We start from the raw sequence: 72089 nt of genomic DNA on the forward strand, positions 1-72089 counted from the left end.
CTGAAGCAAGTCAAAGAAAAATTGGCAAAGGTTGAACAGAGTTATGATAAATCCAAGACGAATGTGGCAAAGAAAACAAGGGAGATCAAAACATTGGAGAACAAGGTGAGAGCATTAGAAAAGGACCTCTCTCTACATAAACCTCTAGCAAAAATTAGGGGAATTTTGTGGGCCAACATCACTCGATCCCTTAGTGATGTGTGGAGGTCTTTCCAAACCATTGATGAGTAGATTGACTTGATAAGAGTGGCCCAAGTGGAGATTCAAGAAACAAGAGCCTTATTGGGATAGATGCCTAAGCAAGCTAACAGGCTATTACATTTTTTGAACACCAAGACCAGTGAAGAACTAGAAGCACTGGAAATTAGAGACAGAATAGGCACCATTCTAGACATCAAGAGAGTTCTAACCATGAGAACTCTAATGCAAAATTTGGACAGAAGATGCCAGGACATGCAAGTAGAGATTGATTCTTTCAGAGAAAAGTTTATAGTCCTACATCAAAAAGGTTTTCCAAGTCCTTTGGGAAATAATGATCGTCTGATGAAACACAAAGACTATGTATATAAATTGAATACATATGTTGTCAATCAAGTTAATACATCATCAAGTACTTTAGGAGAAAAAGCTCTTCCATCTGGCTAGTCCCTCTATGACAGCCTGGAAAATTTATTCTACATAAAACACGAGGTGAAGCATCTGTTCACCATCCCACCTAATTTCTTCAGGTACACAGAGACTGACAAAACTCTGAGGAAGCTGCAGAGACATAAATTACCAGGACCAAAGTGGTGGCAAAGCATGTTAGAAATCCTATAAACTTATCTTTGGTCAATTGAAAATTTCGGACCATCCACTATAATGCAGAAAACAGGAATGAATCACACTCATGCGGGTCAAAGCGCATCACATCAGGGTCAAAGAAAGTTCGGCCAAGGCAGAGTAACCAGTACAGAGTATCAGCGGAAAACAGCTGGGAGCCGACTCGCAGCACCTACCTCTAGTACTTCTTATAAAGATAGAATAGCCAGCACAACATCAAATTTATTTCATCAATTTATTGTTCCCCTGTTTTCGAGACTGTCTGTCTCTATCTTTGTAAAACGCATTATTGATCCCCAGATATTATGTAATATATTTTGATGTTTTTGTATAAATTCCCCCCAAAAGAAGTATTTGGGATTGGTTTATTGGGAAGCATTCTCAAAATTTGCTGTAATTATGAAGTTTTTGGAATAAAAGGCTATTGGAACCATTTTTGTCTGGCTTACTGAATGCGGAATTGCTGATAAGGACCATGCTACAGAATTCTTAAATCATCTTATGGATCAATAAGTCCCTTCTAACTTGTGTTTTACAGTTTCTATGTTTTATCATCTATGTTTCATGATCTGAATAATAGAGAGAAAGAATAACTCAGAATTTGCTTGATTGCACTCTGTGTTTAGCCTTTATTATTATCAATGTTTTCTTCAGAATTAGAAGAAACATTGAATTCTTAATTGCTCCTGTTTCCCCTGATTCTTTCATCTTGAATATTTGCTAAGGAATTCTTAACTGTTCCTTAACAGTACTCAACCATTTTCCCTCTGCCAACATGATGAAGGATTCTTAATTTCCCTTCACCTATTGGCCCCATTCCATCTGATTTCAGCCTACAAATTGTTCCATGTTTGAGTACCTTGCTCTGTGACAGCTTCTCTGTTCAGAAACCTAATCCATGAAGCTACCCTCCTTTGACTTCATCATGCCCAATGGACTGAAACTCTTTAGTTTTACCTCACTGTTCTATTGAATCTCCATTCCTCCAACCAAACTCTAAACAAAACCCTTGCACTTCATAACTAGCCTAATATACCTCAAACAAAGCTAAATCATAAAGAGAGAGCTCTCTCTAGATGCAGATTGGCTAGAATATGTATCTAAAATATTGGTCTGTGGTTACCTCGGTCGTATTCCCTTTCTTACAACTTTAGGGAACAACCTGAGTGATAACACATCCTTTCCGTCTGAGTTGTATGAGTGGATCGCGAGGTTAGCCGACAGCCAGGGAAGGTGTAGGCTCGTCCAACTGATAATGTGGACTCCGGAATTAGTGCGTAGACTAGAAGCATCAGAAGATAAGATCGTGCAAGCTGTGGACCATTGGCTCAACCGGATAATAGGGGGATTTATCACTAAGTTTGCGGTAGACACGATCGTGAGCTACAGCGAGGTAGAGTGACGCTTTCTCAAGGGACCGCGAGGTAAGTATATTAAATCTTTGAATACCTAAATTAAGATGTTATTGTGTGAAAAAATGGTCATGCGAATACATTAATGTTTGGGACTACGTGGAGTGGAAAGATCTAAAAAAGTAGCGAAGAATTAGAAAACAGTCCCTTAATTTCACCCTCGCGAGAGAGCTAGGAAGAGTTCGCTAAGGTCTCTCTGAGAAGCGCGCTCAGTTTGATAAGACAGCGCATTCTGTAGTTACCACCCCCACCCACACCGCCACCTACTTCACCCCCCTCACCTCCATCTCCACCCATGCCACCTCCACAGCTCAGTATGGCGAGCGCGATCAAACTGCTAGTATTTAGAGGAGTAGGGAATGAAGATCCGAACCAATTCTGGTTCGTGGTAAGAGCAGTATGGAAAGCACAAGGTGTCACAGATGACAATATTAAGAAGGCTACATTGGTGAGTGCGCTGCAAGATCGCGCTTTGACATGGTATATCAAGCACTCTAACGAACACCCAAACGCAGGGATAATAGAGATCCAGAATGCTCTGAATAGGGAATTTAGTAGGCCAAAGTTAGAAACACAACCAATAATCGGGTTTAAATAAATCGCGATGCTCCCGGGCGAGACTCCCTAAGATCTAGATCAACGGCTAAAAAGTACGATTTGTGAAGCCAATATGACATTGACAGATGGATAGCATTGCACATGGTTTGTAGTATCTCTGACACCGCACTTGAGGACGACGCTGTCACAGTAGAAACTTTCTACCCAAGCCGAAGTGTTGGAAATGGCGATGAGATTACATGAGACCCCGATACAAGACCCTGGGTTGGGAGTTCAACAAATCCATGCACAACTACAGAATCTGTGTTTGGAAATGCGTAGTTTGAAGTAGGATAGGGCATCATGGCCAGAGGCATGCGAGGAAGTATGGTGCATAAAATTCAAAGGCCAGGACCATGACAAGGATCATTGTCCAGTGTTCGCAAACTACTTGACAGGAGGAGGGCCAATGCCGTTGAAACCGGAGGCACAGGCAGGACCGAGTGCGACACCCGCTTTATGGTGCACGATCTGTCCAAGAGGAGGGAAACACACGATGGATAATTTTCATTTGTTGCAGAAGTATACCCAAGCGCCCCAGCAATTGTTTTGTAATTTCTGCAGGTCGGTAGGCCACGATGAGTGTACTTGTCGTAGTTACGAGCTAATGATGGATCGGACCCCTGCCTATAGGATGCAGACCGAAACACGAACCCTCGACCTAGATGCGGAGATGGCGCACACTGGATTTCAGGGGAAAGGTCGAGGACGAGGTGGAATGGGACCAGGAAGGGGTTGCGAACAATTAATTTTTTACAATTGCGTAGGACCGGGGCACTATGCCTGCGATTGTACCAACCCGACGAGGATATCCTGTATGTATTGTGCTCAGTTTGATCATGAAACAATAAATTGTCCTACATTGATCATGAGGATGCGCGAAAAAGGGGTAATCCAGCCTCCTCCGACTCAAAATATACAAATGATGAGGTCTGAGCCATGCAAAGAGGACCCGAATGTAAACATGATGCTCAGAAGTGATACGGCCATGGGAGAGGATACGGGAAGCAGCTAGAGGAAAGTATGTGGTTTCACAAGGCTCCTGCAAAGGAACCCGAGTTTGACTTAGAACGCGCAAAGGAGGCATTCATGGAAGCTAAGAAGAGCTTCACGGAGGCCTCCACTTCTGGTAGTAAGGATCAACCAGAGCCAGGAATGGATCCTTCAACGCTCACTACCTTTATGGAGACGTGCTTGAAACTGTTGCGCGACAACAAGGTAGTTAAAGGACTACAGGAACTGATCACTAGGTGCGCGGGGTCAGGAGAACTGCGTGTAGTTCGGAAATTGGGGAAGCATGCATTGCGCACTGAGGTTGACTGCACAGATTGGTGAGTATGAAGTGGATCATGTAATCCTAGATCTGGGTTCAGATGCAAATGTATTACCGAAGCAAACATGGGAACGCATGGGCAGGCCCACGTTACAATGGTCCCCTATTCAATTATGAATGGTGAACCAATAGAAGTTTTTGCCCATGGGGAGGTTGCAAGGGGTAACAGTTGATATAGAAGGCATGAGCGCACAGGTGGATTTTGAAGTAATAGAGATTTTCGAAGACAACAATCCCTATCCCGCATTGTTAGGAATAGATTGGGCCATCGATATGAATGGAGTCATCAACCTGAAGAAGCGCAAAATGATCTTCGAGAAAAAGTCACTACACATAGTAGTCCCACTGGACCCAGCCGAAGGAGCGCTCTATATTGAACCAGTGCGCGACGATGATATCAATGATGATCTTGATTGTATTTACAAGATAACTGTGCGAGACCGGGATTGGGTGAATCCGACTGCAGATCAGAGGATCTCATCAGAGCGCGAAAGCTCCTGCACTTCGGATTTAGACGAAGAAGTAAAGCGATGGCAGAATCAGTTGCATGAAGTGAGGACATTGAATTGTAACATGATGGTTAGATCACTGCGTTGCGTAAGAATAGAGCCAAGAGAGCTGCCGACATATGATGGATTGATAGCGGTGGATGAATTCCTGAGCAAATTTGAAAGCATAGAACCAGAACAACAACGATTTGATGCGTTGAAGTGGGCACTGCGCGCAACACCCACACAATGGTTAAGTACACATCAAGGAAATTTTGAGGACTGGCATGGATGTAGAAGGATGATGCGCCTACGTTTTGGAAGCCCCCAGCTTTGAATAAGAATCATCCACCAAGGACGGAGAAACTTGCGTGCCCACCTATCTCGATGGGTACAGACATGTGTTGTGAAACAAGCACACCCCAAACTTAGGATTGAAAATCGGAATAGGACACAACAGCAGGAAAGGCAATGCGCACCACAAACGTTCCACGTGGAAGCATTCAATAAGGTATGCGGAGTCCTGAACAGAGTTCACCAGGTGAGACGAACTGATTGGGACCTGCGTGTGCCAACGGTTCGATGGGCCTATAGGGCCATGTGTAGAAACCTGAGTGCAGAGATGATTCTGAAGCTAAGGAGCAGAGCCGAGACCATAATTTTGGAGGAAAGGAATCCTCACACAATATCTCCCACAGTTGGGATAGTATGCAAGGACCAGGACGAAGGAATCATGTAGCTATGCAAGGGCGAACATATGCGGGTTCAGGAAACCATTCGCCGAGGGAACCTTAAGCTTCACGAACTCGAAGAAGATCGGGTATGACTGAGGAAGAAAAGCATGTTAATGGACGCAGAGATCAAAAAATTGGAAAACGAAATCGCGCAAGCATGTCTCGACAACAAACTAAGAATGACAAGACAAGATACGGACAACCATACTACTGCACTAGAAGATTTTCACCGAGAATTTGGGACTCTGCTATAATGGCTGCTATCGCACCTTACCAAACAAAGAAACCAAGGGAGTGCACCGTATAAGGAAGAACGCGCGATGCTGACTGTCGCGAGGGTAATTAAGGAGTGCCCACAGACTAGGCTGGAAGGATAATTGAAGTCTCGCACAGGTGGTGCAACCACCTGACTAGCCATAGGGAGCATAGTCTCAACACTCCAAGCAGTTGAAAGAGAGCGGGGACTCTAAAAGAGTCTGTGAGGGAGCTACACGATAAGGAGGTTGTGCGTAGGATCGACATGTCACAAGGTTCGCGCCCACGCATAGGGGGCTGCGCTGCTGCGCGGATAGGCTGGCAAGTGACCGTTGGCGTCACTGTTCATGACATGATGTCCAATTTAAGACAAAAAGGAGTGGGCAGCATGCAATTAAGACACGAAGTCAGAACTAGATTTGGGACGATCTACCGCCAAGAATGCATTAATGAATCAGAAATGGGGGGAATGGTCAAATTCAAAATCCAAAGACATTATAAAACTATTAAGGCTGGCCACGAGACAACACTTGTTTGTTTGAGATTTGAGTTGTTACAAAGGGCATAGAGTGTTGAGCGCCAAGCGGTGTTTGAGCCTCCAAAGTCGCGAACAACTACAGACAGCTCGAACAAGATGAAAACTACCAGGAGAGGGTTAGGATTTGCAGAGAGTACCACCAGGGAAGCCACGTAGAGCCCTACGGTGCAGGTGGGGGATGCATCGGAAATTCTGAAATCACCCTAGACGTCGAGGCCCAAGACGGATACACAGGCAGTGGGACTAGTCCGCATGTCCCCACGAAATCCGCGGTTTGGTAAACTTTCTATGGAAGACAAGGGCAAGACTATTAACCTTGAGACAGATGATGAGGAGGAGGACCTCCAGGCTTTCGTAGAGGAGATAGAGGTGGATGAAGAAATGGAAGAAGACATCCAACTAGTGCGCGTTGCAGAAAAACTGCCCGAGTATGTCCCTCCATGGAAAGGGAAAGCAAAAGTACCCAAGGATTTGGTTGTCGATAAGAGCGCACTCCTGACCCCACTCCTCTTAGATGGAATTATGTTTGAAGGCTCGGTACTGGGCTGTGTGCCCACGATGAAATTTGAAGATTGGGACCTCGCGGATGGCAAAATGTTCCCACATTTACAAACTGAAAACCTCATGAAACAAAGCAAGGAGGGGTCCGTTACAACGCTAGAACCGCAGAAATGGCTACGCAGTGTGGAGAAGGCCGAGCTACTCCACCTACTATGGATTCCACATTTTCACCGTGCAACGATTACGATCTTTGCCATCAAGCAGCTGCTTTGCCTAGTACACAATGGGTGCCTGTGGCTGGTGGAGCCCATTCCCATCATGGCAGAGCTTATTCACAGGATTTCTCGGCTTCCCTATGAGGGAAGGGACCCCGTGGAAATAGCTGGCAAAAGCGGAGATTTGGCGCTTGCAGAGGCCATGAAGAAGAAATACAAGTTGAAAAAGAAGCAGAGAGGCTACGTAATTAGTAGAATTCAAGACAAAAGGGTACACGTAGCCACCCAGTTGCTGGCCGAGAAGGTGATGAGAAAATACCGTGGCAAAGAGGTACCAGCGACGGTTGTCGCACTGGACGAACAATGCGCAGAGGGGGTCCAATTCAATTGGGCCTAATTCCTATGTGAAGAATTTCTAACCAACTGCAAGGAAGTTCAGGAGTAGGGCAAGACCTTCCAATATGCGTGGTTGCTCTTGTCTATCTTATTGGTGACCGGGGAACTGCCTGAGGACATTCAGTTCCCTCCTCTTGAACAAGACCTGCCAAAGGCCACAAAATCTACGTCGCTCTGGGCTATGAAGGATGCCACGAGGATCTGCGAGACTAAGATCTTCTGGGTGCTCATGGAGGTAAGTGTCCAGATGTGGATCAACAAAAGGCCGCGCCTATCCCCCACAGTGTACACCAGTCTGCAAAGCTTTGCAATTTCAAGGCAGATATGCACAATGTTTATATTAAGGCACGTAGGGATCCGGCACAAAACTGAACCAAACTTCCTTTCATCGCAATTGATGATGCCATTTTGACCGTGCTCGACTCATGGCCTCTCAAGTGGCGCGCCCCAGATTTGGCGGCGTGCGATAAGATAGCAGTACAAAAACAGAAGGATGCCACCAAGCTGCTGGCTCAACAGAACCAGCAGTAAGATAGCAGTACAAAAACATAAGGATGCCACCAAGCTGCTGGGTCGAACAAGATGACAACTACCAAGAGAGGGGTAGGATTTGTAGAGAGTACCACCAGGGAAGCCACGCAGAGCCCTACGGTGCAGGTGGGGGATGCATCGGAAATTCCGAAATCACCCTAGATGCCGAGGCCCAAGACGGATACACAGGCAGTGGGACCAGTCTACATGTCCCCACGAAATCCGCGGTTTGGTAAACTTTCTATGGAAGACAAGGGCAAGGCTATTAACCTTGAGACAGATGATGAGGAGGAGGACCTCTAGGCTTTCGTAGAGGAGATAGAGGCGGATGAAGAAATGGAAGAAGACATCCAGCTGGTGCGCACTGTAGAAAAAATGCGCGAGTATGTCCCTCCGCGGAAAGGGAAAGCAAAAGTACCCAAGGATTTGGATGTCGATAAGAGCGCACTCCAGACCCCACTCCTCTCGGATGGAATTATGTTTGAAGGCTCGGTCCTGGGCTGTGTGCCCACGATGAAATTTGAATATTGGGACCTCGCGGATGGCAAAAAGTTCCCACATTTTCAGACTGAAAACCTCATGAAACAAAGCAAGGAGGGGTCCGTTACGACGCTGGAACCGCAGAAATGGCTACGCAGTGTGGAGAAGGCCGAGCTACTCCACCTACTATGGATTCCACATTTTCACCGTGCAACAATTACGATCTTTGCCATCAAGCAGCTGCTTTTCCTAGTACACAATGGGTACCTGTGGCTGGAGGAGTCCATTCCCATCATGGCAGAGCTTATTCACAGGATTTCTCGGCTTCCCTATGAGGGAAGGGACCCCATGGAAATAGCTGGCAAAAGCGGAGATTTGGCGCTCGCAGAGGCCATGAAGAAGAAATACAAGTTGGAAAAGAAGTAGAGAGGCTACGTAATTAGTAGCATTCAAGACAAAGGGGTACACGTAGCCACCCAGTTGCTGGCCGAGAAGGTGATGAGAAAATGCGGCGGCAAAGGGGTACCAGCGACGATCGTCGCGCTGGCCAAACAATGCGCTGAGGGGGTCCAATTCAATTGGGCCTAATTCCTATGTGAAGAATTTCTAACCAACTGCAAGGAAGTTCAGGAGTAGGGCAAGACCTTGCAATATGCATGGTTGCTCTTGTCTATCTTATTGGTGACCGGGGAACTGCCTGAGGACATTCAGTTCCCTCCTCTTGAACAAGACCTGCCAGAGGCGGAAAAATATGCGTCGCTCTGGGCTACGAAGGATGCCACGAGGATCTGCGAGACTAAGATCTTCTGGGTGCTCATGGAGGTAAGCGTCCAGATGTGGATCAACAAAAGGCCGCGCCTATCCCCCACAGTGTACACCAATCTGCAGAGCTTTGCAGACTTCAAGGCAGATATGCACAATGTGTATATTAAGGCACATAAGGATCCGGCACAGAACTGGACCAAACTTCCTTTCATCGTGATTGATGATGCCATTTTCACCGTGCTCGACTCATGGCCTCTCGAGTGGCGCGCCCCAGATTTGGCGGCGTGCGATAAGATAGCAGTACAAAAACAGAAGGATGCCACCAAGCTGCTGGCTCAACAGAAGCGCAACGAGCAGTTGACCGCAGAGGTAAGGGATTTTCGCAAGGCAGCAAAGGCCACCACAGAGCAGACCAAGACCACCGAAAAAGCAACAAAAACACAGGCAACAGGGACCACCAAAACGCGGGAAGAAGGAGTTCCAGACTTGACCACGAGACAGGGAAAATAGGACACAGCAGAAGGTGCGGACCCAAGCACGACATCTACACAATTAAAACAATCGCACGGTACAGAACGGGCAGGCCCACGGAAGAAGACGAAGGCTTCCAAACTGGATAGTCAACCTATTACACTAACAGAAGGAGACCTCTATGACATTGGCGACACAGTTCGTGAGGTCACCATGGAAGCACTCCAGGAAGCGATGACGAAGCAGTAAAATGTGTTGGGGGCCCTCAGGGCCCAACTGCAAGAAGTTCAGGTGTGGCCCCCATAGGAGGGAACGGTAGTCACCTACGGTGCCGCAGGTACATCGGCAATAGAGCAGTTGTTGCAGGCCAAAATGGCTAACACCATCGTGCTGCCGGAAGGAGCACTAATAGCAGAAATCACGGAGGATAGAGCCGCAGTGGGCTGGATCAAGGGACTTTTCCTAAACTTGGCTGCCCTCCTGCGGGATACATTATACCAACTATAGGACGGAGCAACAGCAGAACTCCGTGCTAGGGAAGGCCACGCAGTACAAATGCTCAGTGAACAGAGAATCAACATCAAGTAGCTTAGTCTACAACACGATGAAGTGCTGGCGCAGAATCAACAACTGGAGAAAATGGTAGAGGAAGCATGTCGCTACATTCCAGAGCTAGAAATCGCAACAGATCTACCAGTAGGAGTGCGAATTCACAAATTGGCCAGTGGATTCCGCGAGGAAAAGGAGGAAGCAACGAGGATACAGTTGGACCTCAACCTTCAGATTGCCGAACTACGATTAAAGGCATAGTCATCCACGCCCCCAGAAGTTAGGGAACAACATGCTGGCGCTATCCAAAAAGGGCTGGAGGAAACAGGACAAGCAGTGCAAAACTGTAGTACTATGTTGGAAGAATCCTTCACAGTCCTCATTTCCTTACAGGAGGACCCCACCATATAGCACCTAGAAACAGAGGCGCGAGAGCTTCAAGTGTAGTATGACAGTGTGCGTGGAACGGCGCAGATAGTTGTCCTGACCCAACGGCTGGCAAAGCTACAACAAGCGAAGGCATTGAAGGAACAGGTGGATGTCGTGCGACAGAAAGAGGCAGTACTTAATGCATGCATCCAACCTTAGATTGATGAGGCCTTCCTCATCACTGCCAATATCAAAGGAAGGCTCGCATAGATGAAGGTGATGCATGCCATAAGACAGGGATTTGCCCCTGACAGTGAGCATTCAGCCAAAAGAGTCAAGAAGATCCAGCAGACGACAAAAGAATGCGCTGCGAACCTTCGCAGCACAGGCACAATTGGAGGGGCTCCATGCCAAGATCGCCACACCAGCAGAGTGACTCGAGACGAGTCACAATGATTTTGTTGGGGGCCTGTTGGGCATGGGATCCCCCGCAGCATGTTTTGGGGCTCAAAGCCCAAGTTTTGGTCAATAAGATTATAAGACTCTGCGAATTGTGGGCGCGGAGCGCGAGGTCTAGGGTGAGTCATAGTGTTGTCCGCCCTAAAATATTGTAATTTAATGTAAAGTTGTGTCAAACTACCCATGATCCGCGGACCATGGGATTGTATAAATAAAGCGAGGCTCTAAGTGTAAAGGTAGAAAAAAGAAAGAACAGATAGAATAGCGAAGGCTTGGTTCTAGGTTAGAGTTGAATCTGAAGTGTATGAGGTCATAGTAGTAGTTAGAGGCTCTGTAGCTGAGTGCGCAAAGGCCTAGAAGAGTCTGCAGCTGAGCGCATGAACCCCTACAGCTGAGTGCGCAGGGCGGAGTCGGGTCTTTACTTGGGATTAAAAGTTAATAAAGAGAAGTTTACTCTGTGCATCTGTTCTTGAATCTGTATTTTGATGTTATGCATTACTTGTACTCTATTTATTTACTGCGCGCAATTGATAAATACTTTTATGAATACTCATATATGAAAATAATCTAAGTAATTAGCTAATAGAGCCTAACAAAGGAAGACTTGGGTAAATAACACAGGTCGCGTTGCGGCTAGAGCTACGCGAAGACAATATTGCAGGGCACGGGGTGCCCGCTTGTGCGCGTAGCGCAGTAAGTGCGAAGGTTGGACCGGTGGCCAATCACCTCAGATCAGACATCCCCAGGGTGCGGAAACATGGTTCTAGCACCCTCCCATAATACTTCAGGTGAGACCTCAGTCCACGCTCCGCAGACTGTTGCCGAAAGGGCCAGTAGTACCAGGATTTTCTTAGCTAAATCACTTTTGAACCTGGGTCAGGCCCCACTAAGCCAACACCATTGGAATTCCACAAGGCTTTTGGAATTTTCCCAATGAATTTTTGTCCATATGTGACTCTTGTACTTTACATTTACATTATTTTCCAAAATTACATAATCATTTTCCACATCATTATGTGACAACTACAAGACAAGTCATTAACATTGATGACTTGGAACCCAGTGACTTATAACATGAAGATATTTGAGAAGTGATGACATTGCCACTATGTCTTCAATACTTGTAATAAATCTTGCATTGTAGTTGCCTTCTACCGTCCAAATTCTAGAGATATTATGGAGTCTTCATGGGCCACTTTGATCATCACATTCCATCATTCATTTAATTCTTCCAATATGGTGCCTTTGTGCCTTTTTCTTCAAAAATGGCTCCTTGGACAAATTCTCTTGACAAATCTCCTCCAACATCTTTTTCCATGCTTACTAAGAACACCTTCAGGTATGGATCACTCATGGCAAGCAAACATTAGCCCAAAAATATCTTACTCTATTATGATTCATGCAATGTACCAACTGTGGATCAACAATGTGCAAGGGAGAGAAAGAGAGGTCTTTTGGGTCTAGAGAACACTTGTAGGAGACAAAGAGGTAGGGACTTCTCACTGAGACTTAACCACGTGCAACTTTGGAAGAGGAGGAAGCAAGGTGAGGATATGGCATAGTTCCAAGCGGCAAAGCTACAGGGATTGTTCACTAGGACTGCACCATGCTGTAGGGAGGGAGGTTAGGGCCATAAGGAGGGTGAAGGGCATATTTCCAAGGCATAAGGAGGGGGCATCACTTCCCACTAAAAGTGCACAGTGCACTACACTAGGAGGCAAAGGCAGGACTGGCTCAGGGAGGAAGAGCAAGTAGCAAGGAAAGGGGTATTGTTGACTAGAACTACGCAATGCACAAGAGAGAGAGAGGAGGCACAAAATGTTGCAGAGCGCATTCCTAGATGACAAGGGGGGTCACTACTAAGTTCTATAAGTGTGCAATGCACTCTTCCTAGCCCAGAGGAGGAGTTGCAAGGTCAGAATAATGACTAAGTATGGAAGGGTAAAACATGGAAAAACACAATGAGTTAGGAGCAAAATCAAACGTTATACATCTCAACTCATCAACACAACTCAAACATGACCCAAAACTAAGAAACATACATCAAAATGCTAGTTCAAAAAAAATCTCCAAGTGCAACAAACAAATCATGTGTCATTACGACACATAAGTGTCGTTTCGTGACTAGAAAGTATGTTATGACTCAAAAGTGTGTTATAGTCACTCTTAGCGATATGACGACACTTAGGAAGGGATGTGAACACTTGGAACATGTGTGAAAACATAAAACGACACTTGACAACCAAAAGAAATACTTCACATGATTGAAAGTAGGCTCCAAAATTCAAGCGTAGCCAAAATTTTGGAGGGTGTTGTAGCAGTGGCAACATGATGATGGCCTCAATGTATAATAGATCCAGCTGCAAATATAATATATATATATATATATATATATATATATATATATATATATATATATATATATATTTTGAATGCTAACTTTGTAGAATCTAAGAAATTAGATATACAATGGATTTAAATATGAAATAAGGAATAATGGACATAATTGCAAAGATTTTGTAAAAAATATAAACATTGCGAGATGTAAATCTAAACAAAGAAAACAATAACTCTTGCCCTTACCATAATTTGGATAAAATTCTAGTTTTAAGTCAAGCTTCAAGGCCCATACATGTAATTAAATGTTAATAATGGAACCATAAACATTATTAATGTCATAAAATTCTAGACTCCATGTTTAAGAGTGCTGAGAAAAGGTGTGCAGAGAAATTTTGTCCCTTACTCCACACGCATTCCCCACACACACTTTATCTAATATAATTCTTCATTCAAATTTTTTATATTATGTTGAAACCAAACATTTGAAATGAATGCTTATCCCCCTCTCTATATTTTTTATTACCACTTCTGGTTTGATTTGAACCCCTAAACCAATTCAACCAATTAGGAACAAAATTGGAGAGATAGGCTTATAGATATAGTGACTGACTCACATTTTTTTTCAAAGAATTACTAACGCTACTCTCAACGTGTGATGTGAGTACTCAATGCTTGGCATTTGACTTTTGTTTCTGTGCGGCTCGATTTATGATTAGAATGATAATTAGAGGGTGGACTTCTTCTTATGACATAACCAAAATGGTGGGTAAAAGAGCATCCCATTTATCTGACTCGCATAATTTTCACCACAAAATTCATGATTTAATCCTTTCTCATTAATTTTACTTAGAAATGCAAATCGATTATGCTAGCTCTCCTAACAATTTTTTGACATAGTGTAAAATCAGTCTTGACAATGCAATTTTTTTTCACGGAAAAAAAATAGTTGTCTTATATTAAAAATAAAAGGCAATACATTTGCAAAAAATTTACCCAGATAACCCAGGGGCAGGGGTAGAAAAGTGCTCAATAACCACACGAAATATACAACGGGAAAATCTACGCATTGTCCCAAAAAAAGATAAAAAAAACAGAGGACCCCTAAAGAAACTACTGATAGACAGCAAATCAATCTTCAAACATCACATAAGCAGGAAAATGGGCAAAACTAGAAGAAAAACAAGTGGTAATACGAGACTTTCCCACTTAGAGAGAGAAAATCCCAACATTACGCACAGATCCATCGATCAACATCATATAATTTGCAAAACCAGGCAGCATGGAGCATCCATGTTTGGACGGGAGGTCCACCACCTAATTATGCTCATGAAAAATGAGAGGAGATATGCCTGAAAGACACTGATAGATCATAGACAAGCAACATCCAATGGTGGAGGACAAAAGGAAGATTTTCCCTGGCCCAATTGGTGGAGGGCAAAAGGAAGATTTTCCCTTGGCCCAATTGATGACAGTCTTAGAGTCCCCAAAATGTCAATTTTCTCGATATCCTGCCAAGAAGAACAACAGAAAGCCCCCACAAAGCCAACAATTCATCCCTACTATTTGTGCCTACAGTAGGGTTGAATAATTATATATAAATTATATAATTGTATATGAATAATTAACTAGGAAATAATGCAAACAATTGTCTTGAAAATACAATTAGCTGTGAAATAATTATATATAAATTATAATTAAAAGTTCTTTCAATAGTTAGACGGTTGAAAATGGAGCAATGTGAGAACATAAAGTGGACCTACAGTAAGGTTGAATAATTATATATAAATTATATAATTGTATATAAATAATTAACTAGGAAATAATGCAATCAATTGTCTTGACAATGCAATTAACTGTGAAATAATTATATATAAATTATAATTAAAGGGTCTTTCAATAGTTAGATGGTTGAAAATGGAGCAACGTGAGAACATAAAGTGCACCTAAGGTGACAGACCCCAAAAAACCCCAAGATCAGGGAATCTTCCGTTCAAATTCTCTACGAGAGTTTGAACATAATCTTTTGCAAGTTGTTTGCAACTTTCTATTGAACCTTCAATACACGGTTTCCATGATTGTTTTTGTATATCAACACAATCAACATATGCATGTGGAATTGCTACAAATCGTAATTCATGCTTGTGAACAAGCCCCTCCTTATCAAAAATTTCTAGAAAGCCAAATTTAGAGGCATCTATAAATTTAGATAAATAACATGTATCATCTGCAAATGTGTCGCTTCTTAAAAACCACCTTTTCAAAGTGTTTACTGTGACATCTATGGCTGCCCCTAAAGAGCTGACATCAATGTACTCTTTTTGGAATTGCTTGTTCAACTTGTTTAATTCACACATTATATCTGCAAGCATATGTAAACAAAATTGTACTGAAAAGATTCTTGCCTTATCATACCATGAGTCTTTTCTTTCATTTTTCCACAATGTTAATATGGGAGGCATAAGTACAACAAGTCTTTCAATGACTTGTCCCCTTGAAAGCCATCTAACTCCATGGATTTGAAGGGCTTGAAGAGTTTCAAGTTGCATGAGTTCCTGTAGAGCAATAAGTTGACTGTTTCTTTTTGTAGAATTTTGCACCCAAGAATATACCATATTTGCTAATTTCTCAACAAATAATAATTCAGGTATTTTTTTTGAAGCATCTGATGCAGCTAAGGCTTCACGATGAGCAATGCAATGAACACCTACAAGATTAGGTACATCTTTCTTCAAGAAAGTGATAAAACCATTTTCATTACCAACCATTGAAAAAGAGCCATCTATGGAAACTCCTATCAATCTTTCTGTTGAAAGGCCCCTTGATTCCATTAAATGTTTGATTGTATCATAAGTTGTTTTCCCTCTTCCATCGCAAACATTTATGAACTTTAAAAACTGTGAAATTGGAGGACCCAATCCTTTTGAGTTTAAAAATGTGGCATAAACCACAAGATGTTTTTCTAAACTACGGTCTGTACTTTCATCTAACATCAATGAAAAAAAAGGGTTATCTAGCATTTTGGAAGTTTGTAGCTCTTCAAGATACTGAGATATAGCAAAAAGGAATTCTTTTGCAGCCATGTGATTTGTATATGATGTATACTCTTTGTTCTTTGGCATATTTGGCATGTGTAAAGACATTGTAAACAAACAAAGAGATTCATATTTTGAAAGTGGTAGATCCTCTTGCACCATCCAATATACTAATTTCATAGTAGTGATGACTCTTTCTATGTTCATATCATCAATGCATGCAATGTGTTCTGTAATAGACTTCGCATTCTTCTCATTTCCACATATCCACTTTGCCTGTGAGAGTTTATGAATGCTTGAATTAGCATGAACAATTATAGAATCATGCTGCAATGTAAAGCAACCAGTCCCAATTCCCCATGGCCCCCTTGCCTTATGCATTTCACAATATATGCATTTCATAACTGTTTTTCCTTCATGCTTTGCCTCTCTCAACCACTTATACTTAGTTTTGCACTGATCGCGAAACTCTCTTTTTACTTTCATTTTTCTTTTCTTTTGGGTGCTAGGTTCTTCGTGGTGAAATTCTTCATCACTTTTTTCATTATGCTCCAAGATATCATATTCTTCATTTTGCCCCAAGACATCTATATCTTCATTTAGATCAAAATCATGATCTTCTTTATGAGGGAATGAAGCTTGAAATGTATTAGACCATCCAAAGAATTTTTTGATAGAAAATTAATTCCCTTTTTATGAAGACATTTTTGATATATAATAAAAATAAAGTATTTAGTCTATATGAATTTCATTTTATCAACTAAAATCATATTAAAAAAATAATCTTGCAATGATACAAGAAATAATATTAACCAGAAAATATACCTATTTATTCTTTATAATATTAAAAAAAATACCTATTAATTCTTTATATTATTTAATATTTTCTCAAGAGTAGCTTTCACAGATAATCACTGAAACTTCCACGTGGCCAGAATAACTTGGACATTAAAACTCTGAAATTATAAGACAAATCAGTTACCTGAAAATGGGAAGAAATTGGAAATATCAGGGAAATCAAAAATATGCTAGCGATGAAAGATATTTCAGACAGCTGGCCACGTTCTTGGCACAGAAATCGGCTTCCCAAACACGTCTATGCTAGCGATGAAATATATTTCAGACAGCTGGCCACGTTCTTGGCACAGAAATCGGCTTCCCAAACACATCACTGACATTATTGTTAGACATAATTATGTGTATTGTTGATTAAGGCCTTTATCTGACCTTACGTTCTCCGGAATTGCTATCATGTTGTCTTGCTTCTTCTGACTCTGTCTGTTATAGAATGTTTTGTTTTCTCTTATCAGCTGCATAATGGCTATGGTTTTTGTTGTAGGTTTGTTGGTTCTTGACGCTACTTGTTCACTTTAACATAACCGTTTGTCTTTTTTTTGGAGACCAAATTGGTAGTCTTTTTTGTGCTTACAAGCAAAACTTACTGACATTGCAAAATTTCCATTCTTTGTTTTACCAATCCACCTAAATATCATTGCTATACTTCTTTTTTAAACATATTAATGAAACCTTTCTATAATTTTCCCTCGGCATTGAAATGTTCAGCTATTTTTTTGGGTATAATTTCATCTTAAAATTATCTGAAAACAAGCCCATATTTACACCATAATTTTGGGTTTTCAAATTACATTTACAGTATTGTCTGATACATAAAAACCGAACACTATTCCCATCCCATCCCATCCCACTACAGTATAGAAGAGACATCTGATAAAAAAATATCAACTAACACCAGTTTAGAGGAAAATAATATGCAGGGTACCACATATAGTAATTTTTGTGAAATAATGTTGATATTCACTGCTGGTATTCATGGCAAATAAATCCTTGTAGCAGAAGAAAGTACTAGTTATTTTCATGCTGATTTCATAATTGGCCTTGCAACGCTGGAGCATCAAGTAAAAAATACTAATTTTGTTCTACCAAAGTGAAACCCAGTATGGCAGCAAGCAAACAACCGTTTTTATTTTTATTTTTAATTCTTTATCATACTCATGTACCTAACCGCGAACACTGGTGGACGAGAATGCAAACTGGAGGGCATTTCATAAGACAGGGGCTTGTTCCTAAACACTAACACAAACTGTAGGAGAATGCTCACGGGAGAAGGTTTCAATATAAGCCCTAGGGCCACATTCAGGCAAGAAGAATATGATAAGTGACCTTTAACAAGTGGTACAGTAAATTTATAATCATAATTTAATAAATGCGAAATTTTAAATAGGGTTCAAACGTGGATTTAGATATTGAAGGAAGTTATTTTTCAAAACTCCATTCCTTGTTTTTAGAGGTCAATACAAGAAAATGTCAGCGTTTTCCATTCTTAATTATAAGATTGAGCTGGTCAGCATTTTCCATTTTTAACTATGAGATTGAAATTATCCTCTTTTAATAAGAAATAAATAATATAATTATAGGAAAATTAATTAAATATATTTATAATTGAAGGAAGTTATTTTTCAAAACTCCATCCCTTGTTTTTAGAGGTCAATACAAGAAAATGTCAGCATTTTCCATTCTTAATTATAAAATTGAGATGGTCAGCATTTTCTATTTTTAACTATGAGATTGAGATTATCCTTTTTTAATAAGAAATAAATAATATAATTATAGGAAAATTAATTAAATATATTTATAATTATAGCAAGTGGGTAGTAAATTTATAATTGTAATTTTATAAATGAATTTAGATATGTAAGGAAATCATTTTTTTAAAATCCATTATAGAGGGGAAAACAAGAATATGTCATAATCTTTCATTCTTAACTATAAAATTGAAATTACTATTACTAACTTCCAATTTTATAGGAAAAATAATTAAATATATTTATAATTTATAATTTAATTATTTAATTCAAAATTTTATAAATGATATATAAATAACTTTATTTTAAATTAAATATCCCAGTTGTGAAGAAGTTGTGAATAATCAATGACAATGGTAGCCAGGGGTTAAATTTGAATAATGAATATATAATCAAATTAAGAAATTGTTTACATGAATTCTACACTTTCTACACTTTAGGCAGAGAAGAAAGCAAAATACAAAAATACAATCTAAAACAAAGTAAACTAAAAAACAAATTATCAAGCATTAAAATTGAACGAAGCTAAACTAACACAGACTGGAAAAACTCATAATGAGAGCCAAAATTGGCACTCCTGTAGCATTTGAGGTTAAGAAAAATGGTTGTAATTTAAAACTTAGTTACTATTTAAAACTACACTAAAATAATTTAATTACAGTTTAATTTTAAACTAATTTTAATGCAAATAATTTATAAATTTAAATTTATATGATTTCTTTTAAGGAATATAATCTATAAACAATTTTACATAAAACATTTTATAATCATAATTGCCCACAAGTGAATATATGGAAAAATTCAAAATAAGCACAGATTTGACCATTTAAAATGCAATTCGACACCAAACCTAGATTGACTCTCTTTTCTTTTGTTTCTGCAATTACTCGGCATAAAATATAACCTGGTGAATCGTGATTACGTTATACATACCTCAGAAAATAATTGCAGGTACTTCCCTTCCAATCTGTAACGTTCCGCCCAAACTTTGTGACTTCCAAGTTCCTACTAAGAACGCTTTTCCATGTAAACCGTAAAACTAAGTGTAAACCAAAGGAGCGAGGTGGCAACTGGTGAGGGAAAGAGATATTATGATGCATGTGAGGTAAGTAATAGCGGAATCAAAACCCTTACCAATCAAAAGAGTGGACGACTGGTAAGGGACGAAAAAAAAAATTACAGCAAGAAGGGATGTTAGAAAGGCGTGAAGAAGGGGCGAGAGAGACATGTGCATAGTCGGGCGTTTCTGAGTGTTAGTGAAGAGTAAGGTCAATCTGTAGTCAAATAGGTGGATAAAAGCTAATAAGAATCCCCTACTAGAGCACCTTCACCTGAACCTGAACTGGAAGCTCACGAAGGGAATAAGACTTGAACTGGAAGGCCAGAAAGACTAGTTTCTTCAACGAAGTTGCTCGTGAGGGCAAGCCAGTCTGTTTATGGCGACTGGTAACTTGCGCTGCCTATGCAAATTTGCCCTTACTCTGCAAGAAAATTCACATCAAATCTCATAATTTGTTGTTTTAGCCAGCCAGCTGCCAGACTAAAGCATAATTGCAATTTGGAGATACGAACTTGGTAGATGGGAGGTCACCAGCCCAATTAATTAAATCAATCAATAATGCATGGAGAAGTGCCATGGCATTTATAACTTAATTTGATATTTGTTGTTCCGGACGGATAACTTTTCCTTGAGATTAACTGGAGTCTACTGTCTGGGAGTTGCTACCTATGCAAATTTTCCCTTACTCTGCAAGAAAATTCACATCAAATCTCATAATTTGTTGTTTCAGCTAGCCAGACTAAAACATAATTGCAAATTTGCAATTTGGAGATACGGAACTTGGTAGATGGGAGCCTGGAGGTCACCGGCCCGCTGCGGCAGCTGCCCAATTAAATCAATCAATAATGCGTGCCATGCCATCACTGCCATGGCATTTGTAACTTAATTTGATATTTATTGTTTCAGACTTTTCCTTGAGATTAACTGGAGTCTAGGACCTCTAAATTTATAATATTCTGCCAAGCTGTATATATATGAACTTGTCAGTTTTTAATATGCCCGTCAAAATGACGTTTTTGAAAATTATTTGTAAGTTAGCGATGACGTTTACATTTTAAAATAAATCGTATTTTACATGTAAAATCACCAAAAACTTGCATACGGGCATCAAATTTAACCCCTGCTTGAGAGGATAAATAATAACTGAGCTCTGCGCATTTAATTATGGGTACGTTCAATGGTTGTGCGGGGACCCGACATCTCAACATCTCGCCATTAATGCTCTAACGTTGGTCTACGGTTGCGGATTGATCTGGTACTAACTGTTTATTTAGTTGTCGGAATTAGGTTACATAGAACATACGAAATTTCATATATGGGACAGGTTCAGAATTTAGATTTGGAATTTGGGTAAAAATCCCTACCACTATACATTGATCCATTTGGGATTGGGTAAATTGATGTCAAAGTGTCTTATTCATTGATGTGCATCGTTCTTGGGGCATAGAAACTATATATATAACATTAAGAGTTATAAAGATCTTTTACCTACTTCCATAGTTCTTGCACTTTTATAGATTTAGTTTAGTTTTGTGGTGTGTTACAGAATTTATAGAATTTGTCTTCTATCTTAATATTTTTGAATTTTTTTAGCTATATGGTGAGAGTTTTATCATCAAAGAATTTATTTAAAAATATTTTTTGAACTCCGTCCAATTATGAATTGAAATAGGTGGAAGATTGTGATGCCAAGTTGATGATCTACCTTCTAGAGTGTACAGGAAAATGATACAAGCAACATCATCAAAAGATACCTCTCCCATTAGTAAATGCATGTAGAAGTCATCAATGTGGTCTTTAGCTTTCATCTTCTTATCAAGATCAAACTTTGAGAGCATTTTTCTGGGTGCTTAGGCATGCGACGAAGATTGTCTGGAAGAGCAAGAGGCCCTTAGGCCATAAGTCCAATTGATCATTAGCCATGTCTTCGTTTTCCTCTTCCTCTTCACCCTTTGATTCTGAAGAGTCTTCTCCTTCACTGTTCAAATCTTCGTTATTATGAGGATGTCCTTCTTCTCTCGGTTGTTCTTCATCAAAAAATGAAAAATAATCCCTGTCACCATCCATATTTTCCTCAATATGTGGAAGGTCCCCTTGTTGATGTATTCCTTCAATAGTATCAGCTAAATCTTCAAGGGTTGCAATAACCAAATCTTCCACTAAAGAAACCAATATGCCACGACAAGTTGTCTCTTTCTTTATTGGCTTATGATGAAGAATAGTAGCAACAGGAAGTAATAAATGAGCTCTTGCAAAATGACGAGTAATATAATTATCCTGATTTGATCCTAAGTGACTTCAAAAGCACGTTTTGGACTTAGGTGAGAGGACTCTCTTATCTCAGGAATGTGAGTTGGAGTTGAACTCAAATTGTTACTACCTTGCACTAAATGTTGTTTGTTATAATGTGGTGAATTGTCAGCCATAAAAGGGGTTCCCTCCTTCTAGCGCCAGAATGTTGACAGTGTCGAAAACCACTAATAGACAAGGGGTCTCCCAGATATGAAGTCCCAATTAGACCTCATGTCATTTGGTATAAGATCCCCATCTGACTACCATTATCTTAAATATTTTCCTTGGCTGCGATAGTTAGCATATGAGAGAAATGCACATGTACTTTTGAATGAGAAAGTAAGTAAGCCTTCTGAAATGTTCAATTGCAAAATTTATCAAGGTTCTTTGACCAGGAGGGAAGAGAAAGTGAGTCTCTAGAAGACAAGTTGTAGTACTATTCTAATAAAGACACATGCACATACATATGAAAGAATCGTTAACCATCTAGTGAAATAGATCACAAAGAAATAACGATCATTAAAGCAATTACAACACACATTCAACAAGACAAGCACTAAATCCAATGAAATAGTTCAATTTTTTTAGTACATGAAAACATAAAAACATACCACAAACATCTAAAGAATAGTCTTACAATATTCACGATGCATGCATGAAAGTTGTTGGCTTAATGAGCTTCACGTTATTAAGCCAAAGTTCCAAGATACATGGTTACAATGAGACACCACTAGCTCCAATATTGGATCATTAAGCCACAACTTCCTCCCCAAAAGAACAATCTTCTCTCTAAGGTCCAGTTGGAGAAGCCAAGGTGAAAATTCCCTTGCTTGAGTAATGAGGCTTCTTTGATAACAAGAGAGATGAACTTTCATATTCTCATGACTCTTGAACTACTCTCATGACTCTTGGACTTCTAATATGACCTTTGGAATTTTCCTAATGATTTTTTTGTCCATATGTGACTTTCGTGCTTTACATTTACAATATTTTCCAAAATTACATCATCATTTTCCACATCATAATGTGATGACTACAAGACAAGTCATCGACATTGATGAATTGGAACCTAGTGACTTGTAACATGAAGTTATTTGAGAAGTGACAACATTGCCACTATGTCTTCAATACTTGTAATAAATTTTGCATTGTAGCTGCCTTCTACCCTCCAAAGGGTGTAGAGATATTATGGAGTATTCATGGGCCGCTTTGATCATCACATTCCATCATTCCTTCAATTGTTGCAAGAAACAATGTCAAGTTTTTCGGGATGTTAAAGAATTATAAAATTTGTTTGGTATACAAATTGATATTAAAGTAAGATTCAGCGTTAGTTGACAATTTACAAAAGTATCAAAATTAATTTTCTTGTGAGAGTTGGGTTCCATGAGATTAGTTGATGTGTAAGTATGGTAGCAAGGAGATCTAAGAGAGGGTCATTTGTGCTCTTATCTATTGATAGACAAGTAATGGGAACTAATGTTGAAAGAACGCTTTGGAATGGTAGTTTGGTTGAAGATTACGAGAAAAATCCAAAGGATGCCACTACAAAGAGGGCTAGGAAGGAATAGAGAATGAGAATTGAAGAATCAGAGAACAAACAAATTAGAAATGTTAGAGCCACACTAGACTCATAATTAGAGGCTGAGATGGAGGAAGAACAAAATGTTGATAGAATTGACCATAGTTACCAAGTTCGAATTTGAATTCGGATTTGAATTTGATACGGTACATAAATAATTCGATTCAAAAATTTTCAATTCGGAAAAAAATCACGAGTATACTTCAAAAAAAATCTTTTATATGTTTCAAAATATACCAAATATACTTTTAATTTGAATAAAATTGCATATTCCTGTTGATTGCTGCCTGTCAATCAACTAAGAGAAATCCATTAATGTTATTTTGAATATTTAAACTAGGAGAACCCTTTATTTAGTCAATTTGTTCCCTTTAAAATCTCTCGCTATACAATCAGGTACTAGAAAGACTCTCCCTAGAAAACATGGAAAGGTATACAAGGAGAGCTAGAAGATTCTACCAAAATGTGGAGTCACTGAAGGACTGGTAGCCAAGTGTAATATTCCCTCTTTTGTTCCTCATGACAGTTTCCTTCCTCAAGAAGAAGTAACACAGGCCCTAGAAGACCAGATATCCTAAAACAAATTGATTCTTTACGAATAATCCGGCCGAATCGAACAAACCAATGAATGTTCAATTTTTTTTTACCAATTCGGCTGAATTTGGTAGCTATGGAATAGACCCAAAAAAGTATTTGATCTCATTCATCAAGGACAAATGTAATGCAAGGATGGAAGTTTCATATTATGATGGTAGTTTCAAACCAAAGACTCTTTGTACATTGGGTAGGCGAAATCAAGAGTTAATTGTCCAAGACCTCAATAGAGTGTTTTGTAATAACAAAGTTAAAAGGGAATGTTGCACTTTGGCAAGAGCTTGCACAAAAGGAAAGAGTGGACAAGCATTAAGAAAAGATAAAGAATTGGCAAAAAATGGTGAGTAAGATGAAGGAGAAGTTCTTTCTTGTTGATTAGTAGCAAAGTGTTTGTAAACAACCACAAAAAATAAAATAAAAAAGACATCTAGACTATCTATGATTATAAAATATAATTCTTGAAATTGTTACTCGGATCGGGAACTAGAATATCAAAGGCTAACACAACATGCTAATGGATTGAAGTTCCAAATTCAAGAGTAGATGATTACCCAATATATTCAAACCATGGATGAAGCATATTATATTGCTTTAAAGGTTGACGAAAATTTGAATAGGAAGCAAAACAAAGTTGTAGGGGCAATAATCTCAAAAACAGAAGAACATATAAGACTACAAGAGCACATTTTAGACAAGTTAGAGAAGTTGGAGCATCTAGTAGTCAAATTTCTAAAGAAGACAACCCTTGTTGGTAGAGGCAATAGTTATGGAAGAGGAAATGATAAGTATATCATTATGTTGACACCTAATCATCAGGATTGGGTGAATAACTGAAAATGATGTAAATAAATAATAGAAAATATGAAGAGTCACCAAGAGATGAAATGAACAGTCTCTCCCTCATGTATATAATAAAGACCAATGTTGGGTCCCTATAATACTAGTGATTACCCCACTAATATTGTAGTTATACCCCTTATTTATATTGTTGTGCCCCCATTTCCCCCATATTGTTATTAATGTGCCCATAGAATCCCTCTATTTTTATTTTTGTGGCTTTATATGATTATTGTTAGGTCGGCTGGATTATATTGTGACTCCTTAGACTCCTATATATTGAAAGGAGGTTTTGTCATTTGAATCATCGAAGAATTGTTCATTTATGTAATGTAAAGGAGGTTGCCCCCTCGAAGAGGCTGAATTATAAGGCGTTGATCTATCTTTTCTATCTTTTCTTGAGCTGGTTTCATAACATTTGGTATCAGAGATTTGGATTCTAGGGTTTCGCTGCTCCAAACAGGTCATCGTGGCATTTTCATTATAACTTTTTTTTCTGTGACATTTTAGAAGTCGCAAAAAAAACCCATTTGTGAAGAAATCGCGTTGAACCTTGGGTCTGAATTTCAGAGCTTTTCGCGTGATATTTTCAGAGATATGATCTAAGGAAGTTGGTCTTTTTGCAGACTCCTGAATTACATTCAAAACAGGTGACCTGGGGAAAATCGTCATAACTTTCTCTCTGAGGATCGGATTGAAATTTCGTAAGAAGGTACAAAAATAGGACAGACTGTAGTTTCTTGTATGCATTTTTCAGATCCATAGGTCAAAACAATGACTCATGGCATGTCGTACAAGTTTGATCTACTGAACTACTCTATAAGCAAGTCACTGTGGGAGATTTTGCATAAATCTTCCTTGGAGAAACCAATTTGGGTCAGACTTGTGGCATTGGAAAGAGGACTCACAAGGCTACTACAGGTCAAAATTTCAGAACTGGATGATCCGAAATTACAGAGATACATCAGATTCAATATCAGGCTTCTACAAAGTGAAAAAAAGGTGTGTAGTTTTTTTTTAATTTTTGCATAAGATTGGTTTGAAGGAATTCAAAGGGCATAGTAAAGCATTATTATCGGTAACTGATGCCCCGAGGAAAGAAAATGCAAACACCTAGTAAGGAACCTGAAAGCTCTAGCATGACTCATGAAGAAGAGGAAGAAATGCTACATGATATATCAAAATTACAAGAACAAGTGCAACGAATGTCACGCTCACAAAAGCTAACAAAAGCTAAGATAAATGGCGTGGAATCTAAGATAAAGGGCATGGAAGCTAAGATGGATGATTTGAAGACAGATTTGAGGACATATTTGAAGACAGACATGGCAGATTTGACAACTTTTCTACAAGAAATACTTACTAATGGTGAAAAGGTTGTAAAGGAAACTCATGATGTGAACAAAAGAAATGTTAATCATGATTCCATAGACTCTAATGTTGGATCGAAGACCCACCATATTCCAAAAATCGATATGAGGAAGTTTGATGGGAAGGATCCCGCCACATGGATATTACAGATGGAGCAGTTCTTCGATCTCAATAATGTGCAAAACACACAAAAGGTACGTATGGCAACTTTATATTTGGAACTAAATCAGTTTGTATGGTATCAATAGCTTTGCTCTCGTAAACAATTTATCACTTGGACAATTTTTACGGAAGAATTGATAACACATTATGAGGATACAAAAAGCAACACTTGTTTTAGCCAATTGATAAGTCTCAAACAAAAGGGTTCAATAATGGAGCACATTAAGGAGTTCCAAAAATTGAACATAAGGGTAAAAGATATTCCAGAGGAGCATAGGATTGATGTGTTCATAGGGTCTTTAAAGGATAATATCTAACATGATGTTCGCCTTTGGGAACCTGATTCATTAGAGAAGGCATTCAGGTTAGCAAGAAAAATGGAAAGAAAAATTATGGCAACCAGGAAGCATACCACTCACAACTATAAAGACGGAAGTGCAGTTGCCCCTAGTCTTCTACAACCTATAAGGTTGACACCACAAAATTGGAAAAAAAAGAGCAAAAGGGCTTTGTTACAGTTGTGATAACAAATACACTAAAGGTCATAAGTGTGCTGAGAAGAAATTATTCTACATAGATTGTGAAGAGGAAGAAGAAAAGGAGCAAGAAAGGTCAAAAGAAGAGGATATGCTCCAGGAACAAAGCCTAGATGAAGAACAAATAAATCCGACCATATCTTGTAATGCATTGGCGGGAATTACCACTCCTCAAACCATCAAGATAGAAGGACAAATCAAGAAGAAAAAGGTAATAGTGTTGATTGATTCAGGAAGCACCCACAATTTTATTCACTGTAGGGTAGCAAAAGAATTGAATTGCTTCCTATATCCAGCACCAGAATGTCAAGTGATGATTGCAAATGGAGGAACAATAAATTGCTCTGGAAAGTGCCATAATATCAAGCTATCCATGGGAGAATATGTATTGACTATCCTAATGCTTTCCATTCCAATGGGAGGTGCTGATGTTGTACTAGGAGTCCAATGGCTACAATCCTTGGGTACAATAGCTTTTAATTTTCAAGAAATTTTCATCAAATTTTCTACGGAAGGAAAGGAAGTTGAATTAAGGGGTATTGCAGGGAAACCAGGAAAGATAATCAGCTCTAATGGTATGACAAAGCTTCTAAAAAAGGAGCAAAGGGGTGTAATTGCACAATTATGTTCGCTAGATGTTTCCACATTAGAATCATCTATTTCTCCAAATCTCCAAAAAGTCCTGGACAATCATTCCAAGGTATTTGAGACTCCCAAAGGTCTCCCACCTATGCGTGATCATGATCATGCTATTCATCTGATTCCAGGAAGTGTTCCTCCAAACATCAGGCCGTACAGATATCCCTATGTCCAAAAAAATGAAATTGAACGTATGGTTGCAGAAATGCTAGAGGCTGGTATAATTCAACCGAGTCAAAGTTCTTTCTCTGCTCCAGTAGTATTGGTGCACAAGAAGGATGGATCATGGCGCATGTGTCCGGATTATAGGGAGCTCAACAAGCTCACTATTAAAGATAAGTTCCCCATTCCTGTCATTGATGAATTACTGGATGAATTGCATGGATCAATTTACTTCACCAAGTTGGATCTTCGTTCAGGATATCATCAAATCAGAATGAAGATTGAAGACATTCCGAAAACGGCATTTAGAACTCATGAGGGTCATTATGAATTTTTGGTCATGCCTTTTGGCCTTACTAATGCACCTTCAACATTTCAAGGTTTGATGAATTCAATTTTCAAACCATTCCTTAGAAAATTGTGTTAGTATTTTTTGATGATATACTTATCTACAGCAAGTCTTGGAAGGATCATGTTGAACATGTTGACAGGGTGCTACAACTATTGGAGGAGAAACAATTATATGCAAAAAGATCCAAATGTTTCTTTGGAGTCCAGGAGGTGGAATATTTGGGTCATATTGTATCTCATGGAGTTAAGGTAGACCCTAGAAAAATTAAAGCCATTAAGGAATGGAAAATCCCCACATCCATAAAGCATCTGCGCGGATTTCTTGGGTTTACAGGGTATTATTGCAAGTTTGTTAAGAATTATGGGAGAATAACAGCACCTCTAACGACATTATTGAAGAAAGATGCATTTTCATGGACTCCGGAAGCAACAAAGGCCTTTGAACATCTTAAAGAGGCAATGTGCCAAGCACCGGTCTTAGCTACACCGGACTTCACAAAAACCTTTATTGTGGAATGTGATGCTTCAGGAAATGGAATTGGTGCTGTTCTAATGCAAGATGAAAGACCCATTGCTTTTGAAAGTCATCCAATCAAGGGAAAGTTTTTAAGCAAAGCTATTTATGAGAAGGAAATGTTGGCAATACTCCATGCACTTAAGAAATGGTGACCCTACCTAATGGGAAGACACTTCAAGGTAAAAACGGATCATGATAGCCTTAAATACTTTTTAGAAAAAAGATTATCCTCTGAAGAGCAACAAAATTGGGTCACAAAGATGTTGGGTTATGAATTTGAAATCATCTATAAAAAAGGGAAGCAAAATGTGGTGGCAGATGCACTCTCAAGAAAGGATGAGGATGTGGAAGCATTGTTGTGCGCTATTTCTATCATCCAACCAGATTGGATAAATGAAGCAAGGGAGGAATGGAAGAATGACGAAGAAGTGTGGGCACTTATTCGAAAGCTACAACAAGATTCCAGTACATCTGATACATTTAGCTGGCAAAATGATTCGTTATGGTACAAAGATCGCTTATACCTCTGTAAGAATTCCCAGTTAAAACAAAAGATTCTTATGGAATTGCGCACTTCTCCCTTAGGAGGGCACTCAGGATTTTTAAAAACTTACCACAGGGTTAAGAAGGAATTTTTTTGGGATGGCCTTAAATCAGATATTCAAAAGTTTGTGGTAGAATGTTTGGTTTTCCAACAAAATAAAGTTGAAACAATTAAGACAACGGGTCTATTACAACCTTTATCCATTCCAAGCCAACATTGGGAGGAGGTATCAATGGATTTTATCACAGGTTTACCCAAGTCTGAGGGAAAGAGTGTCATCGTGGTGGTAGTTGACAGACTTACCAAGTATGCACACTTTTGTGCATTATCACATCCATTTAAAGCCAGTACAGTTTCTACTGCATTTATGGAAACAATTCAAAAGCTACATGGAAACCCAAAGATTATTGTAAGTAACAGAGATCCCATTTTCACTGGAAATTTTTGGACAGAATTATTTTCTTGTCTTGGTACTCAGTTAGCTCATAGCTCATCTTATCATCCTCAATCTGATTGGCAAACTGAGATAGTAAACAAATGTTTGGAAGGATATCTTCGTTGCTTTGTATCTGATAAACAGACACAATGGGTCAAATGGTTGCCTCTAGCTAAATGGTGGTATAACACTTCCTTTCATACAGCAAAAAAAATGACCCCATTTATGGCACTTTATGGGTATCAACCACCATCCATCACATCATATTTAAGAGAAAATTCTAAGGTTCAGGCAGTGGAACATCACATCGAACATCAACAACAAGTCCTCCAACTCTTAAAGGATAACCTCGTGTTGGCACAGAATAGAATGAAACAACAGGCAGATCAACATCGCAGTGAAAGAAGTTTTGATGTAGGTGATTAGGTATTCCTATGGCTACAACCATATAAGCAAATGTCCCTCAAGCAAGCTAAGAAGGATAATAAATTATCACCAAGGTATTATGGTCCGTACAAGGTGTTGCAAAAGATTGGTACTATGGCATACAAGTTGGAGCTTCCTGCAGCTTCTCGATTGCACCCAGTTTTCCATGTTTCATGCTTAAAGAAGGTTATAGGCGACAAGCTCCCAGTTCAAACAATATTGCCAGAACTTGACGAGGAAGGAAAAATTATATTGGAACCAGAAGCAGTTATAGAAACAAGAACTCGACAGCTACGAAATCGATCAATTTCAGAGTACCTTATCAAGTGGAAGAACTTATCCGCTGAAGATTCACATGGGAGGATGAGAATTTTATGCAGAAGTATCCAGAACTACTCAAGCGTTGAGGACAACACTTTTTTGAAGGCGAGGGGCATGTTGGGTCCCTATAATACTAGTGATTACCCCATTACTATTGTAGTTATACCCCTTATTTATATTGTTGTGCCCCCATTGCCCCCATATTGTTATTAATGTGCCCATAGAATCCCTCTATTGTTATTTTTGTGGCTTTATATGATTATTGTTAGGTCGGCTGGATTATATTGTGACTCCTTAGACTCCTATATATAGAAAGGAGGTTTTGTCATTTGAATCATCGAAGAATTGTTCATTTATGTAATGTAAAGGAGGTTTCCCCCTCGAAGAGGCTGAATTATAAGGCATTGATCTATCTTTTCTATCTTTTCTTGAGCTGGTTTCATAACAACCAACCTGAATGAATATCATGAATTATTTTGAAATTACCATTGGATTTGGAAGCCTCGAACCGGAGGAGCGAGAGAAAAATGCACAACTAGGGTTTCTAAGAGTTTCATTATTTGATCCTAATGGAGGGCTACAGAGGAGGGAGCTCCACTCCCTCCTACAAGGAGGCCGTAGCCAACAGAGGCAAATCCCCGCTGGGTAATGTTAGAGGTTATGGGGAAGTGGAAAAAAATAATAATGAAAAGGAGACAGATGGGGTCAGGCCCAAGGAAAATGTCAGCACTAAAGACAAGGAGGAAGAAGACAAAAGCCAGAGAACAAGGGACAATAAACAAAAGGGACCATGCAGACCCAAAATGGAGACTACTCCTAGAGTAGTGCTAAACGATCCTGCACTGTAGGCACACAGGGAACACATGGGGACTTACGCTATAATCTGCAAATTCATGGGACTATGGCCCACGGAAAAGGCTTTACAGATGTGGATCAAGTACCACTGGAAACCAAAAGGAAGCATCGATCTACATCTTGGGTCAAAGGGATTCTTCACCGTGGTGTTCACAAGTATCGAAGACAAAGACAAAATATTCGAAGGAGGACCCTACTTTTATGCAGCAGCTGGCCTCTATATGCGGCCCTGGATGATGAACTTTGTTCCAGAGCAAGAGACTTTCACTTCGGTACCTGTCTGGGTAAGGCTCTATTCTCTACCTCTTGATTACTGGCAAACTGAATCACTTGCTGCCATAGGCAACAAACTAGGTCATTTTGTCAAAGCTTCGGAAGCCACAAGAAGGGGCAAATACACTTCCTATGCAAGAATCTATGTAGAAATGGATCTATCAGGAGCCCTTCCAGATGAAGTCATCTTGGAAGTTTTTGATGAGGATTGGGTGCAAACAGTGGACTATGAGCATATCCCGTTCAGATGTCGTAAATGCCATGAACATGGACACTTGTTCAGAGATTGCCCTCTTAGCAGATAAAGACAATAGAAGCAAACAAAATGCAATGAAGGACACAGAGAGCATTCAGAAAGTGGTAAGTAGAGGAAAAGGAGGCAAAAAATGACCAAAGCATCTTCGTAATGAGGGTCAAAAGGCCAGTCAAAATAGGTATCAAGCATTGGAAGAGAATGAAGAAATGGCAAATGAAGATCAATCTATGGAGGATGGCCCTAATGAAAAGGAAAAGGAAGAAAACTGCAACCCAACACAAGAGATTGGTAATAAGAAAGAAATTATGATGAGTGAAACAGAACTAGAGATGGATCAGGAAATGACCCAGAGTGAAACAGATTTGGAGGACCATGAACTTCAAGAAATTCTAGAAAAGGAACACCTACATCTGGAAGGGTTCTTGAGGCAGGGAACCACGGGAGGGATAGATTCACTACCCCAAGAAGATTGCAACAGAATTCAACAATTGTTTTTATGGAAAACTCAGGAAAATGGGTTAGATAAAGGAAAAACCATTGATAAGCAGGAGTACAAAGGTGTGAAAACAATTAAATCAACTCCAAGATTAGCTACCAGAAATGCAGGAAAGAAAAGGGGTAGGAAAAAGCAGAAGGACCTCTTGATGGAGTGTGGAAAGTTAATGATAGACTCAGGTAAGATGAAAGACCTAACCAGTTACTCCTTTACAAATCTTGAATTATGAAGTTCACATCCTGGAATATTAGAGGTCTAGGTAGTAAAAGAAAACAAAGAATGCTAAGTTACAGAATGAAACAAGAAATGCCGGATATGATCTTCATCCAGGAAACCAAATGTTCCATTCAGAAAATAAAACAAATTCATAGCAAATGGCTCAACAGATTTGAGTTTTTAGAAGTTAAAGCTGAAAGCACAGTGGGGGGCATTCTAACTCTTTGGAATCCCCAGAAAATCAGCATAATAGATGTTGAAGCATCCAGAAATTACTTATCAATGGTCATGCAACCAGTGGGGGTTTCAGAAACCTTCTTGGTCACAAATGTTTATGGCCCTCAAAAAATAGATGACAAACTCAAATTGATAGACTCCCTAATAGATCTCGGGAATAGACAAGATGGGATTCCTTGGATCTTGGGAGGTGATTTCAATATGATCAAGTCTCTTTCGAAAAAAAAAAGGAGGAACCAGAGTGCTAGCCAAAGACTCTTTAGCGTTCCAATCATTCACAGAGGATATGAAATTGGTTGATTCAGAATTGAGCAATGGCTTTTTTACTTGGAATAACAAAAGAGGAGGTGAGGCACAGGTAGCCTCTAAATTAGATAGGTTCATGATTTCGGAGGAGCTGATGATTATAGACAAAGAAATAATAGCAAGAATCCTTCCCTTCGGAGGGTCCAATCACTAGCCGATTCAACTAGAAATCAAGGGTATGGTTTCTCCCAGAAATAGGCCCTTCAAATTCGATAATATCTAGCTCTCCCACCCGGATTTCACCAGTAACATTGAAAAATGGTGGTTTGAAGACTTGCAATTAGAAAGATAAAAATGTACCTCCTTCATAAAAGACTAAAACATGTCAAGTTCAGGCTCAAAGAATGGAACAAGAAGGATTTTGGAAACATTTTTGTGAACAAAAAATCTTTCGAGATCAAAATTCAGGAACTCAACCAGGCATTGATCCAAGATGGCTTTGACAAAGTCAAAAGTGATCAGGGTAACAAACATCATCAAGAATGGGAAAATTTACGCAAACAAGAGGAAATATTTTGGAGGCAAAAGTCTAGAGTTCAATGGCTCAAGGAAGGAGAGAGGAATACAAGATTTTTCCACAGATCCACCATAGCTAATAGAGCACACAACATAATCTCTTCGATAAAGAATGAGAATGGGGAGCTTCAGAACACCGTGCTTGTTAAGCATTTCCAAAACATCGCTCAAGAAAACAATCCAAACAGGGAACAATTCATCAAGGAAATTATAAGGCATATCCCTAAGTTGGTGTCTAGAGAGGACAATTTTAACCTCAATAGACCTGTTACTGAAGAGGAAGTAAGCGAGGTTCTCAAAGACATGCAGAATTGCAAAGCACCAGGCCCGGATGGTTTCAATGTGGATTTTTTTAAAGCTTGTTGGCATATTGTCAAACAGGATATTCTGAATGTGGTGGAGGATTCCAAGTGTAGCAAAACCATCCTGAAAGCCCTCAACACCTCCTTCATCTCCTTGATCCCCAAACAGGATTCAGCTCAAACTGCAGATAAGTACAGACCCATAGCTTTATGTAATGTAGTATACAAGATAATATCCAAGGTTGTTGCTAACAGACTAAGACCTCTCCTTCCTTACTTAGTGTCAGAGGAACATGCAGGTTATGTGGAGGGCAGACAAATTTTAAATAACATTATTCAAGCCCATGAGGTGGTTCACACGCTTACTAGTAAAAAGTAGGTGGGGATGATCATGCAATTGGATATTGCCAAAGCATATGACAAGGTGAATTGGATTTACATCAAGAAGGTTCTCACTGCTTTTGGTTTCGATCACAACTGGGTCAGATGGGTCATGGCTCTGGTGACTTCATCCAACTTTTCAATTTTGGTGAATGGCTCTCCCTCAGAGATTTTCATTCCTTCTAGAGGCCTCAGGCAGGGAGACCCGCTCTCTCCCTTTATTTTTATTCTCATGATGGAAGGACTTGGCAGATCCATTAAGCATGCCAAGGATTCGGGCAAAATCAAAGGTCTTCAATTATCTGAGAATGGTCAAGCTCTGACTCACCAACAATTTGTAGATGACACCATGCTGCAAGGAATCCCCACAGTCAAAGAAGCTTCAGCCTACAATCAAATCCTGAAGGAATTTTCCATGGCTACAGGTATGGAAGTCAATCTCTCTAAATCAAAAATCTTCTTCTTTAACACTAATATTGCTATTTAGAGAAATATCTCAAGAATTCTTGGCTTCCAAAGGGATTCCCTCCCCACAAAGTATTTGGGAATCCCTCTCACAACCAAACCTATGCACAAGAGTACCTGGGAACAGGTGCTTAATAAGATGCAGGACAGAGTCAAAAATTGGACCTTCAGAGTCTTGAACTTGGCAGGCAGGTTGGTTCTGACAAAGGCAGTTTTGTAATCCATCCCGGTTTTTATGTTATCAGCCCTCCCAACTCCCAAAGGGGTTTTAGATCAATTTAGGAATATACAAAGAGATTTCCTTTGGGGTAAGGAAGAAACAAAAAAGAAGTGGGCCTTGGTTTCTTGGGAAAAAATTTGTAAACCCAAGAGTCATGGGGGTCTAGGCTTGGATGATCAAGAGATTCTCAATAAAGTGCTTGAATCCAAGCTTTGGTGGTGATGGGTTCAGAAGCAAACAACCCAGTGGGCAAGGATCTGGAAAGAGAAATATGCCAGCTCTTGGCACACTAATGATCTCATAAGGATGTCTGGAAATTTAAAATGATCTCACATCTGGAACAGAGCCTGGGAAAATAGAAACCTAGTTCAACAAAATAGTTTTTGGGAAATTAGAGCAGAAGATCTTGCACTCTTTTGGGAGGATAAATGGCAACAAGAATCAACGCTGTTAACAAAGGATTTTTTAAGCCTCAAGCAGGAAACTGATTCCCAAGGGTTAAAAAAAGTTAAGGATTTCTGGGATCCTACTTAGAACTCCAGAAAGTGGAGAAGCTGGAGGAAAATTGATTGCAGAGATGATAACCCCATTAAAATTAAAGCAAAGGCTCTTGGGAGCTTGCTTAAACAAAGAATGATTTTAGTAACAGAGAGGCAGGATCAATTGAGATGGGGCAAGAACAATAAAGGCACCATTAACCTTAAGGAAGTTAAAGGTATTCTTCTTGAGCTTGATTCTAGTGTTCCAGAAAATACCTGGAAGCACCTCTGGAAGCACCAAGGTTGGATGAAGATCAAGCTTTTCATGTGGTTGGTTCATCATAAGAAAATTTTAACTTGGGACAACATTAGGAAAAGGGGGGTTATGGGGCCTTCCAGATGCCAGCTCTGTGAAGAGCAGGAGGAGACCATGGAGCACATTCTTAATAGCTGCTCTTACACCACCTGGTTGTGGGATTATTTCTCTACCATTTTCCATCAGATAGATAGGGACAGAATTAGTATCACAAATAACCTAATCAAGTGGAGAGGAAACTATTCGGAGAATGAGTTCCTTTATTTGGCCCGGGCCTTCACACCAAGCTTCATTATCTGGAATGTTTGGAAAGAAAGAAATAAAATAATTTTTAAGAATGAAAAGGTTATTCCTCTAAGACTATTTGATCAGATCCTAAAACAGCTCAGGGAGATAGTTAGTATCATAGTTCAAAATCTCCCTAAAAATCCCCCCTCTGAGACTGAGCTCAGAATTCTCAAACAACTGGGAATGAAAGGAATTATTCCCCAAGGACTGATAAAAAAGAACATAACTATGGATACAGAGAAGGATTTCTGGCAACCACCACCGAAAGGCTATCTGAAATACAACATTGATGGGGCTTCCAAAGGCAACCCGAGAACAGCTGGTTTTGGAGGAGTTTTAAGAGATGATAAGGGCAGTATTATCTTTATCTTCCACTGCCATTTGGGAAGATCCACAAATAATATGGCAGAATTAATGGCTCTAGAACAATGTCTAGAGTTTCTGATCCAGTACCATGGCTCAAATGTCATTGTTGAAGTGGACTCAGAGATTACCATTAACTCTATGAAAAGAATCAATTGCGGTACTCAGCCAGAGAAAGTCTCCACTCACTGGAAACTAATCCAGGTCTACCAAAGAATCCACGTTCACCTCCAGGAGCTTCGAACGGTGAGTTTCAACCATGTTCGTCGATCTGCCAATAAACTAGCGGACCTTCTGGCCAACCAAGGGATGAATAATGCTGATGGCAAAATGGCGAAAAAGTGGCAGGAGATACCTCAAAACCATTTAAAGGTTCTCTGCGAAGAACAAGCTGCAGAAGACAAAGAAGTGTTTAGATATCGGGCCAGGTTGACTAGCATGAATTGATTTCTCCGGCTAGTTTTGTTTTTCCTATCAGTATGTACTCGGTAGAAAGGCAAGCAAAAGTTTGTCTCATTTTATCCCGGAGTCAGTTGAACGAGGTTCTTAGTTCATTGGCAGATAAGTTGCATGGTCTTTTCCCAAATAAGCACAATATAGGAGTCTGGTTCTGTAGCAGGAATAAACAGAATGCGTGGTCCATTTTTCCGGCAGCTGGAATTCTCCCCCTTTCCGCTTTTGGGCTTGAAAACCACGACATGGTTGGTTTTACGGTGATCACGTGATTCATAAGTGGTTTATGGTTTTGCAGTTTCGGGAGCGATTCCATAGAGATTGTAACATGTGGCAGGTTGGTTGACTTTGAAACCGCCTTCGATCGCACACTATCTCTCAGTCGTGTTAGGTCGCGCGATATGATTTCTGGCCATTGGATCCAGCAGCCAAGATCAACGGTTGGGATCGATCATGTTGTTTTTTTGGGGCCAAGTGGGCTCTGTCCTTTCATCTCGTTTGGCGCGTTTTCTCCCTCTTTCGTGGTGTGTGGAATTTGCGTGGTTGGGGGTGTCTATGGTCGTAGGTTGGCTCTAGGAAGTATGTTTTATCCAGAAGTGTGGGTGGGGGCTTTTGTAGACTTTCCGTGTTTATTTCTCAAAGTTTGGTGATCACTATAGTAGCTCGGGGGGTCTTGATCATTGGTAGGAATTCCTTTTTCCCGAATTCTTGTAAAGGATCGGGTTTTATGTACAATATGTAATTTTTCTTTTGATTTAATGAATTAGAAGGATCGACGCTTGCTTCAGAAAAAAATAAATAAATAAATAAATAAATAAAATAAAATATAAATAAATAAATAAATTAAAAATTAAAAATTAAAAATTAAAAATAAAAATAAAAATTAAAAATTAAAAATTAAAAATTAAAAATTAAAAATTAAAAATAAAAATTAAAAATTAAAAATAAAAAAAATTATCATGAATTGTTTTGAGGAGTTACCTCCTGGTCTAACATGGTATCAGAGCCAACGCCATTTTTGGCTTCCCTCTTTAATTTGTAACTCCTATTCTGCCTATTCTACCTATGTTCTAAATACTTTGCAGACTGACATCTCTCTCATATCCCCTGCGACTCATTATTTTCTGCTGATTCTGGCACCCTCCACAACCATCAAGCCTACCAATGTTGCCTTCTCTACTACGCTGCTCTTGTCACTACTTCACCTGCATACAAAACGCTCAGCCTTTCTGCTCTCCCCCCATCTGTTTCCATACCCGATATATATGGTATCGTAACTGTGATATATCAACAGTTACGAACGCTGCTTCTTTCTATTGAAACTCTTGCCACTCTCTGCTACACTATCCCTATGGTCATTTTTTTCCTCTGTCATTATTCGTTCTTTGCGTTGATGATTGTTGATGGTTGCTGCGTTAAGGCATAGCAAGCTAGCCCTTGTTGCGTTGAACTATGCGAAGGCTGTGGTATGCGTAGTGCTACAATGAGTGTAGATCAGAGTGGCATTGCAGTGAGCGTGGATCTGTTATTTGTGTTGGAATGGTGATTACATATGTGTTGTTCTCTATGCATTGGTTTTCTATAGCCGTGAGCTTTGATAGAGAGGCTGGGTTGGCATGAGTACTACAGAGTTTCATGAAAGTGGCAACTCGATTTGTGACATTCAATTGCTGGAATGAAGTTGGTCGAAACCTAGAAGTCATGTGTCAAACCTGTGCATTAATGGACCTATGTGTTAATGACCGATGCTGCTGTGCGTCGAGTTTTGTTTGAGGTATACTAACATTATCCATGGAATATATATGTTAGAGACTACATTATGTGATTAAACAATTTCTTTTGGACAACCGAAAATCGTGACTATGGTGTTTAATTCAAACTTGTTGTGTGCTCTCGTTTTGAAGACCATGTGTGAGACTAAGACCATGTGTGCGATGAGTATTGTTTTTGGAATACAATATATATTGCATGATATTGATAATGGTGCGGTGAGTGTACTATAAGATTTATGCATTAAAAATCGTGCAATTAGCGGTTCTTTTTTAATGTCGAGGGCATGAATGCTTGATATATCATATGAAAGAAGGTTGAAAATACAATGGTATGAGATGGTATGTCATATATTATGATATGAATGGTGATATTCTATATGGATAGAATATAGCTTTTCTCTTTGTATATTAAATCAATTTCTTACCTAATCAAGAAGGAAGAATAAGGCTGCATTATTTTGAAGCACATAGTCTTTCTTTTAAGAATGCATTCAATCATATCTATTGTGGGAGTAGTTCTCACTGGCAAGGAGAACTATCCTGAGGGTTCTCGGAAGTTAAAACACACCCTCATTTTCAATGAGTTGTGGAAAGGAGTGTGTGTTGGAGATAGAGACAAAGAGCTAGAATAGCCTACCTCAGACAAGGAGTTCGCCATTTGGGAAAAGAAGAACAGCAAGGCCTATGCATTGATTGCAGCATCAGTAAGTGAAGAGGTGAGTCACCATATTTCGCCATTTTCAAATGCTTTTGAAGCCTTACAAAAACTGAAAGAACTCTGTGACTCACACTCTGCACTTGAAGTTGTTCAACTCATGTTTAAACTCTTCACTCTTGAATTACAAAATAATGATCCTCTTGCTCTTGCATCCGAAGTAAAATCTATAATGCATGATATCAAAGCCACTAAGGTTGAATTGGATATTCCTCTTATCGCTTTTCTCAAGGCACCTTATCCTACTTACTCCAATTATCTTGAGTCATTGCAAGCAAATGGAAATCTCAAAGATATTACCTTTGACTCTCTTGTGAAAAAAATTATTGAAAGAGAGAAAGCTTTTGGAACGAAGACAGCCCCTGAATCTTCTGAAGAAGCTGTGTGCCTTGCTCATAAAGAAAAGAATCTTGCCCAAGATTCTTCCAGAGGAAGAGGTGGTCAAAGAGGAAGAGGAAGATATTTCAGAGGCAGGGGGGCAGACACTCTCAAGGAGAAAAGTCAGATTTGTACTGCATACGCCGCAAAAGAAATGGATCACATGATGCCTCCACATGCAAGTTACCTTGGAACAAAATTGAGCAGCAAAGAAACCAACCCAAAGGTAAAACTAATGACACAGACAAAGTTAAAGCACCTGAATCCGCTCATTATGTTGTGGCACAATGTAATATTGGAGTAAATGAAGACTTATTTAATGCTTCACTTGCTGCTTGGAAAAATGATTGGTTGCTTGATTCAGGAGCAACTTTCCACATGACCCATAGAAAATATTTTTTTGAAGAATTTAATGACAATGTTGATGGAGCAGTATACTTTGCAGACCAATCAAAACTCAAGCCATCAAGGCTTGGCACAATCAGGCTTAAATTGCCTGGTCTTCCAGACTTTCTTCTGCATCATGTTCTATATCTCCCACAGTTGAAGAGAAACTTGTTGTCCTTGGTCCACATCCGCCAGCAAGGTCACTCCATTCATATGTTTGATGGCAAGCTTGAGGTGAGAAAAGCATCTGACCACTCACTTGTCATGAGGGGGATAGAAGAAGAAAGGCTTCTCAAGCTGCAGGGTACCTCTGCTCATGCACAACATTTCTCATACAACTATCATTATGAAGAAGGTACACTTCCATCAAGTTTATTATGGCATGCTAGATTTGGACATTTGAACTATGACAGCCTCTGCTTGTTGAAGAAAAATGGTGTTACTGGTTTGCCTACAATTCCTAGGAAACTTAAGAAATGTGATGCTTGCATTCTAGGAAAGCATAGCAAATAGTCTTTTCATGATTCACATTCAAGAGCACATAGAAAACTTGAACTCATTCATTCAGATTTATGTGGTCCAATGCCTATTCCTTCTGCAAATGGAAATAAATATATGATGACATTTATTGATGACTACACCAGAATGTGTTGGGTTTATTTATTTAAGAACAAATTTGATGCTTTTCAAACATTCAAGAACTTTCATACATGGATTGAAAATGATGCATAATCTCATATTGGCTCTATTCGCACTGATAATGGAAAAGAATATACTTTAAATGACTTTGAAAACTATCTTCGCCAACATGGGATCAAACATCAAACAACTGTGCCTTATAATCCCCAACAGAACTGTGTAGGTGAAAGAATGAATAGGACAATCTTAAATATGGTGCGCTCCATGATGTTTTTCAAAAATGTAAAATTGATGTTTTGGGCTGATGCAGTTCTATGTGTTGTATATATAAAGAATAGATGTCCATCTAATGCTATCAGAAACAAGACTCCCTATGAAATGTGGTATGGCCACATTCCTTCGATAAAGCATCTTAGGGTCTTTGGTTCCACCTGTTATGCCTTGATACCAAAATTACATAGAAACAAACTTGGTGCAAGAAGTCATAAGTGTATCTTCCTGGGGTATTCAAACACCTCCAAAGCATACCGTCTCTATGATGAAGTCAATAAAAAGTTTGTTGTATCTAGAGATGTAATCTTTCTTGAAACATCCAAAACTGACAATGTTGTTGAGCGGCAACTTGATCACTTGGATAGATTCGCAAATGCAAAATCATTTCAAGAATTTGATAACCAAATTCCACATCTTGAAGGGGGGATTCCTATACTAGATCAACATGTGGAATCTTCTTCTGAAGCACTCTCTCCCCCGCATGAAACTCCAACAACGGATGATACTTTAAGTGATGTGATTGATAGAATTGGGAGACTCAATCTTGATTCAGTCCCAACTCAATCAATGGAGCAGCCTGGACCATCTAATAAAGGTCCCCCAAAGTGGCTGACAAAGACACTTGAAAGTGTTCATCCTAATGAGGTTGGAAAGACAGGAACTATAAATTCAAATCGACAAAATGGAGATGATGTAGATGACTCTGATTCACCTATTTATATGGATGTTTCTTATGATTGTGAATTGAATTTGTCTACAGATTTTGAACCAACTTCCTTCAAAGAAGCTGCTTCTCATGATGAATGGAAAGAAGTGATGCAAAAGGAGTATGATGCCCTGATAAAGAATGGCACTTGGAAGCTGGTTGATCCTCCATTAGGAACCAAACCAATTGGCTGCAAGTGGGTCTACAAGAACAAGTATAAAGCTGATGGCTCACTTGATAAGCACAAAGCGAGGCTTGTGGCAAAAGGTTTTGCACAGAAAGAAGGGGTCGATTATGAGGAGACTTTTGCCCCCACAGCAAAATGGGATACCATCCAGACACTCTTTGCCCTAGCAGCTCAGAATGGTTGGAAAGTCCATCAAATGGATGTAAAAACTGCTTTCTTGAATGGAGATCTAAAAGAGAATGTTTTTATGTCCCAGACTGAAGGATTTGTTGTGAAAGGACATGAACATAAAGTATGCAAACTTGTAAAATCCTTGTATGGCCTCAAACAAGCACCGCGAGCCTGGTATGAAAAACTAACTGAGCATATTCTGAAACTCAATTTCAAACATTATGATCTTGATGATGCAGCTTTATTTTTCAAGAAAGTTGGCAAAACAGTTGTATATCTTGTGGTATATGTAGCTGATCTTTTGATGACAGGGAACAATGAAAGCTACATTGCATCCATAAAGAAGGAATTGAGGAAAGGTCTTTAAATGAATAATTTGGGCTATGTTCATTACTATCTTGGTATTGAAGTAACTCAACATCCGAAGTCCATAGTCATTTCTCAAAATAAGTACGTTGGAGATCTGTTGAACAAGTTTGGCATGACAGAATGCAATCCTCTTACGACTCCAATGGAACAAAACATAAAGCTCACATCCATTGAAGGAAAAGAATTTGAGGATGCAACAAAGTATAGACAGCTTGTAGGAAGTCTCAACTACCTAACTACTACCAGACCAGACATTTCATTTTCTATTGGAATCCTCTCCAGGTTTATGCAAAAGCCTTGTGAGGGACATTGGTCTACTACAAAAAGAGTTCTAAGGTACTTAAAGGGAACTCAAGACTTTGGAATCAAGTATACACCGGTGGACGACTTCAGCTTGATTGGATACTCTGATTCAGACTTCGATGGAGACAAAGAAACTGGGGTATCTACTTCAGGTTATGCTATGAGTCTTGGATCAGGAGATATCTCCTAGAGATCACGCAAACAATCAATTCTAGCACATTCCACAATAGAGGTAGAATATGTGGCAGCGGCTGAGGCAACAAAAGAAATTGTGTGGTTCAGGAAAATTCTTGAAGATTTGCAAGTAAAACAAGTACAATCGACTCCACTCATGATTGACAATACCTCGGCAATAAAGTTGGCCAAGAACTCAAATTTCCATGATCGAACGAAGCACATCAATACTAAATATCATATGATTCGACATCATGTTGAGGCCAAAACAATCCATCTCCGCCATTGTTCCACTAATGAGCAAATTGCAAACATCTTCACCAAAGTGCTTGGAAGAGAAAATCTTGAAAGATTCAGAATGATGCTTGGACTCACCAACATCCCTTCAGATTAAGGGGGGTAATGTTGACACCTAATCATCAGGATTGGGTGAATAACTGAAATTGATGTAAATAAATAATAGAAAATATGAAGAGTCACTGGGAGATGAAATGAACAATCTCTCCCTCATGTATATAATAAAGACCAACCTGAATGAATATCATGAATTGTTTTGAGGAGTTACCTCCTGGCCTGACACATTACTTGCTATGAATCTAGAGTATAAGGGCACAAAGCATCAAAATTAATAGAGAATAACAATTCAGGAAGAAAGAATGAGGCTATGACTCATGTCACACAAGTAGCTCGGGCATTAGTTATGGGTGACAATGTTGTAGTATTTCAATAGAAATAGGGTGAAAAACTTATGTACGAATGGGAATTATTCAAACTTGAAAAGAAGACTTAAAAAACTTAAACAAAGGAAGATATTTTGTAAAATTAAATGCAAATTTCATGGTAAATGATACAACTTGATTATAGATAATGGTAGCATAGAAAATTTGGTCCACATAGGTAATAAATAAGATAAAACTAAAGTGAATCCCTCATCCCAATCCCTATCAGTTTTCATGGTTACAAAGGGGTTAACAAGCCACTATGGTAGAACAATACTTAGTTTCTAGATTAGCAATTTCATTGACTAATAACTATGTGATGTGGTGGATATGGATGCACATCATGTATTTCTTGGATGACCATGGTTTTTTTTTAAGAAGATGTTAGGTGATTATATAATACATGTGAACTCAATAAATAATTTTTATAGGAACAAAGGAAAGCAAGGTTCTATTTAGCTATGAAGACAAAGAAAGTACAAGAAGATGATGCAAAGAGTTATGTGCCAATGGAGATTCTGTTGAAAAGTGTGCAGCAAGAAATGCTTGTTGAGAATGCAACAAGATGATGGAGCTTAGTGGAAAGGAGTCGCCTTCACTAAGTGGGCCCGCACGGAAATCATGGCGCAAAGTCTATTTTTGGATCACAGCAGGAGTGATCAGAGTCTATTTTTAGACTGCTAGTCAAAAATAGAAAAGTCAAATATTATTGTTTCATAATAATATTTAGACTATAAACTTTATCTTATCCTCTTGGAGCACTTCAGTTTGAGCTACAGATGTAGCACATGCAGTTGATAGAAGGAAATACACTTTTCTTATGTTTTAGTTGAGTTGTTGCATGCATGACATCAGTTAGAACTCATGTGGTTGAGTTCTGTGGAGTTAGATGAGCAGTTAATGGAGTTGTGTTCAGTTTGACTTAGTTGAACTAGTTGTATTTAGTCTAACTGATCAATAGACTAAGTGATGAGTTGTGTGAATTAGTTATTAATTAATTCACTAATTATTAACTCATAATGCAACTGAAGAATACATCAGTTAACTCAGTGCATGTACAGTTCAATGGAGACAGGTGTTAGAGGTTGAGATTGCTATCAGTTGTGCATGAGATTGTGCACATGCATGGGATTGAGTTATGCCAATGATCTCTACGTAGTGTGGGCCAATACCAAGTGAAATATAGCTTGTGCTCACGTGATTTACAGTGTGGGTGACTTTCACAAGGTAAAAACGAGTTTGGATCAGCCATTCTCATTCAATCTCAGCAGGTATTGTGCAATGGAGGCAGGCAAGCAGCGGAGGAGATTTGGAGATCAGATCTGAGCTGTATTGTGTGTAACAGGTGGAGATAGTACTGAGTACTTGTGAGGAGTATTGTATTATGTTTGTTACATGTTCTCAATCAATATAATATACAGATAGTTGGGGTTTTTAGCGAGATGCTTTCCCCGGGAAATTCCTGTGTTGATATGTGTGATTGATGCTTCTACATGCACATGTTATTATTTCTGCTTCTGTAAATTGATGATCAACGTAGAGGAGGTTATGTATTATGCATGTTTTCCGCAATAGTGTATAATCGAGATAATATATGTTGAATATGTGTTTATTATTCAAAATTTCTACATGGTATCAGAGCAGTTGATCATCAAATCTACTATTCAAAAAGTGTTTACAATTTATTTCTTCAGGCAAAGTCTGTAATCGGGTCAGGTAGCCTCTAGATTCATCCTTCTTTTGGAAGGTGAGATATCCGGTGAATGCCCATAGAGTCGATCTCTGTACAAGAAATACTTTGTTCTCACGAATTCTAGATCAGAGGCGGTTGAGTTGTTGAGCTGGTGGAATTCGAATTTGTAGCAGTGTTTTCTTGGTGTCAAAGTTGAAATGTCTTTCAACGGATTGCAATTGGAGTATGCCCTTGAGGGCAGGTCGAACTATATTCCATGGAAGGACAGGATGGAGGCGGTGTTAGATGATAATGGGTTGAAGGATTTCATAGAGGCTGAGGTCCCAAAACCTACTGATGTTGCTGAAGTTGTGGTTTGGCAAAATAAGACAACAAAGTGTCGAAGGATTCTATTGGAGGGCATGAAGGATCACATTGTGTCCAACCTGCATGGAAAGGCTTCTCCATACTTGATGTGGAAAGCGTTGACAGATCTATTCCAAAGCAAGAGCGACCAGAGGAAGTTGGCGCTGAAGGATAAACTCAGAAACATTAGGTGTGAGAATGGAGACAGTATGCCCCAGTATCTCACAAAGTTCACCCAATGCTGGGATGAGCTGGGAAGTGTGGGGGTAACTGTTGAGGATGATGATATGGTGAGTCTAGCACTCCTTGGCCTTCCTAAGAGTTGGCATAGCTACCAGGACTCGGTGAATGGAAGGGAGAAATTGCCAGGATGGGAGAGACTTTGGTCGGATCTTGTGCAAGAGGAGATTAGACGGCGCACCAGAGACAGTTCTTCATCTATGCATGATGAGGAGAACTGTGCCTTAGCGAGTAAGGCGAAGACGGGGAAGGGGAAGGTTTCTCTTTTCGAATCCAGTTCTTCCAATGATGGGAAGAAGGTTGACAAGTCAAAGGTGAGATGCTTTCATTGTCATGAGTTGGGCCATTATGCTACTAATTGCCCAAAGAAGAAATCCAAGAAGGGATCTAGGGAAGGATCTGAAGGTGAGGCACTTGCTTCACAATTCGAGTTGGACTTCACACTCTTCGCATGCATGGTTTCATCCATGGTGGGAAGTGGTTGGTTTCTTGACAGTGGAGCTTCTTTCCACATGACTGGTGACAAAAGTTTGTTCAGTACTTTGGAGGAGAAATATCTCCAGATACTCATAGGGATGGGTAATGATGAGAAGTATAGTGTCTCAGGTGTAGGCACAGTTATTTTTCAGAGGGAGCATGGAGCTCGCTTTACCTTGACCGATGTCAAGTATGTACTAGGACTGAAGAGAAACTTGGTGTCGATCGCGATGCTGGAAGACAGAGGCTATGATGTAGTCTTTAGTAAGGGAAAGGTTTTCCTTAGACACATCATCACTAGACAGGTGAAGCAGATTGGTTCACGGGTCAAGAACCTGTATGCTCTTGAGGTTCAAGATGCATGCAAAGCCTTGAGCAACAAGGCAAATGATGGAGACTTGGTGGTTGAGAGGGAGTGTATATTACCTCTCAACATGTGGAGCCAGAAGAAGTCTCAGACAATTGTGGAGGAGCCACGATTGGTGCAACAGCTTCAAGAGGTTGTGGAGCAGCCACAACAAGGGAAGCTGAGAGGAGATCGAGTAGAGACATCTACTCATGTAGAGACCTCCAGTAGGGGGAAACTTCGAGCCAGGTGGGCAGAGGGATCGCATGCAGCCATCCTCCAGGTAGGAGGTGGGTTGATGTGGATTGATCGTCCCAAGGAGGAGGGGTAGGATCCTTGAGGTACCCAACCTCTTGGATGAGACCTTGCTATGGGAGCCCCGATGTGGAGTAGCAGGAATTGATTGAATGGGTAGAGACAGATGCGGATGGAGCGGCAGAGAGAGCGACAGTACAGAGAATCCCAGGATAGCGCATAGCATGCAGGCTGTGGCAATCCGAGAGGCACAAGTGTTTTGCACAGTGCTAGGTGGCACAGAGAGGTGTGCAATGGTGCGAGATGCATGGAGATGTTGCAGTAGTGCAGATGTCAGAGAGGGAGCACTTGTCAGCAACAGGTAGAGCTTCAGCATCAGAGTATGTTCCTAGCCCAACAGAGTGGTCAGTTGGGAGTGTTTTTGTTCCAAGTGTTGATGGAGCAAAGTGGATCGAGCAGATGTGTTGCATGCAGAACATTCTAGAGTTTCAGGATCGGGTTTGAGAGGAAGCCTTTCTTGTTGAGAGGGAGTGTTGAAAAGTGTGCAGCAAGAAATGCTTGTTGAGAATGCAACAAGATGATGGAGCTTAGTGGAAAGGAGTCGCCTTCACTAAGTGGGCCCGTAGGGAAATTATGGCGCAAAGTCTATTTTTGGATCACAGCAGGAGTGATCAGAGTCTATTTTTAGACTGCTAGTCAAAAATAGAAAAGTCAAATATTATTGTCTCATAATAATATTTAGACTATAAACTTTATCTTATCCTCTTGGAGCACTTCAGTTTGAGCTACAGATGTGGCACATGCAGCTGACAGAAGGAAATATGCTTTTCTTATGTGTTAGTTGAGTTGTTGCATGCATGACATCAGTTAGAACTCATGTGGTTGAGTTCTGTGGAGTTAGATGAGCAGTTAATGGAGTTGTGTTCAGTTTGACTTAGTTGAACTAGTTGTATTTAGTCTAACTGATCAATAGACTAAGTGATGAGTTGTGTGAATTAGTTATTAATTAATCCACTAATTATTAACCCATAATGCAACTGAAGAATACATCAGTTAACTCAGTGCATGTACAGTTCAGTGGAGACAGGTGTTAGAGGTTGAGATTGCTATCAGTTGTGCATGAGATTGTGCACATGCATGGGATTGAGTTATGCCAATGATCTCTGCGTAGTGTGGGCCAATACCAAGTGAAATATAGCTTGTGCTCACGTGATTTACAGTGTGGGTGACTTTCACAAGGTAAAAACGAGTTTGGATCAGCCATTCTCATTCAATCTCAACAGGTATTGTGCAGTGGAGGTAGGCAAGCAGCGGAGGAGATTTGGAGATCAGATCTGAGCTGTATTGTGTGTAACAGGTGGAGATAGTACTGAGTACTTGTGAGGATTATTGTACTATGTTTGTTATATGTTCTCAATCAATATAATATACAGATAGTTGGGGTTTTTAGCGAGATGCTTTCCACGAGAAAATACTGTGTTGATATGTGCGATTGATGCTTCTATGTGCACATGTTATTGTTTCTGCTTCTGTAAATTGATGATAAACGTAGAGGAGGTTATGTATTATGCATGTTTTCCTCAATAGTGTATAATCGAGATAATCTTTGTTGAATATGTGTTTATTATTCAAAATTTCTACAGATTCAACAATTGTTGAATGATTTTGTAGATGTTGTTGTCAGTGACATGCCAATGTGAATGCCTCCCATGAAAGTGATTTGGTTCTAGGATAAATTCTACCTAATAAGGCATGTTATTGAATGATTCCTTGAGGAAGAAGTAATTAGGCAGGTGCAAGAATTACATGATACAGGGTTGATTTGAGAACGTTTAAGGAGAGTGGTGAATGTAGAACGTGAATTGATTCAAGAGATATTAACAAGGATACTAGTAATTATCAATTTCCTTTACTAAGGATATAAAACTTCATGAATTTCTTGAGTGGGGAAAAGTACTTTCAAGGATAAATTTGAAGAGTGGGTAACATCATATTCGGATAAAGTAAGGTGATAAATGGAAGACACATTCAAGAAGAAGCATGGAAATTTGAATGGTTGGTTATTCCACATGGATTATCCTATGCACCTAGAACCTTTGTTAGATTGATGGACCATATCTTAAAACCATTTACACTAATTTTTATCATCATGTATACTGATAAAGATATGACTTTAGAAAATCCAAGGAAGAGCACTTGGGGCATGTGAAGCAAGTGTTGGAAAGGCTAAAAAAGGAGAAGCTACAAATTAAATTGAAGTATGCATTCTTGTAAGAAGAGTTGGTTTACTTATATTTTGTAGTTTCCAAGGAGGGGTTGAAGATGGATTTGGAAAAGGTGAAGGCCATTTTGGATTGTCCAATCGATAGAGGTAGATTTGACATAAGGAATTTCTATAGTTTCAAAATTTTCTATTTAAAGCTTATCAAAACTTTAGCGTGATTTATGCACTACTTGTTGAGTGTATGAAGAAGGGATCTTTCTAGTGGACAACAACAGTCATCAAAGTCCTTTGAAACTTTGAAGAAGAAGGTTTTCAAATAACCATTGTTATCACTTTCATATTTTAGTGAGGTATTTCAAGTGGACTATGATGCAAGTGGTTCAGTGATTGGAGTGGTTTTGGTTCAAGATTCTAAGACATCAACATTATCTTTAGTAATATTAAGATATTATAACTTGATGTTATTCATCCCCAACATATTACAACTCCATATGAGTTTGCCTCACACGAATACATACCGGTCTCTGAGCTTGTCATGAATTGAATAAATGTCATTTTATGTTCTTGTTTGTCACCACAATGGTAGACTTATATATTCGTGTGTACCCATATTATATATAGCTCATACTGTAATCCCCCATCTCATACTCTATGGTTTTCAAGCACCAATTAGTATAATAATGAGAGTTTCATCTGAAGTTGTTCACCATTCTCACTATTTGGTGTTCATCGTAAGAAATAAAGGGGGTATTAGTTAACTCTGCAATGACGTTGAAGCATTTGATTATAATGGAACTTAGAATGGTGAATTCTCTCATGATTTTGGTATTGTTACGACTTACATTGGTTGCAAACGATCTGCGGGTAGGATTCTACAATGCCATATGTTTGTAAGAAGAATCAATCATGCGAGGTATAATCACAAGTCACTTCACTACAAACAAATCCCTTCTTGTTGCTCTCCTTGACATGCATATTCATGATTGTTTTGTACAGAAAAGATTATAATTCTCTAGTTTTATTTAAATTGAAGATGTATAAATTCAATGGCTTTGTTGACGCGTGGAATTGATATGTCATGTTGAAGGGTTGTGATGCATCAATTCTAATTGACAAGAAGTAAGGCCCAACTAGACTCTGAGAGAATTTGAGATAATCGATGAAGCAAAAGCCAAGATCAAAAGCTACTAGAGACACCATATTCTTGGTATTTTATAGGAACATAAAATTTGATAGTTTTGAACCTTATTTCAATTTTAGTTTGATAATTGAAATAAAATGTTCATGTTATATTTAAATCATGTTGATTATGCTTTTATACATCTTTATCTAAATTTTAAAATTAATATATAGCATAAATTGGGTTTAATTTTTCATTTCATGTGCCAAATATTAGAAGTATTCATATTCATTATTTAAATATATTTTTTTCAAATATTTGTAAGTGTTTATACACATTAAATTTATTTAAATATGATTTTAAATAAATTTACACTAATTATAATAAAAATATTTAATCGAGAGTAATTCATTTTAATTAATTTCTATTTATTATTCATTTAAAAAATAAAAAATAAAAAATATTATATTAAATAAATAAATAGATTAAAAAATTAATTAACTAATATTTTAAATTAAAATAAAATAAATTAGAGATTAAATTGGTTTTATATATCAAGTAATTAGTCCCTGCGAAAATAAAACACTGATAATGCATATTTGATTTCTTTAATTGTATTTGATTTTCCTATTTGCATTCCTTTTTTTTTCAGAGAGAAAAATCATAATAGTTATATTAAGAAAATATAGAGTTCAAAATACATGATCAAAATCTATGTGAAACAGCAGGAAGACATGCCGCTGTTTCATTGTGAGACTGTTGAGGCAGCATATTACATGTTATCACTGATTTTAATGTGTAAACCCAGCGAAAATCACTGAGCCCCGAATTGTGCAAGAAGGCGCAGCATATAGGCCTGAGGAAAAACCGTGAAACAAACACACAGTAGCGCTTCAAGAGAGAAGCAGACCTTCCAAAAAAGGTTGAGAAGGATAGGAATATAAGCCTCCACATTTAGGGAAAGATCAAGATCGCCATAATAGTATATTAAGCAGTGGGAGCTGATACAGGAGACCAATAACTGAAAGAACACCAACATTGTAGAGTAGATGGTCCAATATGCTGGATTAGAAAAAACAGAGTTGGATTGGAGATTAATCTGCGGGAGGCAGATAGCCCGTGATTTGGATCAGGATAGAATCAAGGGGCATTCTGGAATTCTGGAAAATCCATTCATTTCTCCATTTCCAAAGATACCAGCAGGTGAGGATAAACAATGAGCGCCAGGAGGGATTCTGAAAGCTCCACCAATTGAAGGCTTCCTGTACAGATGAAAAAACTTGATGAGAAAAACCATATATCAAAGATAATTCATACCAGATTGTTGAAGATGAGGCACAATTGAAGAACATGTGTGCATTGGATTCAGCATCCGAAAGGCACATTTGACATCTGCCTGGACCCTGCCATCCCTTTCTTTGGAGAACCTGCCAGGTGAGATTCCTGTCCGAGAAGAGGAGCCATGAGAAGAGAATCATCTTAAGTGGACAGGAAGCTTTCCACAATTTGAGGGGGAAGATGGGAGAGGAGGGTGACTGTCCAGATAAGAATGCAGCATAAAGATGTCTGACACTGATAGATTGTGATGAGTTCTAAAGCGACCAGATGAGTTCATCCTTGGTTCCCGATTGAGAGAAACCTTTGCTGGAGAAACCATTGATAGCCGATGACCATAAGGGACGAAGAGAGTGGGGCAGAGATAAATCAGCCGCATCCTTCCACACAGGGGACTGAGATGACCAAGTTTTTATTAATTTGTCCCATGTGAAAAAGCCCCTTTGGAAGAAGAAAGATAGCAATGCAGGGGGAATCATCGATTCCAGATTGAACACAGTAGAATCCATGCCAATAAAAATGCTAGATCCCGTGAACAATTTCCATCTTAAATTCATCAAGAAGAGAGACTGGATCTTTCTAAAACTTTGCCAAATGGGGGAGCCTCTTCTAATGCCCATAGTGCGTCTTCTATACCAAAAAACCATGCTTTTTCCTTTGAGGTATTTCTGATTTATGATAGTGCTCCATTGACATTTCCCATATATACCTCTGATGAGAGATTTGCATAGTAAAGCTTTTCCGAAAGTCGGCATGTGCAGAAGGCCCCAACCGCCCAGAACCTTCGGCCTTGTGATGGAATCCAACTTTATGAGATGGATCTTTGACTGATAAGATCTGCCACCCCATAAAAAGGTGGCCGCCAGAGAAGCCATTTTACTTGTAATAGATGCAGGAAGAAGGAAGAGGTGGCCCCAATATACCGCCAGTTGAGAAAGAACAGACCGGACCAATATATATCTGCCCGCCAGGGATAAAAAACGCATCTCCCAGCATGAGATTTTCTTGTAAAAGCGCTCGATTAGCCACTGCCAATCCCTTGCGTGATAAACTTTTGCTTTTAAGTGGAAGCCAAGATATTTAAACCCATCCTTAATCAATGCAAGTTTTATGCCAAAACGAGCAGCGATCCATTGTGCTATGTCCGGATTTGTTCCATTATGGAACAGTGTGGATTTGTCTTTATTAATAGAGAGGCCCGATGCGGAGTGAAATTTCTGGAAAATCACATATAAACAAATCCATGAAGATTTACATAGCATCGCGAAAAGGAGAATGTCATCTACAAAGAGGTTATGAGAGAGGGAAATGTCCTTGCAGATCTTGATCGGCCTGCATCTCCCTTCTGCAACAGCCAGATTGATCTGTGAGCTGAGGGAATTCATCACGAGAATAAAAAGAAGTGGTGATAGAGGACAGCCTTGGCGAAGGCCCCTCTCCGCTGGAAAGAAAGAAGATGGTATGCCATTTATGAGAACTGAGTAATTGACGTTTTCAACACACGCCATAATCCATCGAATTCCCTGAGCACTTAATCCAATTTTTGCAAGAAGGATTCGAAGGAAGCCCCAGTCTACGCAATCGTAGGCTTTTTTGAGATCTATCTTCAGGACTGCGGCATCTATATTGTTTGATGTAATTGAGAATAGGCATTCCTGCGTCATAGCAACAGCGTCCAGAATAAGCCTATCTTTTAAAAAGGCATGCTGCTCCTTTGTTATGAAGGAATTAAGAACCACCTTCAGCCTTTCGGCAATAATCTTAGATATGATTTTAAATAGAGTATTGCAAAGGGCTATCGGCCTGTAATCAAAGAACGATTCCGATTTGTCCTTCTTGGGAATAAGTGCTATAAAGGTGGCGGATAGCGCACTGTTTATGTTCCCAAACATGCGAAAGGCATCCACCATGCCTAGCAAATCTTTTTTGAACAGATCATAGAAATGACAAAAAAACTCGATCGGCCAACCATCAGGGCCTGGGCTTTTGTCCCTTTTGAACTTTTTAATGGTGTCGAGAAGTTCCTCCTCCATAATAGGCTTAAAGAATTGATCATTTGCGCTCTCGTCAAACATTACAGGCAACTGTTCCACAGCCCATAATGAGTCATATGCATTGCTATCCTGCCTTTTATAAAGATTTTGAAAGAATCTGGTAGCTTCTGCCGAGATATCCTGTTGAGTGAGGAAAAAACCCCCCTTGCCATCCTCAATCTTCCAAATGGAGTTTTTGGCCCGACGAGCATTAGCGAAATTGTGAAAAAATTTAGTATTTCGATCACCCTCCCTGAGCCATGTCGCTCTGCTTTTAAGCCTCCATAATGCTTCCTCCTTTTGCAACAACTCGATTTTCTTTTTTTCCAGGGATCTGATGAGGGTTTTTTGATCAAAAGATAGAACATTATATTGGGCCGAATTAGAGAGATAACTTATTTCTTTTTTGATGTCAGATAGCTCCTGTTTGTCCAATCTCCTCTTCTTGATCTACCAATCCTTTGCTGCTTTCCTGAGCAATTGAATTTTTTCCCGGAAAGTAAGAAAAAAAGCCTCTTCAGAAAGATGGATATCCCTCCAAGAGTTTGCAATAAGTACATTGAAAGATTCATCCTCAAGATGGGATCTGTTAAATTTGAAAGGGTACCCCAACTTGCAATTCATGTTCTCCCACGTGAGGAAGATGGGCCTGTGATCCAAGGAGAGCTCCAATCTCGTTCTAGCAACAGGCATCCCCCAGCTTTCGATTATGCTGACATTAATAATAAAGCGATCTATTCTTTTAGCAATGTATGCTGAGCCCGTCCTGCCATTTTCCCAAGTTGGTACCAATTTTTCAGGAATTATATCTACTAAATTTCTATTTAGAAGTTCCTGACGCATTTGATCAACCATGCGGTCCTGTTTTCTACAACTGCCCCAACATTCCGCAGCGTGGAGAGTCAGGTTTAGATCACCCGCTATTAATAAAGATTTTATATCTAGTATTTCAGATTCAAGCAGCTTGTCCCAGAAAAGAGATCTGTCCCTATAGGGCACATAAATATTCAAGATGTTGATAATCTGAGGCCTTCCTCTGATAGAAGCTGAGATGAGGATCCCAGCACAACATTTGAAAGCCTTTGCTCTGACCGAGGCTGGGTTCCATAATACTACCAAACCACCAGACATTCCTTCCGCTTCTGTAGCAACCATATACCAACTGGGGAACATTCTTCTGAAGAAAGCCAGAGAGACCGAACTTGTATGCATTGTTTCCTATATAAAAATGATGAGGGGATGAGCAGAAGCAAAAGTCTCTTTTAGCGCCAGGAATTTAGGGGCGGCACCCAATCCCCTAATATTAAAAGATACTAAGAAAGTCATTTGGAGGCTTGTCCAGCCTGACATGCTCTAAGAGGCTGCGAAGCAGTAGGTTCCATGATTGGGACTTCCACAAGAGACAAATTTGTAACCCCCAAGTCAGAAGCAATAGTTCTGCCTCGAAAGTGACGGCTTTCTCCTTTTTTCTTTTTTCTGGCAGTGATATTTTTGGCAGAATTGGGACTAATGGATGGGAAGGACGGCTTATGTATAGTCAGAGGTTCGAGCACCGATGGATTCCGCTGAAGGAGGAGTTCGATATCGCTATCAAAACTATTAACAGGGGATTGTGATGGAGAGTTTAAAGGGGTAGGGGTTATCATAGGTTCCTTACCCTTTTGCATGGCAGGAGCCGGCCCATTTGAAGATGGTGAGGAGGAGGAAATATGAATCGGATGTGACCCCACCACAAAATCTGCTTGATTCTTTATCTGAGGAGAAGGTACAGGGTCCTCGTCTTGTGGTTCAGGGATGGGGGGACAGTGAAAGTCCGCTAATTTTGGAGACTCAGATTGAAAATGAGAATTGAGCTGGGAGGAGTGAAGGTCAGTGGATTGAAAGGAGAATAGATTTTCAGAGTCATTAACATCTTCAGAATCTGGCCCCGAACTTCTTTTCTTTTCAGAGGGATGCATGTTTGTCCTATGTTTGGATCGGAGCCTGCAATTCCTGATGAGGTGACCCGTTCGATGACAAAAAGAGCATTGAAAAGGGATGCCCCAGAAGTCAAGCCTTTGACAAATTTTAAAACCTTCCCATAAAATCTCTATCTGATCAGGATAGCCTCCCTTATAAGGCTTCTCAATAAGAATCCACGCGATTCTTTTTTCCTTTTCTCCCCTGACCCATGGGTCAACATATATGAATTTGCCGACAGCGTCTCCTATCATGGTGAGAGTTTCAGTCGTCCATAATTCTAAGGGCAGGTTTGGGAGCTTAACCCAAATCATGCTATGTGATGGAGTGTTCTTGAGAGGGTCGAAGCCCATGAACCATCTTGACAGTGAGAGAAAACTTCGGCCGAAAACCCAAGGTCTATTCAGAATCAGCTCTAAATCAGAAGCCTTCTGAAAGTGGAAAGAAAGCCAGTCTTTCATGAGCCGAGAGATTATTGGAGTATAGCCAATGAGAGGGGACCACGAAGCTGTTATCCATTTCCTCATGCTTTCCTCATTCATTTCTGGAAAATACCATTTCCCAACCAAAGCGTGCTTTTGGAGACTGTCAATCCTTTGAGACAAAGAAGAGCAGGTCACAGAGACAGCTTTAGGAGGGGGAATGGTTTTAACTGGATCTCTAGGTTTGTGAGGGTGCCGACCGTGGACATAACCTTTACTTTTAGAAGAGGTGAGCCCTGACTTAGAGTCATGAATCAGTTTGGGAGAGAGCATTTCATTCATCGTGGCATGCTAGATAAGATCCTGGGTGGCATCGTCACGTGCAACTTCTGCTTCGATTGCAGCTCTAAATAGAGCCCGCGTGGCGGGAGAGTCACTGTCTTCTAACATTCTAGTCAGAAGAGACAGTTCAAGAACAGGAAGCCCGAGTACCTCAAACAGTACTTGTTAAATCTCTACAATAGATCCGGCAGAAAGGATTACCTGGAGACGTACAGAGAAATAATTCTCTCGGAAGATTATGTCAGGATCTAAGGACAAATACCAAGATATAGAAATTAAGGAGGAGACCAGGATGATATCTGAATTCTGGAAGAGGAAGGTCAAGGAAGGTAGGGAATTAAAGCGAAGACTCTGGAGAGACCAAACCCATCCGTCAATATGTCAACAACTAGGGAGAAAGATGACGAAAGCGTCAGGAGAATTGAATACCATCTGAGATGGTTCAGAGAAATCAATTAAGAAACCTCATGACCCGCCGGAAAAAGATTTGAATTCTTGATTCCGATGAAAGAAATTCACCGGAAAGACTATGGCCTCTGAGGTAGGATTCGATGCTGTGATGCCCCCAGCTAAAAACCTGTAACTACAGACAGGGATACCTATGCTACTAGCTGACTGTTGCAGTCAAAACAATAGCAATAAACATGAATAATGCACCACCATCTCCCAATACGAAAACGAAGGTCTGAGCAGGGGCTGTAGATGTAGAAAGAAGCTTTTAATCTATTCAGAAGGGATTTCAACATGGTTATCAGATAAAACAAAAATTGAAACCTCTGACTACCTAAACAAAGGAGCCTATGCTACCCAGGCATTATCTCCAAGAGCATAAACGAAAATACTGTTATGCATAAGCTACCATGAGAAGATACGAGAAGTTAGCTAGAACCTGTTTCACTTTTCTTACACGACTGAAATATGTAAAACAATTCCAGAACAGAAGAAAGATTAAGCTGACCTGCATGGAGAGGCCGTGGGCGCGCCAAGGACTAGAGAGCCAAGTCGAAGAAAAAAGACCAGGAGACCGAGCAATCCTCAGATGGCTGAAAAGAGAGGTGAGAAGAGATGTTGGGAGAGCGGAAAAACCCACGGCCCAAATGGCCAGAGGAGGAAAAACGAAGAAGATAGCAAAAGCGGGGATATATAGCAGAGGTCCTCGAGTCAGGAGTTAGGAGCTTGCATGGATGGAAGGAGGAGTTAGTAACACGTACCCCCACGTTCCAGAGCTTCATGCATGGAAGATGCATGCGTCGAGAGAAAGCGATCATCCCATGGCGAAAGAGGATTGGTCATTACAGTGATTGGAGGGGAAAAGAGGCGTCCAACAGCTGTTTGACTGTAATCGGCTTCCCTGTCCAAACGCGCACCTGCTCCCCCGGCCAAAAGTGATCTCGCTTTTGCATTTACTTCGTCTAGGCCAAAACATCACCTCCTTAAACTATTCAATTTGCATTCCACCACTAATGAGAAAGACACATAATGAGCAAATGAATGAAAACGTTATTTATTAAGAACCCTCTTTTATTAAAATCACAAAAGTGGATTCTACCTAGTTCTCATAGTATTATATGGAGAAAAATGAGTAATAGTTAGTGCTTGATTTGTTGTAGCTTTTCTCAGAGTATAAAAAACCCAAGAATAACCTATGTTACGACTGATTTCCATGTTTTTCATAATGATTGCTGCTTTAGTATATTTTCATCGAAAAAAAAAATCTATTTGTTTTGTTTTGTAAAAGCAGAAAGCATATGTACGATAGTTCAATTGGGAAAGAAGTTGTTATCAATTCTTGAAGCTAATATTTTTTTCCAATTATTTTATAGAATAATAATTTATATTTGGATTTGTTGCAGAATTTCTTAGAGAATGTTTGAAATTGAAGAAGAATTGATGTTGTGAATTTTTTTGAATTTTTGAATTATTGTCAAGTTTATTATAGTAGTTACATTTATTATTCAATTCTTGTACATAATTTTGGAGTTCCAATTCACTACTTGAGCAATGAAAGAATTTCAACAAACCAAGTTTTTAATCAATTAATTTATCCACTTCACATCTCAATTCCTTAGCTCCTGCCAAAGCAAGATTATAGGATTCAATTTTTCTATTAATCAATTCTTATAGAAGTTGTTATCAATTCTTCTTTTCTATTAAAGAAGTTCTTATCAATTCTTCAAGCTAATATTCTTTTCCAATTATTTCATAGAATAATAACTTGTATTTGGATTTGTTGTAGAATTTCTTATACAATGTCTAAAATTGAAGAATAACTTATGTTGTGAACTCTCTTGAATTATTGTCAAATTCATCATAGTAGTTGCATTTATTATTCAATTCTTGTACATAATTTTGGAGTTCCAATACAGTACTTGAGCAATGAAAGAATTTCAACAAACCAATTTTTTAATCAATTAATTTATCCACTTCACATCTCAATTCCTTAGTTCTTGCCAAAGCAAGATTATAGGATTCATTTTTTCTATTAATCACTATTAATTTAAAATTAACACATGTAGATTATAATTCTTTATGAATGAAAAGGACTATGCAACACTTTTTTTCAATTAATATTATTAATATTAATCAATGTTCACTTTTTCATTTATATTAGAAAAACCACTTTTATTTATTTTTAGATTGAATCCCTTTGAGATACACCTTTTTAAGTCAAAATATTATATTTTTTGATATTATAGATATTTACTTTTTCTTTGCATTTTAAAAGCCACTTTTATTTTTTAAGGTGTTAAAACCCCTTTCGATACACCTTTTCAGTTAAAAGTACCTTGTTTTTAATGTTGTAAAATTCTAGACTCCATGTTGTTTAAAAGTGACGAGAAAAGGTGTGTGGGGAAATTGTGTCCCTTATTCTGCACAGAAAAGGTGTGCAGGGAAATTGTGTCCCTTACTCCGCACAGAAAAGGTGTGTGGGGAAATTGTGTCCCTTACTCCGCACAAGGATTCCTCACACACTTTCTCTAATATAATTCTTCATTCAACTTTTTCATATTATGTTGAAACCAAACATTTGAAATGAATGTTTATCCCCCTCTCTATTTTTTTATTACCACTTCTGGTTGGATTTGAACCCCTAAACCAATTCAACCAATTAGGAACACAACTAGAGAGATAGGCCAAATACATATCTTCATGTTAATTTATAGATATCGTGACTCACTCATGTCTTTTCAGTGAATTACTAATGCTACTCTCAACGTGTGATGTGAGTACACAATGCTTGGCATTTGACTTTTGTTTTTATGCGGCTTGATTTATGACTAGAATGATAATTAGAGAGTGGACTTCTTCTTATGAGATAGCCGATAACCAAAATGGTGGGTAAAAGAGCATCCCATTTATCTACACTGGTTTTTTTTTTTTTTGGAAAAGCACCTTCTCACACATGGAACTAGGATCTGGCTTCTCATTTAGATTACATAACTTATGAATTCAATATATGCAATTTCATTTGACTAGCATAATTTTCACCACAAAATTCATGATTTAATCCTTTCTAATTAATTTTACTTAGAAATGCAAATCGATTATGCTAGAGGGCAACAGGGACCCATGGAGGCACAGGGAGGAGGGAGCTCCACTCCCTCCTACAGTAATATGGTAGCAAACAGAGGAAGAGGAGGGAAAAAGAGCAAACCTCCACAACCCTTGGAGGTCAAGACAAAAGACACCGAAACTCAGAAGGCGGAAGGCAACAAAACCCATGCAGATCAAGGGGCCCATGAAGAAGACCGTCAGGAGGAGAAAGAGGAAGACAGAGTTCAGGGAATAGAGAACAAAGCCAAGATGGGGCCTTGTAAACCCAAGACCATAACTAAACCTCGGGTTACTATGAATGATCTAGCTCTGCAAGCGCACAGGGATCACATGGCAAACTATGCTATCATATGCAAATTTATGGGAATCTGGCCATCAGAGAAAGCGTTGTATACCTGGATAAATACAACTAGAAACCAAAGGGGGAGTTAAATATACATCTTGGATCCAAAGGTTTTTTCACTGTGGTGTTTACGAACATGGAAGACAGAGACAGGATTTTTGAAGGAGGACCATACTTCTTTGCAGTTGCTGGTCTCTATATGCGACCATGGACGATGAACTTCGTGCCATAACGAGAAACCTTCACTTCGGTACTGGTATGGATTAGACTATACTCCTTACCTTTAGATTATTGGATGCCAAAGTCTTTAGAAGCTATAGGCAATAAATTAGGTCATTTCTTAAAAATTTCAGAGGCAACTCTACGGGTAAAATATACATCCTATGCCCATATATGTGTGGAGATGGACCTATCAGGAGCCTTTCCAGATGGGGTCATTCTAGAATTTATGACGAGGAATGGGTTCAAACAGTTGACTATGAACATATCCCGTTCAGATGTCACAAATGTCATGAGCATGGGCACCTATCCAGAGACTGTCCTCTTAATAGAAGGGAGGAAAACCTAAATACCAACAAAGGGAAAGACCAGACAGGTTTCACCAAAGTAGGAGGAAAAGGAAAAGGAGGGGGAAGGAAGACACAAAAGAACCCTATTGCGAATGATAAAACAAAAAGTTACAACAGTTTTGAGATCTTAGGAGAAAAAGAAGCAGATGGAGGGGATCAAGAGAGTACAAAGAATCAGATAGCAAGGGGGAAAGGAAAAGAGACCAGCATGGAGTTCACTCAAGAACAGAATGAACACACGACGGACCCTTTGAGTACCATGGAAATAGAAAAAGACCAGGAAATGACTCAAAGTGAAAGTGGTACAGAGGATCAAGACTTACAAGAGATCCTGGAAAGGGAGAACCTAGAGTTGGAAAAGTTTCTAGAATAAGGAGGAAACCTAGGAATAAACTCCATCCCTCAGGAGGATGTGGACAAGGTCCAACAGATATTCCTTAACAAGTCACATCAAATAGCTGCAGGAGTCAAAAGAGGACATGACAACCAGGAAAACAAAGGGACTTCCTCAATAGGATTAATAACAGGAAAACTAACAAAGAATCTAGGCAAGAGGAGGGGAAGAAAAAGATAGAAAGAACTACTACTGGAGTGTGGCAAACTCATGATTGACTCAGGAAGGATGAAATACCTTTCCAGTTACTCCTTTAAAACCCCACCTCAATGAAAATCACAACCTGGAACATTAGAGGACTAGGGAGCAGAAGAAAACAAAGGAATCTAGGTAAAAGGATCAGAGAGGAAAAACCTGACATAGTATTCATACAGGAAACAAAATGCTCAGTGGAGAGGATCCACGAAAAACATAGCAAATGGTTAAATAGATATGAATACCTTGAAGTTAAGGCAAATAAATCTGCTGGTGGCATTCTCACTCTATGGGATCCACAGAAATTTGGTGTGATTGATGCGGAGGCATCCAGACATCACATTTCTCTGATTTTCCAACCGGTGGGTGACATACAATGTTACATGATCACCAATGTCTATGGTCTGCAGCCAATGGAGGACAAACTTTGACTCCTCACAACACTGGAGGATATGAAGAAGAGATACCCAGCTCTACCCTGGATTCTTGGAGGTGATTTTAACATAACAAAATCACTCATGGAGAAGAAAGGAGGAACTAGAACACTCGGTAGAGACTCAGTTGCCTTCCAGAACTTCATCACCAATATGAAATTGGTTGATATGGAAACAAGCAATGGAATCTTCACTTGGAATAACAAAAGAGGGGGCCCTACCCAAGTAGCCTCAAAATTGGACAGATTTATTGTTTCAGAGGAACTTCTTCTCAGGGGAAGTAGCATTACTGCACTCATACTACCTTTTGGGGGTTCAGATCACTGGCCTATCCAATTGGAAGCTTCTCTTTTTGGTAAACCAAGGAACACCCCCTTCAGGTTTGAGAACGCTTGGCTCACACATTCAGATTAAGGGGAGAGAAACACCAAATTCTTTCACAGATCCACCATAGCTCACAGAAACAACAATAGAATTGTGAAACTTACAGATCAGCATGGTATAGAGAGAAACACTCATGAAGAGATGGAGAAGGTTCTACTCCAGCATTTTCAGAAAATTGTTGAGGAAACCTTGGAAGACAGATACCAGTTTACGAAAAGATTTACTCAGTACATCCCTAAATTGGTTACCAGAGAAGATAATTTCAATCTCAACAGACCAGTAACAGAGGAAGAAATTGAGGAAGCCATGAAAGAGATGCAAAATGGGAAAGCACTAGGCCCGGATGGCTTTAATGTGGACTTTTTCAAAGCTTGTTGGAGGATAGTGAAACAGGACATCCTGGAGGTAGTGGAAGACTCTCAAAGATTTAAGACAGTCTTAAAGGCGCTCAATGAATCTTTCATAGCCTTAATCCCCAAACAGGAAAAGGCCACCTCTCTAGACAGATTTAGACCTATAGCATTATGCAATGTGATATACAAAATTATATCCAAAGTCATTGCCAACCGTCTCAAACCACTCCTCCCAACCCTAGTGTCAGAGGAGCAAACGGGCTATGTGGAAGGAAGACAAATTCTAGATAATATAATTCAAGCACATGAAATGGTTCATTCACTCATTACCAACAAACAGGCGGGAATGATAATGTAGTTGGACATAGCAAAGGCCTATGAAAAACTTAGTTGGTCGTACATAAGAGCAATATTAAAAGCCTACAGCTTTGGTTACAATTGGATTAAATGGGTTATGGTGCTAGTTACCACCGCCAGTTATTCGATTCTTCTCAATGGCTCTCCTTCGAAAACCTTCAAGCCTTCTATAGGTCTCAGGCAAGGAGATCCTCTTTCCCCTTTCCTTTTCATTCTAATGATGGAAGGGTTAGGGAGAGCAATCAGAGCTGTTAAGGAGGAAGGGAGAATTTAGGGTCTGAGACTCACTCAAGGTGGGGACACGGTGACACATTAGCAATTTGTGGATGATACTATGCTTCAAGGCACACCCACTGTCAAGGAAGCCAAAGCATTCAAACAGATTTTGAATGAGTTTTCCAGGGCAACAAGCACAGAGGTAAGTCTTACTAAATCAAAGATTTTCTTTTTCAATATGGATATTTCAATACAAAGAAATCTTTCCAGAATTTTGGGCTTTCAAAGGGAGTCACTGCCTGCGAAGTACCTGGGAGTTCCTCTCACTGACAAACTGCTACACAAGGATATCTGGGAGCCTGTTCTTAATAAGCTAAAAGATAAGATTAGAAAATGGACAAATAGAGCACTAAATCTAGCAGGGAGACTGATTCTCACTAAGGCTATCCTCCAAAGTATCCCTATCTATATGCTATCTGCCATTCCAACACCAACTAGTGTAATTACTAATATAAGAAACATTCAGAGAGACTTTCTCTGGGGGAAAGGTGAAGAAAAGAAGAAATGGGCCCTTGTGGCATGGGACAGAGTATGCAAACCTAAGTCCCATGGTGGCTTGGGTCTTCATGACCTAGGAATTCTTAACAGAGTTCTTGGTGCCAAAATCTGGTGGAGATGGCTAAAAGAAATACAAGCCCCCTCGGCGAAACTTTGGAAGTAAAAATATGCTAGAGAATGGCAGGAGAAGAACCTAAACAGAATGACAGGACAAGTAAAAGGTTCTGCAATTTGGAATAGGGTATGGGAGAACAGGGCCCTAGTCCAAAATCACAGTTTTTGGGAGATCAGAAATGGAAACCTAGCTTAGTTTTGGGAGGATAATTGGCAGCAGGAGGACAATCTCCGAAGTGAAGAATTAACAGACATTCACATCGATACCATCAACAAAGGATTAAGGTGGGTAAGTGACTATTGGGACCAATCAAGGAACAATGGGAAATGGAGAACATGGAAACTTCCATATTACAGTGGAATGGGCATGCTGCATACTCAAGCTATAGCCCTTAAAGGTCTTTTAGACAAGAGACAAATCTTAAACTCAAACTTGAACGATCAACTAAGATGGGGAAAGAACAAGGCAGGTCTCTTCAACCTTAAGGAAGCCAAAAGGATAGATTCAGGGCTTAACCTTCCAAACACTGATAAGACATGGAAAGAAATCTGGGAAAATCCTCATTGGATGAAAGTCAAATTGTTCAAGTGGCTGGTTCAACAGGGAAAGATTCTGACATGGGATAACCTAAGAAAAAGAGGCTTTGTTGGCCCCTCAAGATGTCACTTATGTAGACAACAGGAAGAAACTACAAATCATCTCCTGAATAGATGCACTTTCACTACAATACTTTGGAATTGGGTTGGAGAAGTCTTCGAGCAGACAGACAAAAATGTTAATGACATCATTACTACTTTGAAGAATTGGCGGAAATTTTTTTCGGATAATGAGATCATTAACTCTGCCTGGATGCTGACCCCAGGATTCATAATCTAGAATGTCTAGAAGGAGCGCAACAACAGGATTTTCAAGGAGAAAGTGAGTCTGGTGAGCAACATCCTTAAGCTAATCCTTAAACAACTCAAAGAGACTGTTCATATCCTGGGAGGTGCAGCTACTGGCAAACCCATTGGACAAAGAGAGGCCAGAATATTGGAGAAGTTAGAGCTCAAGGTTCATCCCCCTCAGGGTTCTATGCAGATTAACAAGAATACCTCAGTAGAAAAGTCTTCATGGCAACCCCCTTCTCATGGCTTTTTAAAATTTAACATAGATGGGGCCTCAAAAGGGAATCCGAGAGAAGCAGGATATGGAGGGGTCTTGAGGGATGAGGAAGGAAACATACAAGTCATCTTCCACAGTTATCTAGGAAAAGCAACCAACAATATGGTTGAGCTCATGGTGATGGAATTATGCCTGGAAATACTGCTCAAGTACAACATTCACAATGTCATCATTGAGTCTAACTTGGAATTAGTCATTAACTTAGTGAAGAGGATAAATGTTGGCACTGCTCCAAAGAAAATCTCATAACACTGGCGGCTTCTGCAAGTCTACCAAATAATCCAAGCACACCTAAGAATGCTGAGAACTCTTAGGTTGGTGCATGTTCACAGGGAAGCTAACAAAGTTGTGGACTGGCTTGCCAATGAGGGGGTACGAAACAAGCATATTGACTTGTGCTGCTGGTGGGAGGAGATAACGGATGACAGGTTGAAGGAGGGATGCTCATCTAGGGCCCTCAGCGACCGACAACAGTATCAGGAAAAATCAAGAGACAGAATTTTACTCCATGAAAATGATGGATAAGTTCACTTCAAACGGCCTTTCAGTGAAGATGCACAGTAGGTTATCGAGACAGAAGATAACTGTTCACAGGAGGAATGTTTCCACGAAAGACGAAGATGTCAATGGAAGAAATTACTAGGGTCAAAACTGCCCAGAACCTCTGACCCGGGAGAAGTTTTCCCGGAAGACAAGCGATACCATTCAAAAGGTGATCCGAATGGAAAATGGCATCAACCCATGGTACTCATTCACCCATATTATTAATCGACCCATGGAATTTACCCATGGTATTGTAAATGGCATCCGCCCGTGGTATTGTAAAATCCACCCATGGTACTCATCTACCCATATTATTCATAGACCCATGGAATTTACCCATGGTATTGTAAATGGCATCCGCCCGTGGTATTGTAAAATCCACCCATGGTATTCATTCACCCATGGAATTGACCTGTGGTATTGTAACTGAAAAATACTATAAGTAACAAGTCACATTTTGTAAAAGGACAGATTGTTTGCCACAATGTAGCCTTTACAGCTCAGAGGCATGTAGCTGCCACATCTCTTCTCAGAGATAAGCTACCATCGCCCTAGCTGGTTTATTTCCATTTCTGGTTGTAAGCATATTTCAGTATTTTCCATTAATGAAATGAAGTATTATTTCCGCTGCATAACTATCTTTATGGTTACCTCTGTATTTTTTTGCATTCATGTTTAAATCCAGATCAGTGGGTTTTCATAAAAAGTTTCTTTGTGGTTTTGTTTATTGGGCATTCTCCTATTTTTCTTCTGGAAATTCAAATTTTCAGATCTTGGGGGCCCCTACCCCAAGATCCATTGATCCGGATCTTGGGAGGAGGCCCCCAAGATCTAAAAGATTGAAATGGATCTTGGGGGAAAGACCCCAAGATCTAAAAACTTTAAATGCTAGAAGAAAAATAGGAGAATGCCCAATAAACAAAACCACAAAGAAACTTTTTATTAAAACCCAAGTGGAAATAAACCAGCTAGGGCGATGGTAGCTTATCTCTGAGGAGAGATGTGGCAGCTACATGCCTCTGAACTGTAAAGGCTACATTGTGGCAGACAATCTGTCCTTTTACAAAATGTGACTTGTTACTTATAGTATTTTTCAGTTACAATACCACGGGTCAATTCCATGGGTGAATGAATACCACGGGCGGATGCCATTTACAATACCATGGGTAAATTCCATGGGTTGATGAATAATATGGGTGGATGAGTACCATGAGTTGATGCCATTTTCCATTCGGATCATTCCTCCCTCCTTAAGAAGCAATGGTCCCCATTGCGTAAAGTTCCCTCTTGCAAAGCCTTTGTTGAATATGAAGAGCCACTGAAGATAAGGGTTTTATGTGGTTAACCCAAAACCGCATTAAATGAATGATCAGAATGGAAAATGTTATCAACCCATGGTACTCATCCACCCATATTATTCATTGACCCATGGAATTTACCCATGGTATTGTAAAAGGCATCTGCCCGTGGTATTGTAAAATCCACCCATGGTATTCATTCACCCATGGAATTTACCCATGGTATTGTAAATGGCATCTGCCCGTGGTATTGTAAAATCCACCCATGGTATTCATTCACCCATGGAATTGACCTGTGGTATTGTAACTGAAAAAAACTATAAGTAACAAGTCACATTTTGTAAAAGGACAGATTGTCCGCCACAATGTAGCCTTTACAGTTCAGAGGCGTGTAACCACACATTTCTTCTCAGAGATAAGCTACCATCGCCATAGCTAGTTTATTTCCATTACTGTTTGTAAGCTTTACAGTTATTATTGGTTTTAATAAAAAGTTTCTTTGTGGTTTTGTTTATTGGGCATTCTCCTATTTTTCTTCTGGCAATTGCAAGTTTTCAGATCTTGGGGGTCTCTCCTCCCAAAATCCATTTCAATCTTTTAGATCTTGGGGGCCTCCTCCCAAGATCCGGATCAGTGGTATCAGAGCAGGTTACGATTCCATGGGAATGAGGGTTTCATTCATATTTCAGTCTCAATTTTTTTGCAGGAATTTTTTTGGGCGGCGACTTTTCAAATCAGATCTGAAACATTTGGTACAAAATTTACAAAAACAAATACCAGATCTGGATTCCTCTCAAAAAATCACCCAATTTCAAAAGAAAAATGTGTCGAATCGGAGTTCGGATGTGGGAGATATCGCTGATTTAAAATAAGCTATTTTATCAGAATTTTTGTGACGGCGGAACTGTTGCTGCGCGAATCTGAGATCTCAGAGTGTCCAGATAGGGATTTACAACTCATGGGAAGATGCAAAATGATCCTTCTGCTTCTAAAAACAGGTTATAATAAATATTTTGAGTTATATTGGCCGAGTTATGTCCATTTTAACTTTGGAGCAGCATTCGGAGTGGGCTTCCATTGGAGACGTGCCCTCCCACCCCACTTTAGTAGGCACCTGCTTCACATTCATCAATTTAAACATAGCAGCATTCGGCTTGGGTTATTTGGAGACGTGCCCTCCCACCCCAGGCTATGTAGGCACCTGCTACTTCATCAACAACCAACATCACGGTTATGGGGCAACCACACAAAATCCTTGACATCGAAGTCCATCTGCTAGGCCGCACACTGTTAGCATCACTGTTGGTCACAAGCATTACAGGGTACCTCTATCCTCGAATCTTCGTTTATCAGGGTTTTGGGTTAACCACATAAAACCATTATCTTCAGTCGCTCTTCATATTCAACAAAGGCTTTGCAGGAGGGAATTGTACGCAATGGGGACCATTGCTTCTTAAGGAGGGAGGAATGATCCGAATGGAAAATGTTATCAACCCATGGTACTCATCCACCCATATTATTCATTGACCCATGGAATTTACCCATGGTATTGTAAAAGGCATCTACCCGTGGTATTGTAAAATCCACCCATGGTATTCATTCACCCATGGAATTTACCCATGGTATTGTAAATGGCATCTGCCCGTGGTATTGTAAAATCCACCCATGGTATTCATTCACCCATGGAATTGACCCGTGGTATTGTAACTGAAAAAAACTATAAGTAACAAGTCACATTTTGTAAAAGGACAGATTGTCCGCCACAATGTAGCCTTTACAGTTCAGAGGCGTGTAACCACATATCTCTTCTCAGAGATAAGCTACCATCGCCCTAGCAGGTTTATTTCCATTACTGTTTGTAAGCTTTATAGTTATTATCGGTTTTAATAAAAAGTTTCTTTGTGGTTTTGTTTATTGGGCATTCTCCTATTTTTCTTCTGGCAATTTCAAGTTTTCGGATCTTGGGGGTCTCTCCTCCCAAGATCCATTTCAATCTTTTAGATCTTAGGGGCCTCCTCCCAAGATCCGGATCCAGTGGGAGACCCCCAAGATCTAAAAGATTGAAATGGATCTTGGGGGGAGAGACCCCCAAGATCTGAAAACTTGCAATGGATCTTGGGGTAGGGGCCCCCAAGATCTGAAAATTTGAATTTCCAGAAGAAAAATAGGAGAATGCCCAATAAACAAAACCACAAAGAAACTTTTTATGAAAACCCACTGATCTGGATTTAAACATGAATGCAAAAAAATACAGAGGTAACCATAAAGATAGTTATGCAACGGAAATAATACTTCATTTCATTAATGGAAAATACTGAAATATGCTTACAACCAGAAATGGAAATAAACCAGCTAGGGCGATGGTAGCTTATCTCTGAGAAGAGATGTGGCAGCTACATGCCTCTGAGCTGTAAAGGCTACATTGTGGCAAACAATCTGTCCTTTTACAAAATGTGACTTGTTACTTATAGTATTTTTCAGTTACAATACCACAGGTCAATTCCATGGGTGAATGAATACCATGGGTGGATTTTACAATACCACGGGTGGATGCCATTTACAATACCATGGGTAAATTCCATGGGTCTATGAATAATATGGGTAGATGAGTACCATGGGTGGATTTTACAATACTAAGGGCGGATGCCATTTACAATAGCATGGGTAAATTCCATGGGTCGATTAATAATATGGGTGAATGAGTACCATGGGTTGATGCCATTTTCCATTCGGATCATTCCTCCCTCCTTAAGAAGCAATGGTCCCCATTGCGTAAAGTTCCCTCCTGCAAAGCCTTTGTTGAATATGAAGAATCACTGAAGATAAGGGTTTTATGTGGTTAACCCAAACCCCCGATAAACGAAGATCCGAGGATAGAGATACCCTGTAATGCTTGTGACCAACTGTGATTCTGACAGTGTGCGACCTAGCAAATGGACTTCGATGACAAGGATTGTATGCGGTTGACCCATAACCATGATGTTGGTTGTTGATGAAGTAGCAGGTGCCTACATAGCCTAGGGTGGGAGGGTACGTCTCCAAATAACACAAGCCGAATGCTGCTATGTTGAAACTGATGAATGTGAAGCAGGTGCCTACTAAAGTGGGGTGGGAGGACACGTCTCCAATGGGAACCCACTCCGAATGTTGCTCCAGAATTAAAATGGACATAACTCGGCCAATATACCTCAGAATATTTATTATAACCTGTTTTTAGAAGTAGAAGGATCATTTTGCATCTTCCCATGTAATGGAAATCCTTATCTGGACACTCTAAGATCTCAGATTCGCGCTGCAACAGTTCTGCCGTCACAAATTTTTTGATAAAATAGCTGATTTTAAATCAGCGATATCTCCCACATCCGAACTTTGATTCGACCCATTTTTTTTGAAATTGGGTGATTTTTCTAGAGGAATCCAGATCTGGTATTTGTTTTTGTAAATTTTGTACCAAATGTTTCAGATTTGATCTGCAAAGTCGCCGCCCAAAAAAAAATTCCTGAAGTTTGTTGAATATTGCTGCAAAATTTGAAACTGAAATATGCATCAAACCCTCGTTCCCATGGAATCATAACCTGCTCTGATACCACTGATCCGGATTTAAGCAGGAACACAATAGATTACAGAGATAACCATAAATACCGAGATGCGATAACCATAAAAACAGAGATGCAGCGGAAATAATACTTCATTTCATTAATGGAAAATACTGAAATATGCTTACAACCAGAAATGGAAATAAACCAGCTAGGGCGATGGTACCTTATCTCTGAGAAGAGATGTGGCAGCTACATGCCTCTGAGCTGTAAAGGCTACATTGTGGCAAACAATATGTCCTTTTACAAAATGTGACTTGTTACTTATAGTATTTTTCAATTACAATACCACGGGCGGATGCCATTTATAATACCATGGGTAAATTCCATGGGTCTATGAATAATATGGGTATATGAGTACCATGGGTGGATTTTACAATACCACGGGTGGATGCCATTTACAATAGCATGGGTAAATTCCATGGGTCGATTAATAATATGGGTGAATGAGTACCTTGGGTTGATGCCATTTTCCATTCGGATCAAAAGGCGACACATGGAGATGGTTGGACAGGGATTACCGCCTTCATTGTTGGGTATTTTGCAAGCAATTTTGTGGTCCGTTTTGGTCTATGGCCGTCAGATCTGGAGAGGGTAGATCAACGACCACCTTTTGGTGTGCAGGTTGGTGGGGCCGACAAAATAAAACCACTAATGGTTTACCACCTTCATCAGGCGCCTTCCAAACCAAAGACGGTTTTAAAGAAAAGCTAGCAATTCCACTCAGGAATCAACATGTGGCGGAGGACTGATAAAGCAAACCGCCTTCATCGTGCGGTATTCAGTGGGCTTTTTAAGCCGCGCGATATGGACTCCAGTCGTTGGATCAAAAGGAACAGATCAACGGTCAGCGTTGATCATGCAACTTTAAGGTTTTTAGTGTGCAGGTGTGTGGTCCGATTTGATCTGTGGCCATCGGATCTGGAGAGGGAAGATCAACGACCACCTTTTGGTGTGCATGTTGGTGGGGCTGAAAAGATAAAACCACTAATGGTTTCCCACCTTCATCGGGCGCCTTCCAAACCAAAGACGGTTTTAAGGAAAAGCCAGTGATTCCATTCAGGAAGCAACACGTGGTGGAGGACCGAAAAAGCAAACCGCCTTCATCGCGAGGTATTCAGTGGGCTTTTTAGGCCACGCGATATGGACTCCAACCGTTGGATCAGGAAAAGAAGATCAACAGTCAACGTTGATCGGGCAACTTTAGGGTTTCTTGGTGACTTCGCCCTTGCGTGGGTCGTTTCTTGACTGTCAGATTGTTTGAAGACTGTTCTTCGGTTGGTTTTGGG

At 39.6% G+C, this 72089-nt stretch overlaps 1 protein-coding gene across 1 annotated transcript; it reads right to left on the reverse strand.

The window, feature by feature from the left end:
• Positions 1–15608: 15608 nt before the first annotated feature.
• LOC149261929 (uncharacterized) lies at positions 15609–55158 on the reverse strand. The gene is made up of 5 exons (XM_089372350.1): positions 54611–55158; positions 52680–54337; positions 51833–51897; positions 15865–16563; positions 15609–15614 (listed from the first exon to the last, which is right to left on the reverse strand). The coding sequence occupies exons 1-5, from the start codon at positions 55156–55158 to the stop codon at positions 15609–15611; spliced, it is 2976 nt and encodes a 991-aa protein (XP_089228476.1).
• Between the last annotated feature and the right edge of the window lie 16931 nt (positions 55159–72089).

This window comes from Pinus tabuliformis, chromosome 6 (genome assembly GCF_031772625.1).
Source record: "Pinus tabuliformis cultivar Carrire ecotype Pingquan chromosome 6, CPIR1, whole genome shotgun sequence".
NCBI lineage: Eukaryota > Viridiplantae > Streptophyta > Pinopsida > Pinales > Pinaceae > Pinus > Pinus tabuliformis.

Coding starts and splice junctions, on each gene's coding strand:
- LOC149261929 (XM_089372350.1), bottom strand. CDS start 55,158: ATGGTTGCTACAGAAGCGGAAGGAATGTCTGGTGGTTTGGTAGTATTA. Junction 51,898..52,679: donor ATGCAAATCTCTCATCAGAG/GTATATATGGGA, acceptor TCATCTGTACAG/GAAGCCTTCAATTGGTGGAG. Junction 16,564..51,832: donor TTGTTTATCCTCACCTGCTG/GTATCTTTGGAA, acceptor AAACTCTCACAG/GCAAAGTGGATATGTGGAAA.